Source organism: Aedes albopictus, chromosome 2 (assembly GCF_035046485.1).
Source record: "Aedes albopictus strain Foshan chromosome 2, AalbF5, whole genome shotgun sequence".
NCBI lineage: Eukaryota > Metazoa > Arthropoda > Insecta > Diptera > Culicidae > Aedes > Aedes albopictus.
In genome coordinates, this window is record NC_085137.1 from 340,438,719 (window position 1) to 340,502,497 (window position 63,779).

At 37.7% G+C, this 63,779-nt stretch overlaps 2 protein-coding genes across 6 annotated transcripts; one reads left to right on the top strand and one right to left on the bottom strand.

Annotated features, from left to right (window-relative positions):
• Positions 1–15,689: 15,689 nt before the first annotated feature.
• Positions 15,690–53,116, top strand: LOC109431670 (steroidogenic acute regulatory protein-like). 5 transcript variants are annotated; one of them, XM_062852619.1, is made up of 12 exons: positions 15,690–15,848; positions 23,465–23,706; positions 23,817–23,974; positions 24,041–24,199; positions 24,290–24,343; positions 33,436–33,568; positions 33,627–33,772; positions 50,997–51,149; positions 51,215–51,319; positions 51,381–52,006; positions 52,199–52,322; positions 52,397–53,116. In XM_062852619.1, the coding sequence occupies exons 2-12, from the start codon at positions 23,544–23,546 to the stop codon at positions 52,544–52,546; spliced, it is 1,971 nt and encodes a 656-aa protein (XP_062708603.1). In that variant the 5' UTR covers positions 15,690–15,848; positions 23,465–23,543; the 3' UTR covers positions 52,547–53,116. The 5 variants fall into 5 exon arrangements, with proteins under 5 accessions (XP_062708603.1, XP_062708606.1, XP_062708602.1 ...); XM_062852622.1 differs by having other exon boundaries at positions 15,693–16,348; positions 33,642–33,772; XM_062852618.1 differs by having other exon boundaries at positions 15,694–16,348.
• A 6,190-nt stretch (positions 53,117–59,306) lies between these two features.
• LOC109430859 (SIFamide-related peptide) lies at positions 59,307–60,028 on the bottom strand. Its single transcript, XM_019706952.3, has 2 exons — positions 59,770–60,028; positions 59,307–59,685 (listed from the first exon to the last, which is right to left on the bottom strand). The coding sequence occupies exons 1-2, from the start codon at positions 59,906–59,908 to the stop codon at positions 59,597–59,599; spliced, it is 228 nt and encodes a 75-aa protein (XP_019562497.1). The 5' UTR covers positions 59,909–60,028; the 3' UTR covers positions 59,307–59,596.
• Positions 60,029–63,779: the final 3,751 nt, after the last annotated feature.

The following is a 63,779-nucleotide window of genomic DNA, read 5'->3' on the forward strand; positions in this document are numbered from 1 at the left end:
GACGATATTTTGTGCGGCCCGCAGCACGAATGAAGAAAAATAATAGAATTTGGCCCGGGGAATAGTGAAATGTAGTTAAAAATACTAATTTGATATTTAAGAGTGTATTTTGATTGAAAAGAGTATACTGCATAGAAATATTCAACACTTCTTCTAGTTTACAAATTAAATTTCAATTAAATTTTCAAGGAAGCATCAGATAATTTCCATGGGAAAGTATATGTGAAATTTTGAGAATTAAAAAAAATGAATAAATAAGAACATTTCAACAACTTTGAGTAATTTTTGAAATAAATGAAAACAAATCAATTATAGTCCTATAAGCATTCGGAAATTTGATTTTTTACGTTAAATTTCAATAAGCTCTGGTACAACATAGTGACATTTTTAGGATCCAGTGTAGAATTCTGCTTCATGAACGCCATTGCATCTTTCTTAATACTTACACGAACTCCAATATTCTGCAAGAATTTTCGTGTATGCAATAAGCACCGAAATCTAATGGAATTTCGGTGCTGATTAAAAATATGGAAATCCTGATAAGTTTTGACACAAAAGTTTCATTTTTATCTTTAGAATTCTATTTTTTTCGGTTTGTAGTTATTATACTGACAAGCAAGTTCAGAAAAAAATAAAAAAATAGTATAATATCGTCAAATTTTAATTTTTGGCCCGTTGACTGATATGGAGTGTTACCTGTGGCCCGCGGCCACAAAAGGTTGGGCAGACCTGGCCTAGGATATGCTGAAATCTATGTCGAAGACTGCAAAGTGATCCGACACTTGTGAAAAAAGTTATGACGTACTGATTGCCCGGTGGTGCTTAACGTTTAACATATAAAGGAATAACATCAATAATAAAATCTCAATTTTTGGTCTAAGTTATCAGGCGGATAACTTTTTTCAAAAGCGTCGGATCACTTTGCGGTCTTTGGCAAAGTTTTTCGGCATATCCTAGGCTATACTTTAACGTTATTAGTTACATGGTTTTAGACAAAAGAATTTAACTTATGAGTAAAATGCAAAAAAGTAGGTTTTCCCATACTAATTTCCATACAAATTTCAATCGCAATGCGGAATACGGGGACGCAACCAATCGCTCCTAAATTTTGCACAGTTGTTTTGGACGCTAATATAGATTGAAAAAGCTTTTTTCCGGGTTGATACGATCAAATTTAAGAAAAAAACCTCCATTCAACGTTGACCCACTCTAATATGCAGTTATGCCATCGTTCTAAATGTTCTAGCAATAATGTCCATGTCATACGCAAAACAGACAAGTTGGCCGATTTTAATGAGAATCGTGCTTGGCTATTAAGGTGTCTTACTGCATCACTAAGTTTTCATACGAATCATTGACTTTTTGCTTTTCAATGATTGTTTGCCTCGCGTTTTTGAAGTGATAAAAAACTATCAATTCTGTAGCAACGCAGCAGAAAAAGTATCATCGCAATCACTGCGAGTGAGCATATAGGATGATACTTTTTCATACGAATATTCGCTTTGGTGGCAGAGAATTATCACTTTGAAATTTTGAGGCTCATATCCAACATGGCTGCCGATGCTGATGATGCCGTAAAAAGCCTTAAGGTGACTTGGTGCATCACAGATTTTTCATACGAATCATTGACTTTTTGGTTTTCAATGATTGTTAGCCTCGCGTTTTGAGGTGATAAAAAACGGACAATTCTGCAGTCAGTCAGCAGAAAAAGTATCATCACACTCACCACGAGTGAGCATGTGGGATGATACATTTTCATACAAATATGCGCTTTGGTGGCTGAGTTTTATCACTTTGAAATTTCGAGCCAGATTTCAATGATGCTGATGACGCACTAAGCGTCCTTAAGTCTGGCTCGTCGCCAGTGCCGGATTTACAAATGTGGGGGCCCGGGGCCACAGTGATGTGGGGGCCCCCAACATTTTTTTTTCATTGTGGAAAAAACCAGAAAATATGAAAAGTTCTTCCAAAAATTAGAGTTGTGATTGAAGAAATTAATCTAGCTTAACCCACTAATACCCAACCCCGCCTTTAGACGGGGTATAGTTTGAACATTTTTGATTCGTGGACAATCAAATTTTTTTTATTTTTGGCTGATATTTGCGACTGTTCTGTATATCTCAAAATTGTTTTTGGTGTCGCTGAAGGCGTATTACCATATTTGAAAAATCATTGAAAAATTGATGTTTAGTCACCTTTTAGAAGTCATTGTTTATTTTGTATTTAATCGTTACATTTAACATATTTTGATTTTTTCCCAAATCATTCTATCAAAGCAAAATCGTTTAAGAGAGTCGAATACACTCTTAAATGATTTTCCTTAAAATTACACAGAAAATAAAATTTTAAAATAATAATATTTCAACAATAGTCATAAAATCTCAAAATGTTTTCGTCTTAAAAAATCCATATCCCAAATGGGCTTCCAGGAAAAATATAAAAGTGTGGGAATGTTCAAAAATAAAAATTAGAAAAATCAAAAACCGAAATTTACAAAATCGAGAATTAAAAAGAATTATCTTCCAAAACATGTTTAAATCGGTTGTAGATGACAAAAAATGATATTTAGATCAAAATAAAAAAATTGGGTATTAGAGGGTTAATTAGTGGAACTAGAAAAAAGGCAATCTAAGCATAACAGTGATCCAGATATGAAAATTTAGTCTGAAGACGATATTAAAAGAAATTTTATCGAGTAAATAACGCTTTATCCATTGATCAAGTCGATTTATGAGAAATGAAATTTATAGCGAGCTATCTTTAGGGCCGTTATTGTAAAAGCTCTAAATAGAATTTCTTGCGGAATCATTGATGAAATCTATAGAGTTGCTAACCAATTACCATGTTTCTTTTTTTGTGGAACTTAAGCCTAAGCATTTCTAACGCGACTTCGAGAGGAGTTCCTGGTGAACGCGCAAAATAATTGTTAAGAACTCTTTGTGAAACTTCAAGAGGCAAAAAATCCATAGTGGTATTTTAAGCGGAAATTCTACTAAAAGCTGCTGAAGAAATTTCATCGGAAATACATAATGAGTTCCTGATGGAATTTCTGTTTTTTTTTATCTGTATTAACGAGATTTTTAGCCCTAGGCTAGTTCATCTCGGGACCCACGCTTTACTTCCCTTCCGAAGGAAGAACCCACATTTTGTGAGTTTGTCGGGAGTGGGACTCGATCCCAGGTCATTGGCGTGATAATCAAGTGTTCTAACCATTACACCAGGTCCGCTTCAATTTCTGTTTTATTTTGAATAAAATTATAAGTAAAATTTCGTAATAATCTTTGGCGGACGAATTTTTAGCTAATTCAAACAAAAACTGTTTGCAAAACTTTAAATATTTCAGGATCTTTCAAGAATTTTTCCAAAAATATCTACAATTTTCATAAGGAATCTATGGATTTGTTAAGAGTTCGCCTTAAATTACACATTCAAGCCAGGGAGAAAAATTCGTCATGAATTTAATCATATTAAAGAAAATTGGACCAGATCTTTGCAAAAACATCCGCCTAAAATTCTTGCTAGTACCTTCAAAGAAATGTTTCAACAATTCTGGGATTCGATTTGAATAATTTAAATATAAGTTTGGCTTGGCAAAGCCAGTGTCGCTCCCCCCGTAGGAAGTGTTTAAAACCAATACCAATAATTATCGACAGAAAATTACATGCAGTTGTATCAGAAACTTTTTGACTGTCCATTCCATAGAGTTTAAGATTTCATCCAGAATTCAGGTGAAGATGATCATTCCGAACCATAAAAATCTTAAAAACTTTCAGAGGAAGTTTGAATTTAAAAAAAGTAGATATTTGCTTCTTTCTAATTTGAATCATAATATTTCACACACATCTTGAGAGTAGAAGAACTAGGGATAAAAATAAAATCATGATGTTTCTAGCACTACTTTTTTTCGGTTCCCATTTGAAGTTAGATTTTGTGGGGGCCCCTAAAATGTGGGGGCCCGGGGCCATGGCCCCCCTGGCCCCCCCTTAAATCCGGCCCTGCTCGTCGCATAACACCTTCCAGGGCGATATTAGAGTCCATTACCTGGTCGTAGTCCCTGGCGAAATTTGATCGAACTAGACAGATCGCCAGAAACGCTTTCGCCTTTTTTTTCACCTTCCATTATTGCTTTGATCACTCTAGAGAGTTACCCGGAGGAGCCGTCCTCGTTTATGATTTTTCATTCCTGGTATTCGCATGGTGCACGGTGAAAATTTGGTCCATTGTCGAGATGCCATCGACAAAGCCTGCTTGATAACTTCCCACAAACTCATTTACTTTAGGTGGAAGACGGCGGAAAATGATCTGGGATAGCACTTTATAGGCGGCATTCAGAATTGTAAATAATCGCTTGGAAGCTCTCACACTCCAACTTGTTTACTTTCTTGTAGGTGGGGCAAATGATTCCTTCTTTCCACTCCTCCGATAGTTATTCGGTCTCCCAGATCCGGAATATTAGCCGGTGCAGGCAGGCGGCCAACTTTTGAGCCCATCTTGATTAGTTCCGCTTCTATACCATCCTTACTAGCTGGCTTATTGTTCTTGAGATGCTAAATAGCATCTATAACTTCCTTCAACATGGAAGTCGGCTCGCTTTTGCTTCCTCTGTTGTACGTTGTCTTTTCTTCCGCTGCTTTGGTTTTCCATGTGAGCGCTCCATGCGCCATGCAGGTGTTCATCGTAGTGCTGCTTCCACCTTTTGGTCACCTCACGTCCGTCCGTCCCCAGATGCTCCCGTCCGTATCCCTGCACATTTCAACTCGTGGCCCGAAGCTTTCGTGGAATGCTTTGAGCATCTGGTATAACTACTGTGTTTCTTGTTAACGGCACCGCAATTCCATTTCTTTGCATTCTGCTTGTTTCAGGCGGCACTCCCGGAAGAGGCTGGTTGTTGTTTCCGCGTTCTTTTTTATCGTTCCACGTTTTGCCGAGTCCCGCGTTGCAGTATGACCACCCTCGCTGCGTTTTTCTTATTGTTTGCATGGGTCGTCAAGTTCTGCAAAACCACCTTCTCTTAAAAGCGTGACGTACTTTGTGCACGGCCTCATGGAGTCATCAGAGGAGGTACTAGTCATTTTGGTTCATTCATTCATGGGAAACGACAAAATTTCTGTTGAAAAAGGAATGCGTGAAATTTATCCTACAGATTTGGCCTCAGTAATACATAACTAACTCGCTTGCACAAATGCATAACTTTACCTTCATTCAACTCACACAGGCATGAGCCATTATTAAAAAATCCGCATCGATTATTTATTGATTGATGCAATTCGTGGTCTGCTCACCTCTCCGCTCCTATCCTTTCGATGTACGGCTCCGATCATCTTGACTATTAGACACCATTCAGTAAGGAAGTTTGAAAAGTGAAACGAGTGGGCAGGGTGTTGCTCTAAGATTTGGACGCAATCGATGGAAGCGAGGGAGAGCAAAAAAAAAACACAATCCAAATTAGCATATAATGAGCATAATTATATGTAAGCATATGTTTCAGTTTCAGTCATAATTTCACAATTTACAACATGTTTGGGTCGTTGAGGATAGAAGATAGAGAAACCAGCAACGTTTATCAAATTGAGTTTCGGGAAAAGGTTCTGGCTGTTGTTTTGACTGAGAAATTTCCTTCGCAGCTTCAGTTCCGGGGATGAGAAGTTGTAGTTCTTATTCTGTTTCTACCTCGAATCGGAAAATTTTCCGAGAAATTTAGACAAGAAACATGTTGTATGGCAATTGAATTGATGAAATTTAAATTTTGACACGATTTTGGTGGAGTCAACCTTGGCTGGACAATTTCGGACACAAAGCTGGCAATGACGTCTTGTTGGTCCGACATCACTGCTGACGAACAACTGTTGATCTCCGCGTGCGAAGCAATAATAGCCCAGTTCCGTTTTCACTTTTCAAGAGTCGGATCTTCTTCCCGAAGTGGTTGCTTTAGTTGTCGAAATGTTGTGGTCTGGCTCTGGCAGCATGAAATCACTTTTAATAATTTTGATTGCAGCGAATATAATTGGAAAGCACAGCATACTAAACGCGGGCTTTGCCAGAGATCGGGATTTTCAGAGGCGCCACGGCCGGAGTTGAACAGGGCTGGCTGGAGTCCCGGGTGTTTACGATTAAGGTTTCCTCGTGCCTGCCAAACATGTTGTTTGCCATTCATTCTTTGCGCTCGAAGGAAATGAGAAATTATCTAAAATGAAATTGTTTAGTCTGCAACAGGCCGTGGATGGAAGGTAAACTCGAGTTCTGATTTTGTGCGTATGGTGATCTACAGCCAGCACTCCTTGCACAGGGCATAGACCAGACGAGGAAGCTCACTCATTATTTCGGTGGTTTTCGATTCTCCCGTTATCGCACCGTGGGAATTTATAGTTCAGATGAGGAGGTAGGGGTTGGTTTTCATTCAAGCTTTTATGCACATATGCTTAAAACTAAATTGTTGTATGGAAATGAGGCTTACTGTTAAGCTGATTATTTGTTCTGTCGTGACAGTCATGTATTGCGACCAATAAATTGCATCCATTGAGTACCTGTTTAGCCACTTCTTGTCGCCTCTGGGTCCAGGTAATAATTATAAGTATGGCCGATATTAGTTTATGCTAATTGATTAACATGTCTATGCATAGCTATATGAACGACATTAAATGATTCTTGATAACTTCCCAGTTGCTATATATTTTATATACTTTATTATACGAAAGCATGTAGCGTCCTAATAAACTGCGTTTGCAGTTGAAATTAACGGGCATCCCGACAAAAAGAATATGGAGGCGCGAATCTCGGAAACGTGACCTCATTATTCAAATAATTCAAATGAAGCTCCGCTCATGTATGCGCTTCTATCTGGAAATATATTCATGCTATCTTTCAAAAAATTATAACTTGAAAACGGTTTGTGCAATTGCAGTAATGTTTTCGAAGAACTTTGAGTATATTTAACCCTCAAATGGATACCTTAAATGAAGGTCCGTTTCGGGACCCTGGGGTCCATTGGACCCCAACATATATCTCGTGATCCTTACTTTTTAAAATGGTGATGTTTTTAACAAAGATGATAGGTATGTTAAGGCCTATCTAGTGATAAAAAATAAAGTACGGGAAATTACCGCTAGGTGGCGCTAGAGAGCATTCCAAAATGCTCCCAATCAATAGGATGAAACGTACCGAGCAAGCAGACAAAACGCTCAAAACAATAGGATAAATCGCACTTCTGTAGATGGGTAGACATACATGTCCTGCGGCTCAAAAGGGATCGTTCAAATATTACGTAGCGATAGGAGCAGCGAGGGACAAACGCTGTGTTGCGCTTTAAACAAAATTTCAAAATTTTTCATACAAAAGTTGTTACGTGGGGTAAAGAGGCGAACTAAAATTTTCAAATTTAGCGTTACGTATTATTTGAATAAACCCAAAGAGACATCACAGACAAACAGATGTAACACTGAAAAAAAAAAATAACATCTCATGTATCGCAAGCTCCTGCCTCTGGAGTCGACCTACTAAAGCTCCTGACTACTAGTAGAGTTAGTGTCTTCGGCAAAATTATTTAGATGGCCAAGGGCTTACATATGATGAATCGTTTAATTTGATACCTCACCAAAAGGCGGCGCTAGTGAGCATACAAATATTATATCTCATATATCTCAGGATTCTGATTACTTAGAAAGATGGTGTCTTTGGGGTTGTTCGGTAGGTTAAACATTCACAATTGATGAGCCATTTGATTAGGAGCTCTGCCATTAGGTGGCTCCAGTGTTGCTATTGGTCGTGACCATCCCATGACGATGAATAAGTAGGCCTTTTCATCGTCACAAAACGAAACGAGCACTCGCGCACTTTGTCATGTCATTTCGCAATAATCAAGCGTCATGACGAAAACTTCCAAAATGTTAAAAAAATAAAAATGTTTACCTGGTCCAAGCAAATTTAGGCTAGTCGTTGTATTTAATGGATAGAGAGGACATATATTCCTGATTTAATGGATTCAAATAAGAACAACATCCATCGATGTGCTAGTAATTGCCTTGTTTACGACCATGTCATGCTTCGTCATGACCAAAAAATGAGCGAATATTGTTAGACTCTCTTGGTCATCGTCTTCCGATTCGATGACATTGAGAGAGGCATTTCTGTAAAAATCACGTGATAACTCGTGTTGACATTGACGCTTTCCAAGCCTGGGTGGCTCTAATGAGCCTGTAAGGTTTATATCTGTCGTACATTGGGACGCTTATTATTTATAGAGATTTTTTTATAGTAAATTTAGAGAGCACCAATAGGTTATGACGTCGCACAACCCAGACAGTGGTGCTAGTTAGCATTTCAATTTTATATCTTACAGGAATCCCGGAAGCACTACCAGGGGAAATTCTTGCATCATGGAAGGCATTCCGGGAGGAATACCGGGAGGAATTCCAAGGGATCCTTCTATGAATTTTTAGTTGAATCGCTGGTGGAGTTCCTAAAACAATCCATGGAGGAATTCCTGAAAAAAAAACCGGAGAATACATGGATTTCCTAGATAAAGCCCTGGAGAAACCTTGGCAAGAATCGCTGAAAGAATCCTATTGATTTAATAAAAAGATTTAATAAAAAATCTCAGGAGGAGTTCCTTCAGAAATTCCGGAAGAAATTCCTTAAGGTATCCGTGTGATAATCCCTGGAGCAATCATCGATGAAATTATTGGTGACAATTTTATAGAACTCCTGATGCAATTACTGGAACATCATGGAGGCATCCTAAGAGAATCTCTGAAAAATACCCGGATCCCTTAAGGAATTTGTAGAAAAATACCTGAAGAAACCTTGGAAGGAATAAAGTGAGGTATATTCGAACATGTTTTTTATTCAGATGAGCTGGCTCTCAAAAATTTGTGCGATTTTGTCAAAGATGCAGACTGTGTATGTTTTCACTGGGCTAAAATTATCAGTAAAATATACCCCATTGCTACCCGGTAGCAAGTTAAATGTTTTCCAGAGTTCATTATATAAGTCATGAATGGACAAAATTTCATTGCAATCGGTTCATTGAATCCGGAGATATAACAGCTCAAAGTTGGCTATCGGATAATTTTATCTTTTTCAAAAATCTTCATAACTTCGTGAAGAATTGTCCGATCTTTTCCAAATTTTGTCCGCTGATACACAACTAGTTGAAGAACTTACAATAAAAATTTGAGAATATTTGATGCACTTTTCGAAAAGTAATCCAGCTAGTTGAACATATTTTGGAAAGTGAGAATTTTGCCTGTCCCGATCATTTTGTCTATCCCCTGTATATGACAACGGATACCTCTCTCGGTCCCGAGACCATGAAAAAAATATAGAATTACATAGCTGAAGTACTGAAACACACTTCGGAAATTTTAATATATTTTCCTAAAAACTACCAAAGGTATTGATTTAATCGCTTATTGAAAATTCAATACCTTAACCCTCGAGCAGTCGCGTCTTTGACTACCTGCAACGGCGCCACGCTCACGCTGTGTATCACTAGCGTGAATTTTTCATGGTGCGTGTACTCAGTACACGACGCGACCGCTCCCGGGGTAATAATACTGAAATCGGCCAGCTGGATCACAAATTATGATTTTAAAAAATGTAAAAATTGTGAAAATCATCATATCATATCGGTCTAATTATTTTCAATGAACCACAAACCCACACAGATCCCAAACAAAAATATTAATAAAAAAAACATAAACATGATTAGATCAGTAATAATGTTATAAATAATGCAAGTGACAAATTGTAAACAATCGATCAGCATTTTATTTTTTATATTTTTTTATTTGTGTATTTTAATTATCTATGATAATTCTTCACAATTATTTTTTTGAATTTATCTTCCTCTTTATATATAAAATGCAGTGGCATACGTGGGACCGCCCATAATTCGCGAACGGGTTGTCTTTGTTTTGTTATGTTAGTTTACACACAAGGATGCTTTATTAGGAAAAAACATGGAGACATTGAGTTTATTTAAAATCAATTGTTTATACAATCTCAGAGAAGACAGTAACTTGAAAAGTAAAAAAAACGCATCAGGCAAGTCATAGTTTGTCAGGGACATCTAGTTTGATTTTAACCCTTTGGAGTCGGAGGGGTCATATATGACCCCAACATAGAAACGGTTGTATAAATTCACCCATTCGATAAAACAGAATACTGTCTTTGGCTAAGATGTTGCAAAATAGAAATATTTGTATTTGGAACTTCATTGAAAATCTAGAACATCCTGAACACCATGAAATTTGGAAAAACGAAATTATTGACATACCAGTTACTCTAAAAGCTGCACTTGGAAGTGGGTAACGTTTATATGTATTTATTTATCCTTCGTTAAGAATATCAAAAGGTGTTTTATGTTCTGGGATGTTCTAGGTGTTCCAAACTGTCCTATAGTGAAGTCCTTCAAATCTACAAGAATAATTTAATGTATTTTCGCCACAAATAATAGCATTGCATGACCTACTGAGATCCGTGAAGTTCTTGACATCTACAATGTCATTTATAGACACTATAGAGATATTGCAGATCAGCCAAACTATCTTGGAGTTCCGAACTTCAGGTCTACACTCGTAACAGTAGCCATATCTGTTATACTGAGTAACGTTGCATAATCAACCGCAGTTACTGGAGCAACCTGAAGTCTACTAGCTTAATATAAACCTTTGGGACGTTCAGGATCGTCCAAACTGTTCTACAAAGAAGTCCTTTAAATCTACACGAAAAAATGCTATGTGTTTTCGCCATAAATAATAGTATTGCATAATCTGCTGGGACCCACGAAGCTCTCGAAATCTCAAATGTCATTTAGAGATACTACAGGGATATTCCAGGTCAGCCAAATACCTTGGAGTTCAGGACTTCAGGCTTACACTCGTAACAGCAGCCATATCGGTTATACTGAATAATGCTGCAGTAACAATAATAGCAATTACCAGAGCAATCTGAAGTCTTCTAGCTTATTATAAACCTTTGGGAGATTCAGGGTCGTCTAAACTGTTTTATAATGAAGTCCTTCAAATCTACAAGAAAATTATTATTATTATTATTATATCTTTATTTGCGAGATTTTCAGCCCTGGGCTGGCTTATCTCGGATCTACAAGAAAAACTGTTTTCACCATAAATAATACACACCAAACGCTTTCAGCAATATTTTGCTGAATTCAGCCGAGCTGAAGGCTTCATCAAAAAAAAAATACTGAACTTTCGGCAAAGTTTGCTGAATTTCAGCAAAACGTTACTGGTGATCAGCAGAGTTTACTGAACAGATCAGCAAAATTTTGCTGAATTTCAGCAAAATGTTTACTGAAACCTTCAGCTCGGCAAAATTTAGCAAAGTTTTGCTGAAACCCTCAATCGATTTTTGGTGTGTAGTATTGCATAATCTGCTGGGGTCCACGAAGCTCTTGAAATCTCAAATGTCATTTATACACACTATTCCAGGATATTCCAGTTCAACCAAACTACCTTCGAGTTCAGGAATTTAGGTCTACACTCGTAACAACAGCCATATCTGCTATACTGAGCAACGTTGCATATTTATCCGTGATTACTGGACCAACCTGAAAGCTACTTTTTATTATAAACCTCTGGGATATTTGGGTTTTTCCAATCTGTTGTATAATGAAGTCTTTAAAATCTACAAGAAAAAAAATATGTGTTTTTCACCGTAAATAATAGCATAGCATAATCTGCTGAGATCCGTGATGCTCTTGAAATCTCAAATATCATTTAGAGACACTATAGGAATGTTCCAGGACTGTCAAACTATCTTTGAGTTCAGAACTTCAGGTCTACTCTCGTAACATCAGCTATATCTGACATACTGAGCAACTTTTCATAATCAATCACGGTGACTGGACCAACCTGTAGTCTGTTATCTATTATTATGAACCTTTAGGATATTGGGCAAGCTATCCTGAAGTTTTGTTCTCGCTAGTAACAGTACTTATTCTCACAATGCTTCAGGTCTACACTTGTGATAACAGCTTTTGCCTTTTGTTAAGTAGTGTTACATAATCCACTGTACTTACCAAAGTTGTTAGAGGAACAGTAAGCGTTGTTTTATATATTTTTGGGATATTATGGGCTTCCTTACTGTTATGAAGTATAGTTGATAAAAACAACCACTGTAGCTTTCAGAAGACTTACTGGACATGATAGATTACAGCTTTTAATGTAAAAAGGTACGGTTACACTCGTAGACTTTAGGACCTAAACTCAAGAACAGTTTGGATGACCCAGGATTTCTCGACTGATCTGATACTGTCTATTGAACTATCAGAAGACTTACTGGACATGACAGATTACAAATCGTAGCTTAGTATAATTAAAGAAGCTATCGTTACACCCGTAGACTTTAAGATCTTAACTCAAGAACAGTTTGGATGACCTAGAATATCCCGACTGATCAGATCAAGGATCAGATACTGTCTATTGAACTTTCAGAAGACTTACTGGACATGATAGATTACAAATCGTAGTTTTGTATAATGTAAGAAGTTACCGTTATACCCGTATACCCTAGGATCTGAACTCAAGAATAATTTGGATGACCTAGGATATCCAGAAAAAATATTCTGCGTAATATTCTACCGTTTTTATGCTATTGATCATCAAAACTACAGAAAAACGTAGAAAAAAACTCCATAATAACCAAGGGGTTGGTCACTCGGCACATTGTGCCCGGCACACATGCCGGCACATCTCGGCACACATGCCGGCACAATCCGGCACACATGCCGGCACAATCCGGCACACATGGGCACAACATAGAAATCCAACTTTGCGGTATGGAATCAAACTGTCATTATACTTACGATTGCGAAAAATCCCTTCATACAGATTCTAGACAAGTGTTCTGGTGGAATTTTGTCGGTAAACACCGACTAGATCAATAACATTCGCCAAAAATAGACAGGATTAAAATTAGCGCAAAAACATTCTAAGAAAATATTCCATTGGGCACATTCGGCACACCTCCGGCACGTTCGGCACACTTCGGCACACACTGAAAAACAACCGGCACAGTTTAGGCACATATTGGCACACGCTCAAAAATCACGGCACAAATGAAGTGTGCTGAATGACCAACCCCTTGATAATAACGCTTAGAAAAAATCCGGCTTCAAAAGGTTAAAGGACTGAAGTAAGTATTAAACAGAAATACAACTCTATTCCAAAAGCTAGACTTTACATATACTGGCGTGAGTGAGAAATGGACAAATTGAGGTGAAATTTGCGAAAAAGTTACTCGTCCTCTCGGTGAGACTCGAACTCACGACTCCTAGTAGGAGTCGTGAGTTCGAGTCTCACCGAGAGGACGAGTAACTTTTTCGCAAATTTCACCTCAATTTGTCCATTTCTCACTCACGCCAGTATATGTAAAGTCTAGCTTTTGGAATAAAGTAAAACTTCCATTCGGCTGGTTTAGCCGCAAAAATCGATAATTAATTAATTTAATTAAGAAATAGGGTATGTGTGCCATCAGTAATCTCACGCTCCCATACCCATCCTATTCGAAAACAAGCGATTACGGCGCCGATTGAGTCAGTTCTTTTTGTTTCCATGGGTGCTCACTTCTAACAAAAAATACAAAAATAAGAAACAAAACAAACAGCGCTTCAATCCTTTGTTTTTCGTAGGATGAAAATGGGAGCCACATGCTTAATAAGGGAACCAATACCCTACAACTGTTTTTGTCATGTTTTCAAGAAGTATTGACAATTGAATTGATAAACTACGGAGGACGATTGTCGCTGCTGTTTTCTTCAAACATTGTTTAAGCATAGGTTTCTTTTTGGACAAATATTTGGCCCTGTGTCTGGCATCTTAATCTGAGTTGTTAAACCATATTTAGCCAAATTGAAGCACTAATGTTTAGCATTGCATTTAACAATGTATGCTCACCAGAGATGCCAGATTATTTTATCAAAAATATGTATCGATACTGATTTTTCTGTATCGCCGTATACCCTCAAGCAGACACCGAAAGTCCTAGATTTCAATAGAAACTAAAAAAATGTACTACTTCTTGACAGTTTTTAATTTTTACTGGTATTTTTTTTAATACGTGTTCAAATGTACAATTTTTTATAAATTCTTTAAAGTTTTAGCATCAATTTATAAAGTTTTTATTAAATTTATGGAACATAATTTCAAATTTTATACATTCTGGAGAAAAATCTGTATTTTTCAGTACTCTGTATCTTGTATGTATAGAAGGGCAAAAATCTGTATAAAACAGAAAAATCTGTATATCTGGCATTGCTGGTGCTCACACTCTAAGTAGGAATTTTTAAGAGCATTTAGCATGCTATAATATAAATTTCATCAAACTATAATATAAATGTGGGAACACCCTCAAAACATTTGATTGTGATTACGTACGATTCATTCTTATAATTGAGGAAAATTTTATTTCATTGATATTTTTTATTATTTTCTTCTAATGCAGGATGTATTTTTTCAATATGTACAATTTAAAAAAATGGGAAATGTCAAGGAATTAAAAAAACATCCATGATATTTTTGAATTTCCGTTACTTTTTGTGTAAATTCAATTCATCAATCCATAATAATTTCCATTATGGAAAATTAATGTTGTAGCTGATACATACACCTATTAACTTGTGACAGAAGAATTAGCAAATAACTTTAAGACATTTTCCATTTCCCATATTGATAACAACAATTAAGTGTTTAGTAAGTTTTAGTAAGAATCGTTAAATTTAAAGCTACAGGAGATGGCAAAAATGGTTGGGATAGGCAACTTTTTTTCCTCTCACAAAAAATTCAACATGCTGTAACTTTTCATTGAGTACATCGAAAATTCTCAAATTTTGATTGTTTATGAACCTATTATATGTGCATCATTGGTACTAATTTGAGCTCGATTGGTTAAGTTTTCGCGAAGCTAGAACCGTTCTTGTAAAACACTAGTTTTGAAACTACTAATTTTTGAACTGTCATATCTCGGAGACCAGTGAACCGAATTGAATGAAATTCAGTGCGATTATCAACTATATATTAATACAATATATTGATGCACATGTAATAGGTTGATAAACAGACAAAAATTGAGAATTTTTGATGCACTCTATGAAAAGTTACAGCATGTTCAACTTTTTGTGGGAGAAAAAAAAATTTGCCTATCCCAAACATTTTGGCCACCCCCTGTATAAAGATTCTCTTTTAACCGATGTTTCTTACATGAGATATGTCCATAGTACAACAGCAACAGTATTTTTCGGGTCTGGGTTGAAATCTTTGGGGGTGTTTAGTTTGCTATAATATATGTATATACATGTGTCGTTACACAAACTAATCTTACGTGATTGAATACGACTCGCTCGTAGTCGAGATAAGGTGAATTTGCACGCTTAAAAAAAAAGTTCACCGAGGGTACTTTTTTCTATTCGTACACACGATTACTTCTCTAATTTTTTTATTGTTTGGCCTTATGAGTGATTAAATGTCAATGGTCCTACTAATAACTCGGATGACATAACAAGAAATACCGTACCCTTTTTTTTTTTCATTTCATGCCAGCGGTGCACAAATCACCAACATGCCTGGGTAATTTCTTCTGCTCGTGTATATCAACTAGAGCTGTGCCCTGCGTGCTTGCTCGACACAGCTCTAAAGAAGGCTGAAAAAGAGAACTGTCAAAGTGCATCATCATTTGCTTTTGACAGTTTGCTTAGATATAAAAAACGATTTGTTTTGGCGTAGTGTATAATCATTAGCAAATAAAACGATTTTATTTCAAGTTAATTGATAAGAAATAGTCAATCAATAGTGCAAGTAGTGTTGTGCGAAGTGAATTTTGCCTGGAAATGATTGGTAAATTTTTAAAATGCGTTCCACGAATGTAATCTAATGTAGTGAAAAGATACATCGCAGTAACCTGGAAGAAACAGTGCTTTCTCCTGCGAACAACACTAAGAAGTAGTGAAAATAACAATCAAAATCAAATCCCATTCAACACAGGCGACTACGTTTATCAATTGGCCCAGTGAAGGATTCAAAATGAGATCAGTTTGCCTACAGGTTGTAAAGTGTTTCCTGTACTTGGTGCTTCTGTTGGTTTTCATTCTCTTCAGTTTTGCTTCGCGTGTGCTGTTTGTATGAATCGACCTCCCCGGTTCTACGGACGCGGTTCGGTTTGATTCTGCTTCTTTATCAGTCGGAGGTACCCACCCAGATCAGAAAGTCAACAATCCCAGTGTGACTCACGTAACATAGAAATCATTGTACATCTAACCAATGAAGCAAGAATAACCTGAAAGTCAAAAATTGCGCAAATAATTATGCTCGCGAACCTAATCAGGCGGACAATCCCGGTAACGTTCCAATTATCTAACTTTCACTTAGATCTTCTAAGCATCTGTTTACGTTTCAACTGTCTGTCTATTAGTCACCAATGCTACATCGAAAAAAACTGTCCTCGCTTGTTGTTGTTGTGGCTGTTGTTCTTAGTGTTTATTATTGCATGGCTTTTGCGTTGTTTATGTTCGAAGGAAGTTTAAAAATACAGTCAATCCAAAAATATACGGTTTTATGAGAATCTCGATAGGGAGTTTTTTAATATTTTTATTTTGCGATTATCGATTGTGAAGATTTCTTTGAACGATCTTTGGTCTCGTTTATTTTGATCTAAATATCAATTTTCGTCGTCTATAATCTATTTAGACATGTTTTGCAACACGATTCTTTTTAATTCTAAATTTTGAGAATTTTGGTTTTTGATTTTTACACTTTTAATTTTTGAGCATCCCCACACATATATTTTCTGGAAGCCTATTTAAGATTCGTATTTTTAAACATTTTGAGATGATTATTGTTTAAATATTTTTATTTGAATTTTTTTTATGGAACATTTTAGGAAAATCATTTTAGTGTGTATTCAACTTCCTCAAAATCTTTTACTATAATATAATGATTGTGGAAACAGTAAAAATGCGTTAATGGCTACGTTTAAATAATAGAAATACACTAGAACTCCTATGGCGCTGTAGTCACTTTTCGTATTTAATTAAATTTATAACTGTTATTGTAATTATTGATTGTTTTTAAGTGTTCAGCTTGAAGAGAATCTTTTGTTTTGGTAAACAAAATTTATTTGACACTTCTAGTACCGCTACTGACGCTGTAAGGGCGTGGCAAACTAGATGTTAGTCACACGAGCAGTCGCGACATTGGACTTCTGTGGCTAGTTATTCTACTGTTTAAATACATTACAAACAATGACATCAGAAAGGTGACCAAAACATCATTTTTTCAATGATTTCAAATACACCAGAAACATTTTGAGATGCACAGAACAGTCCTAAATATCAGCTAAAAATGTAAAAAATGGATTGTCCAGGCAAGAAAAATACAAAATTCTCAAACTATACCCCGTCTAAAGGCGGGGTTAGATATTAGAGGGTTAAGAAATGTTTGTTAAGGCTTTACTACTTATATGCCCACATGGTTGATATTGATTATTTTTCATTGATTATTTGTATGTTACCGATTGATTTGAAAGTATAAAAGCTGTAGGGTAGGAGTTTTGATTGTGTGTGTTGTCAATTGTTTCTTTTTTTTTTCGTATTTTGTTGTCAAATATTCTCAATGTATTGTTATTTTCATAGTATTAAGTCATTCAATAAGACCTTAAAGTCAGTTGAATTATAAGTAAATAAAATAAAATAAAATGGTTGCATTGGTCGAAACTTAGAAACATTAAATCGATTGATCAAATCACGCAACATTAACCCTACTTGTGCATTAGGATCATTTTGACTCACATCGCTAACTACGTTAGCGAGCTATTCCTAACGCGATGCATTAGGAAAGGTTAATATGTGTTACACAGGGAAAAAATACGAACAAAATATGGCAAGAATTTATGGACAGGACTGTATTTTTACACATTTTTACACAATTTATATTTTGTCTTCCTATTTTGCTACATCTCCACCGCTTTCTACATTCATTACAATTTTTAACTTTTTTTTATTGAAGTGTATTCTTCATTCACTCCACTCCGATCACTTCTGCACATTAGATATAACGTATTGTCACGCCCAAACCTGTGAACGGAAGCCTTTTGAACTTCGTATACGTAAAATGCAGCATATTGGTAGTTCCGTGACAAAATTTGAGTTCAATCCGTCAAAGTTAACCATAGTTACAACATCTCAAAGTTGGTTATTTTGTATGAAAACCGGCGTTTGTTCCATCATTATGCACCAAAGCGTACTCTAATTATTGAAAAACTTTTCAATTATTTCATTTAAGGTAGAAGCTTCAGTTTTGGCCCGCCCAGAGTTTTTGTCATAATTCGGTATTCAACCTGTTACGATCTAAATCAGCATATTTTTTTTTTCTAGTAGATTTAAATATAATATGATGATTACAGCTGTAAAAACCATACATTTTGATTAAAAACTGGAAGAAAAACAAATTCCTTAAAAAATCAGCTTCCATATATCTATTTTGGCCAGGGTGTTGGTTGGGTACCCGGGTACCCTGTTGGCCACATAAGGGTAAATGCAAAAAAAAAACAAGTATTAGCTTCATTTCTGCATTTTTCTAATAAAGTATAGATCGAAACCTTTCATTTAACACATTGGTAGTTTTCATTGGATTATTTTTACAGGGTGCGGCAGGAAAAAATGCGAAAAGTTCAAGGCACTATTACACGCTAAATATGGGATATATATGATTATTTTTCATGACAGTGTATCAGTCAATGTCTATATTCTAGCACTGAAAAATAAAAATGAACATATTTGATGTTTAACATGTGATAATGTAGGCCTTATAAGCGGATATCAATAAACTGCGCGCCCAATGGTCATTAAACAAAATGACTATAACAGTTACAAAATTAGCTCAAATTCGATGAACAACCAGACCACACTGATCCAGAGCCATGTAGTTTCACATACCAGATGAAATAAGTACATATATTTGATGATATTGTAGAGAAAATCAAAAATTTTGCTTTATCAGATGCGAAATTTAGCGACCTGTGTGATTTTCTGCGGTTTTAAAATTCTGGTTGTCTTCATCTTCAGGCGTCGCCCTGTAAAGGTTAGTGACCAAAATGGGAAATTTTTTAATTAACTTTTCAGGAAACTAGCCTATTATAGATCATGGAACGTTGAAACATAGATTGGTTAATGTCAAATAGACGAAAATGAGGATTGAAGTTGAAAAACACATTCGCATTTTTTCCTGCCGCATATTGATTAAAAATGATTTCCCTTAGACTGGCTAAAACCGATGTCCGAACCCTACTGGCTTTAAAAATCGATAAAATTGAAAATTCGAAAAAAAATAATTAGAAACTTTTGACAATCCTGAGCTACTTCTCAAATTTTGAGTTTGGGAGTCAGTTCTCAAAAAAAAAAATAAATTTAAAAAAATCGCAGTGTAAGGTTTAAAAAAATATATGACATCTAACATAGTTCCGGGATAAATTTTACTCCCTGTGTGTTTTTGCTAAGTCTTTCCAATATCCTCAAACATTTCTAATCATTCTATTCCAACCAACTGTTTTAGGATTCTATTTTTCTAAAGAAGAAATTTTGTTTATTTTTTCATATGACCTTTCAAAAGTTAGGTGAAGAATATTGCTAAACGAATAAGGGAGCGTCCATAAATTACGTCACGTAAAACTTGTCCATTTTCAATCCCCCCTCCCCCATATGTCACACTTTTTGTATGAGACCTCTGAAATTTTTGTATGGGTCGTCACACTTCGCTGACCCCCCCCCTCCCCCCTCAAAGCGTGACGTAATTTAAGGACGTTCCCTAACATGAAAAAATTTTACAGTTAGAGAGATACATACATGAGTAAAATCACAGAGAACAGACATCAAGGCTAGAACAAATTTCATTCGGAAAGTTGTGTAAGGATTTGAATCTTTACTTGAGTAAGGTTGCAAACCAATACACGATGACAACACTAACGCCACCAAACACCATATTGCCACAGTCAGTGGTGAATTGAAACATTTCAAGTGGTGAATTAAATTAGTATGGAAAATTAACCGATTGCAGCGCCACGCTATTGCCACTTGTGTTGCCGATTTCAAATGGCCGTTAAATTTCTTACACAGTTTCGGAACTGGACTTGGATGTCTGTTCTCTGTGGTAAAATTTCATTTACATTGAAAAAGGTCGCGTGTGTTGAGCTGGAACTGCTCTAGTGAAATGTATAAGATTAATTGGGCTGACACAGTTTTATTTTGACTTTTTGTGTTCCCTCCCCCTTCTTCTTTAAAAATATTTAGCTGAGTTTTGAGTTTTGACGGGGCAGGTGAAAAATAATTATCAAAATATGGCGTCTTGCTGAACATTCCTTCACAAATAATATTTTTAATATTTTTCAGGATAAATGCTTTATTACTTTTATCCCTCCCCTCGACCATCCAAAGAGGGGTGGGACAAAAAGTGAAATAAATATTTGTAACAGCCTTACTGAAGAATGTATGGATATTTAATATTAGAAAAAAAAAAAATGACATATTCATATTCACATGAATACTGATCATGCAAGGGATAGATAGGAAGAGAGTGAGTGACCAAACATGTTCCACAGTCGTGGAACTGTTGGTCATCTCGTTCTGTCACTCGCTATTTCTTGGTCCGTTTCGCTTTAGGCAACGATCGGGTCAGCAGGTAGCAATTAGGCTTTAACTACGATCGCCTTTCGATCGCCGCCGCCGGTCAGCTGTTATTTGTACATAATTAAATGAGATCGAAATATACCGCCGCGAAGCCAACATCTCGTTGGTCTATCGTTTTACTCTGTTCGCGTAATAAATGAAGTGTAGTTTTTCCTAAGTTATCGCGAGTTTTTAGTAAGTGTCCGAAAACCGGTATTGTGATACGCGCGAACAAATACCATCGGGTCTCCACTTACTTATCTAGTGGTTAATGCATGCAATGGCAGGCAATTAAAACTGCGAAAGTGCTCAAAGATCAGTAAGTTGAAGAGATGCCGGCCAAGTTCCAGTGGGAACGTAGAGCCATAAAGAAGAAGACATAAGGAATTCCATTAGAATCTGGATTAATTCACGTTTATTGTTGTAGTCCAGATAATAACATTACAAAAAATTGTGGAGTGGATCTGGTGTGACAGAATGATGCATCTTGAAAAATCATGAAGTTTGAGGTGTCGCATGATGGGATTGAATCATGTTCAAAAATTGACCCCGGAACCGGTCCCCCGGAACATCCGTAAAACGGGTTCCAAGGCACGTAGTGACCGGGATGGACTTCTAGACAATTTTTTCTATCATTCTAGTGCACTTAGGTCAGAAAACTGAACGGCTCTCATATCGAAAATTTACTTTTTCCAAAATGGCCAAATCGAATGACCCATTTTGATTCCGGAATAACTCCGGAACCAGGTGGCCATTCCAACAATCCCTAGCAAATCCTCAAAATAGAAAGATATCCGCTTATTGTGTCAAAATTTGGTCGAAAAATATTGAAAAACAAAAAAGTTATAACGAAAAGAGTATTTTTTCACACTCTCGTTAGGGGGGGTTGGTAACGGAAGGGTTAAATGTTAACAATTTAATCGATGTCAATCTTTTTGTTCTATACATGATGTTGATATATTTCATCGAATCATCTTGGAATACTCTAAGTAGCTACAGTGATAGACATTCGTTTAGCCGAGGCTAAAAAAATTTCAAAAAAGTGCCAGGAAACTCATACAAAAGATTTTATGATAAAACTTTTTTATCGTAGTGATAGTATATCTAGTACTGTTTAATAAAAATGTGATACATCACACCTACATATACACTGAAACAAAAACGAGGGTAAAAACCCTTCAAATGTCATTTTTTGCCTAGACATTCGTTTAGCCGAATTGTGCAATTTTTAGAATTCCATAATAAAAAACTATCAAATTTCGAAAAATATCCAACAAAGTCATTTTGTATGGTGATCTGCATTATAGATCGACTTGTAAATCATGAATTAGATCGTTTTTGGGAGTGTTGCCATATTAATTTTGCATGCATCTAATATAAATATGTCATAATATTTTAAATGTTTCTCAATTGAGATTTGATGTAGTTATTTTTATCGGAAGTGTTTCAAAAGAATCTAATGAAAGTTTCATGACCAAAGCAGGTTGAAATTTTGCGAAAAACAACGTTTTTAACAGAAAAAAATAACACAAACCATAAAAAACTCGCGTATTTAAGTATTGTTTTGATGAAATATGATGGTTTCACTTGCATAAATCACAGCGTTTACTACTATTACGTCTTCTAATAGCTCCCAATATCTTCTAGATTGTATTCTGGCTGAAATAATATACATTGGGCGGCTCATATTTCGAGAAATGGCACCGAAAATATTCAAATTTCTAGCATGAACTACTTGCTTCATAATTTAGACATTCTTTTCAAATAAATCATGTTAAAAATGAATGTGGTTCACAACTAAGACTTATTTATAATGTATTTCTTCAGATTGAATGAAATAAGCCAATTATTTAACCAAATTTTGCATTTTTGTATGAGCAGCTGCTTTTGAATAAACAGGGTACACAAAATCTGACACTTGTTTCAGTTCTTTCACTTTGCTGTCTTCTAACTCATATAGTAATGGTAGTATCAAACAGGTATACTCCACAGATATTGGGGCACGTATGTATTTCAATGCAGAACTATTTATTTTAGCTTTTATCAATCCCATTTTAAAGTTTAGCCAACCAAAAACCAATATACTTATTTTTTTCATGACATTTTATGCAATAATTTGAACATTTCTGACAATAATTCTATGCCATATTTTCAAAACTGCTAATCTAGCTTACGTTTGAGTGTTTACAGAAATCAGTTTTCTTAAATAAATTTGTTTATCGTCGCTTCTCCTTATCGGGACATTTTTTATAATATTTCTCTGAATTTCACAAATAAATAAACTTTCAAGGTCAAATATCTTGCTAACACGTCATAAACTAAATGCCTTGGAGTATATTCTCGAAATATACTCACGAAATTGCAAAAAATCTATTGAAAACCAATTTTTCATTTACCTCGGCTAAACGAATGTCTAGGCAAAAAATGAAATTTGAAGGGTTTTTACCCTCGGTTCTGTTTCAGTGTATATGTAAGTTTAATGTATCACATTTTTATAAAACTGTACTAGATATACTATTACTACAATAAAAAAGTTTTATCAAAAAATCTTTTGTATGAGTTTTCTGACACTTTTTTTGTTCTCGGCTAAACGAATGTCTATCACTGTATAATAACTTATGTACATATATTTATATACTGTACTTATACCTCCTTAATTTTTATGATTCATAAATCTTTTGTAAATTGAAAATGTTCGCTTTTAACTTCATATCGACTCGTAAAATTAATCAATTTTCATTCAGAAATCCAAGAAACCCACTTCAACACTGTCTGTCTATCTATCTATCTGTCCAGATTTCGTGTAGCCCGTTAGCACCATCCCCAGAGCCGGCGACGGTAAGCACAGCCCGTGCTTCCCAGCCAGAGCAATAATATGGTCGAAGAAGATGAAATCCGTTCTGCCGTTCACTCGATGTATAGCCAACAGTATCAGCAGTACCAGCAGCAGTTCATGTCTGCTGGTCCTGCAGCAGTGCCGCCACCACCACTGTCACATCACTCGTTCAGCTCGACGGGGATGCCAGGCAACGCAGGATGTAAGCATTTCACACAAATCGTTAGCTATCGCTGCACTGACTGCATTTCTTGAGATCTGGAGGAGCAACACCACTATGATAAATCGTCTTTTGTTATCGTCCAATTCCAGTGCCACGATCACAGTCCCATATGGTTAATCTGTTGAGCGAAGACTTCATAGCCGGCTACATGGACGAGGGACGGATGTCGGTTGTTCGCAGATTCTTCTGTCTGTTCGTTACCTTCGATGTTGTGTTCATCTCGTTGCTGTGGATAATTTGTGTGATGGTACGTTAGTCACTGATAACGGGCAATTCTTTGGCAAACTAATATATTGATGATGCATCATTTCAGATAACCGGTGACAACATCGTGCATGCCCTGCAAACCCAAGTCGTTCACTATACGATCTACACATCGCTGTTCGACGTGGTGGTGTCTGCGCTGTTGCGATTTTTGTTTTTAATCTTATTTTATGGATTGTGTCATCTGAATCATTGGATTGTTATTGCGGTAAGTTTGACTCGGTTGCCAATTCTCACTATCACCGACCGCTAGGTAAATGAGTAACGGTTTTGTAATCGAATGTCGTTTTTGTTCTAGCTGTCTACCACCGGATCGTGCGCCTTTTTAATCTACAAAGTGTTTGTATACAACGTAAGTCAGCTGGTGGTGTTGATAAGGGTGGTCCATATATTTTGAAAATGTAACAGGGAAAGTTGAAGCTGAAGGCTGTATTTTAAATTTATGATGAGCTAAAAAAAACGAGATTTTATATTTGAGATACAGCATACAGATACAGGTACAGGATAACACTAACGAAGAATGTGAACTTTAGGCATTTTCTAACACTTTTCGTGCATCATCACGCAGAAGACGCTATGTAGGGAAAAAAGTCGAAAATGCCAAGGTGGGATAAAATGATCCAACTCATAAAATCATTCCTGCATGTGATTTGATCATTACTATAGGTCAAGATATGTTTGCATAGAACATCCTTCTAGAAGCCAAGTAAGCAAACCAACGGAAAATCTTTTGATTTTCCTATGAAAATTGTGAACTTCCAGCTTTTTTTTGCTTGCAATTTAGATTTTCTAGTTTTGATCAGTGTTTCCAAAGATATTGAGAGGCACTTGGAGTGGAGGCGCATGGTTGATGATGCCTACGCTATCCATGTTAGCGGTCATTCAGACGACAATCGTTTAGAGGGAGGAGGTCTATAAAATAGTGGCACTCTATGTATTGACTATATGAAAAAGCGTGACAGAGGTGGAAATTCTCGAGAATAATTCAATTATTGATGGACGTAATTTTTGAATGTCGTCATTGAGTAGTATCTTACTCAATGGCAGATGGCCTTTTTGCACCATTTCACAGTGTTCGAAATCGATGTTTTTGCGATAAAAATTTAAAAAAAAAATACAGGTTCGGCGTCTTTGGCTCATAATGTTCGACGTAGCTTATAATTAGAGAAAAAAAATCGTAGAACATGTCAAAGCTCCACCTCTTATGGTTTTTAAGATATGGAGTTTTTTTTTTACAAAGTACCCCTAAAACTGTTTTTTTCAGTGCAGATTCAACAAATAAATTCCTACAGTTAAGGGCCCATATAGCCGAGGCGGTAAACGCACGGGTATTCAGCATGACCATGCTGAGGGTGCCGGGTTCGATTCCCGGTCGGTCCAGGATCTTTTCGTAAAAGAAATTTCCTTGACTTCTTTGGGCATAGAGTATCTTCGTGCCTGCCACACGATATACACATGCAAAATGGTCATTGGCAGAGGAAACTCTCAGTTAATAACTGTGGAAGTGCTCATAGAACACTAAGCTGAGAAGCAGGCTTTGTCCCAGTGAGGACGTTACGCCAAGAAGAGAGAGAGAGAGTTATGTGACCATCAGCAAATTTTTTCAGAACACATCTCTTCCGAAGATGTGAAATCATTATATCTTAAAATAAAAAAGTTATAGGTACATTTATCATATGTTTAGGTGAACTTTCACCTTAAGCATGTTACTATTTCAGGTCCAAAATGGAGCAGATGGCTCAGTTGGCACTCGGAAGTTATAATATTAGACTTTAAACTATCACTTCGGGGTAAAAACCCTCGTGGGTAGTAGTGGGAAAAGTGGTTTACTTATTATTTTGCCTGTAATACAAGCAAAAAAAATAAATAAATAAATAAGAAGCACACAGTATTTTTTACTGCACTGTGTAACATCCGGCAATACCTTTTACAACATTTTTGAACATTTTTTCATCAGATGGTCAGGTAATTTCTGATAAAGTTTCTTTAAAATTATCTGGTTTAGGTCTTTTTCGGGGCAATATTTAAGTTATGTAGCGCTGGAATTATGAAAGAGGATATATTAAACAGTTCAATATGTGCATCAAAACATAGAGTAAATTTCTTTTCTCATGTATTTATATCTATAATCAAACTTGCTATTTGGTGAAAACATTCGCGAAATGATGCGATTCGCTTTCGACAACGAATACGTTCTCACCCTTCCTCGCTTCATCAAACCAATCTCCCGTACGAATAGCACACGAACAGACTCGACGCTGATCAGCATTGTTGGGTGCTCCCTTTCGCCGTTGAGCTGTTGCGTTCCAGCCAAGCCTGTCTTTTCATCGGAGCATCGTAGGCTGGAAACATTATTGGTGTGGTATCGGTACATGCGAATGTTGCTTCTGTGTACGTGTCGAGCTCGTGCCGTAGCTTCTTAAACCAACCCATTCGGTGTTGTTCGGCTGTTCGGGTGAGCAAGTGGCAACACTGACGCATGTGTACAAACCCGTTTGTGAGTTGCATCATGTTCGTTTTGCCACCTCTTTGCTTCTGGTCATCGCTGAGCAGTGTACAGTCCCATCACAAGCGATAAAACTACAATTGATTAGTTGATTGAGCATTCGTGAGGTGATAATTTCCATCATTGTCTATATTTGTTGTTTGAATTTTCAGCTTGTCTTGAACAAGTTTATAGAAGGTCACAAAACTGTTGGATTTTATCTATTGAAGCTACACTGAAAAAGCTAGTTTTAGGGGTATTTCGCTCAAAACACTCCATATCTCGAAACCGTAGCAGGTGGAGCTTTGACATGTTCTACGATTTTTTTTCTATTACCGTGCGGTCGCCATTCACCGCTCATTTAACGGCATTTTCGTAAAGTATATGACATTAAAAATCGACGTTCGAGAATATTGCACTTTAATTTACGTTAACAACTCAACAATTATGTTGTTATTATAGAAAAAATATAAAACGATTGTAAAATATGTTTATAGCCGAAAAAATAAAAATCCAAATGTGTAATCTCTTGGCTCCTATGACCGCTCATGCATCCATTCACCGCTCATAATGGATCCATTCACCGCTCACTGGATTATTTTTTCATGGAATCACAAAAACTATTAGTTTATAAAAACAAAATAACTTTTATTTACCAATGTATTGATGATTCATGACGTTCAGTTCATCCTGTTTTGTCAAAATGGAATCTTTAACGGGTTTTACATGTTGGATATTTTTTCCGCTGTTTGCCTTGAACAGTTCCCATGTTGTCCTGCAGCGCAGTGCGTGAAATATTTTTGAGAACGTGATTTCAGGTACAACCATATAAAAACTTGGTGAAATGAAAGTTCTTTAATGTGACAGCATGTTACATTCAATTTTGTTACGATACTTTATTAACATTTGATCATTTTTGTATGATTGACCCAAAATGAGCGGTGAATGGCGACCTCACGGTATTATGGGCTACAACTTTGTCAAAAACGTCAAACCTATAGAAACAAAATTTGAAAAAATGATACTTCTATCTCATTTCTAGGGGGATTAATCATAAATTACATTTTATCAAAAGACGCCTTTTTACATGCAGAAAAACTTTGTGGAACACGTCTAGAACAAACCTAAAAAAACATTTAATTTCGCAAAATCATTGATTTTGAACACAGTGATTTCCGTTTTACGATCAACTTTAAAAATCGCTAAAAAGCCATGGAAATCAATCGGTTTCGTGAAAATTTCTGCTGAAGAACAATCAAATATTGTTAAGTAGCTGTTACTACTTTGAATGCCAAGCAAATGAAGCTATTTATCATTGAAAATGATGAAAGTTTGAAAAATGGCATCTTATCCACTTTACCCTACACATTTTACGAGAAACTAAGCCATCGAGAATGCTTTTGTCTTTTGTTTGATTCTTTTCATGAGACCAAGTTCATCAACTCTAGGAATATGCCAGTCTAGAGGTTCTGATATAAAAAATAAACAAATCGTTGAGTAAAAGTCAGTGTTGGCAAATGTCATGAATTTCACCGGACTTTGATAACTTAAAATTGCTGATATTAGGCTTCACTATGCAAAATCGGTCAATACCTGTTTTATGATCATGTTTTTTCATCATATGTGAGTGTAAATAAATGATTACCTATTGCTTTTAGGGGGATGTAATCAGATTTTTTTTTCGAAATTTGACATCCGCAGATTTGTGATGAATATTTCTTTTAGTGTTTGTTTTTTTTTTTTCAAAAAATCCTACAAATATTTATCCTTAAACAGCTTTTAAGACATCATTTGAATCCATCAAACCGTTTCCGTATTATATATTATTTTGTTTCTGAATGACAAAAGAACCTTTGTTTATCATACGCCTTTTTCAAAAGTTAGGTGAAGCATAATACCAAACAAATAGCAAGAAAATCATTTACAGACAGCAGCTAATACATGTGCAAAATTTTGTTTGAATTGAAAAAGGTCACTTCTGTACGATTTGGGCGTTAAACTGGAAACTATCTTCAGCCGCAGCTGTTCAGCGAATTCAGCAAAACCTTGCTGAGGATGTCGGGTTTGATTCCCACTCGATCCAGGAACTGCTTTGATTCGCTTGGTTATAGAGTATGTTCGTGCTTGCCACACGATATACACTACAAATGCTAAATAATCATTGGCAGAAGAAGTTCTCAGTTAATAACTGTTGATGTGCTCATAAAACATGCTGTTAGAAGGCTTTTTCCCGGTTGGAACGTTACGCAAAGAAGAAGAAAAACTTTTGACATAAAGTTATTTTTTGTTAAATGAAAAATGTTATTCCTTATTATGAGAGTATCCGGGTTCGATTCTGGCTCTGTTCAGTATCTTTTAGAGATTTTTGATGTTGCACTGATCCCTTATAGCATAACTCTCCATGTCCAATTTATAGTTCAGTACACTTTCAGAGACTAAATCTCCCCCTTACATGTAGTATTCTACAAATGCGTAGGAATCCTAGGCTAGTGTTCTAAAGGAACCCAGTCTTAGGTAAAAATCCTGGGATAAACCCAATGAGTAAGAGCGCTCAAGAATCCCTCACAGAACTCTGGGAAAAAAAAATCAAAAAGAAACCCCTGGAAGAGTCCTGGATAAAATCCCTTACGACATTTTGGGTGAAATCCCAGAAGGAATTTGTAGGATTCCTTGAAATAATTCAGGAGTAATCCTTGACGGTAGTTTCAAATAAATGCCGGCAGAAATCCTTGGAGGAACCTCGAAAGAATCCTTGGAAGATTCCTGCTTAAGAAATACGTGCATGAATCGCGGAGGAAATACCTAAAAACAAATAGAACAAGCGAAACCCCAGGAGGAAGCCGTGAAGAAATCCTATAGGAGAAACCCTTAAAGATATCATTGAAAGACTCTCTGGATGAGTCCCTGAATGAAAACCAGAGCAATCGCGAAATTTCTGTTTTTAAACTGTTTTTTTAGTTCGTGTATGAATTAAATGCGTTGACTGTTTTCCTACTCTTCGCACCGACAACGTGGTTCTAGCTTATATGCCCGAAAAATCGGTAAAAAGTAAATCGCTAGAATATCTATTTTTAAAGGAAATCTTCGGGATTTTCTCAGGAAATCCTCTGGGAGTTTCACCAAGTATTCCTCTGAGAATCCCTCTAGGATTTCCTCCACGAATTCCTCAGGAAATTTCTCTAGGAATTCTTCCGGTAATTTCTCCACCAATTTCTCTGGAAAATTCTTCAGGGAATCCTCCTTCCTGGGGGGTTCCCCGAAGGAGGAATCCCCTGAGGGAATTTCTGGAGGAATCCAGGATGCCTGGAGAAATACCCGAAAGAATTCCTGGAAATAATCCCGGAAAAAGTCCTGGAGAAATTACTGGAATCACCGGAGAAACTGCTGATGGGAGTCTTAAATGGAAGAATTCCCGGAGAAGTTCCTGGAGGGAATCGTAAAGAAATATCTTGTGGAATTCCAGGAAATATTTGCCTGGAGAAATTCCTAACGGAATTTCTGGAGAAATTCCAGGGAGAATTTCCAGAGACATTCCCGGGGGAATTCCTGGAAAAAACGAAGGAGGAATTCCTAGAGAAATTCCAAGAGGATTTCCCGGAGAAATTCTCAGAGGGTTTTCTGAAAAAAAAAAGTCACGGTGCAGAGACGTAGCGTGGTCCCATGGCGCCCTTGGCAAGCATCCAGATTTGCGCCGCACGGCAATTAATTTGTTAAAGTTTTGTAGTTATTTATGTCTTTTCTAAGATTTTTAAAAATTGAATTTTGATGTTTCGAAGGAACAAATCCCCCCGATTTTTTTTATTTTGATACAATCTTTTTTATTCGTATTTTTTAGGAATTTCAAAGGGAATCCCCCAAAAAAATCCCTAAATTTAATTTTCCTTTGTCAGTATATGAACGAACACATTTTGCATTCCAAGGATCTCACAAAGACCAGCAGAATAATTAAAAACGACATTTCAGATTCCTTGTAATAAATTTCTTCAAGACATTTTACACTTCTTTTTTTTCATTGCTGGACTTTTCACTGAACTTTGTTGAAGGAAACCCCAAACAATCTATTTCACCAATTTTCGGCGATAAGTTTGATTGGTTCAGCTTGTTTTTACCAGAACTGACCAATAAGTTTACCAATAACTTTCTACTGAAGTCAATTCAAAATATTTCCCAGAAGATGGATAAATATCAGGAGGAATTCCTGAAGAAAATCATATATGAGTTTTTGTTGGAATCTCTGAAAGAATTCCTTCTGGAATATCCGGCCAATATGTAAATCCGGAACACATTCCAGCAAGAATTTTCAATGGAATTCATATAGTAATTCTTGCAAAAATTCCGGGAGTAGTGGGTGAAGAAAGGCCTGAAGGCGTTCGTGAAGAATCTCTGGAAGCGTTTCTGAAAGAATACCAAGAAGAATACTTTGATGTTTTTTTTATGGAATTCCCGCAAAAGCTTCTTAATGAATTTTTTGAGGATTTGAAAATAATCTAGAAGGTTTTTGAAGATATCCCTATGACATATCTGAAGGAATCCATGAAAAAATTTCAAAAGAATCCTTTGTAGAAATCTATATTTATAAAAATGCAGTGGCATACGTGGGACCGCGCATAACTTGCGAACGGATGGTCCGATTTGGGTCGTCTAAGTATTGTTCTGTTAGTTTTCACCCAAGGAAGGTTTATGAGGCAAAAAACATGGAAAAGTTGGGAGTTTTCGAAAATCGATCTTCCATACATTTTGACCGGGGACTTGGTCTTGACTAGAAACTTGAAACGTCAAAAAACGCAGTAGGCAGGACAAAGTTTGTCGGGTACAGCTAGTTTTGTATATATAAAAATGCAGTGGCATACGTGGGACCACGCATAACTTGTGAACGGATGGTCCGATTTGGGTCGTCTAAGTTTTGTTCCGTTAGTTTTCACCCAAGGAAGGTTTATGAGGCATAAAACATGGGAAAATTGCGAGTTTTTGAAAATCGGGGTTTCATACATTTTGAACGGGGACTTGGGCTTGGCTAGGAACTTGAAACGTCAAAAAACGCAGCAGGCAAGACAAAGTTTGCCGGGGACAGCTAGTTTTGTATAAAATCAAAGGCAGATTTCCAAATTTTCATGATGTATGGAAGAATCACAAGTGAACATGGAATAATTTATGAAGAAATCAATGGAAAGTTTTCTAAGCGATAATAGTTTTCTTCTTTTTAAAGGAATCTATGGAAGAATTTCTGAAGGCGACTTTGGTCATATTACTAAAGCAATCTATAGACGATTTTCTAAAAAAAATATGTGGAAGAATTTCTGGAGGCATTTTTGAAGCAACCTGTAGGATTCCTCAATTACTAAGGAAATCTATTGAAAGGTTTCAGAGTAATCCTTACAGATATTTTCACAGGAATCTCTATTAGAATTTCTTAAGGAATGTCTGGAAAATTTCAAAAGCAGTTCATTGAAGATTTTCCGAAAGAATCCAAGGAAAAAAGGGAAATAGAAGTAAGTATTGGGAAATAGAAGCATGGAATTTCGGAAGATATCCTTGAAGAAAATTTACAAACTTTTTGAAAGAATATCTGCCGAAATTCCTTGGCAAAACAATGGAAGATTATCAAATAATATCCTTAGAAAAATGTCTGGAGAAATCAAATATCAATAATTTCTATTAATACGATTGATTGATTGGTCTTTATAATAGAGACTTTCAGCCCTTGTCTGGTTCGTCTATCGAAATTAGTGAAATCTTATTAACAGAGAAGAAAACATTAGCATCCTCATGTTTTCTTGTAGTCTTAGGCCTTTTCGGCGCCCCACTGAGGCTGGTGCCCTTGGCGGGAGCCAACCTGGCCAACCGCACGAAGGAATTCCTGGAGACTTTCTCGGAGATATTCCTGGAGGAACTCCTAGAAAAATTCTCGAAGAAATCCAGCCCGGGGAAATTTTTGAAAGAATTCCTGAGGAAAACCCTGGAGCAATTCATGGAGTAATTCCCAAAAGAATTCCTGCGGGAATTACCGAAGGAATTTCTGAAGGAATCTCCGCAGCAGCTCCTGATGGAAGAATTCCCGGAAATATTTCCTGAGGAATTCTCAGAGAAATTCTCGGAGAAATTCCAGGAAAAATTCTCGGAAGAGTTCCTGTAGAAATTCCCTAGCGAATAAATCACGAATCAAAGACTCAACTATCAGACAGTTAGCTTGCTGAAGAACTTTGTTGAAGACGGCATCATTCTATCTTATCAGGATTCTTAGATGTATAAGTTTGAAGATTTTTGACCTTGGCGCCACCTAGCGGACGATTCTCGAACCAAAGACGTCATTGCCAGATAGATCTTACCCTGCTGAACAACTTAGCAGAAAACGGTTTGCTTGTACCTCATTAGGATATCGAGATGTACGTGTTAGAATTTTTCAGACACAATGCGCCACCTAGCGGATAAATCCCAAACCAAAGACCTTACTATCAGATAGTTCTGAGCTTGCTGAAGAATTTTGCCGAAGACAGCATCATTCTATCTTATCAGGTATCTGAGATATGAGGGTTTGAACATTTTTGACACTGGCGCCGCCTAGTGGCTGAATCGCGAACCAAAGTCGTCGTTGCCAGTTAGTTCTTCACATGCTGAACAAATGCGCCGAAGACATTATACTTCTACCTCATCGGGATCTTGAGATATAAAATGGGAAATGTGCGTTGGCTGGATGAAGGTTAACCGCTCATGCTTCATTCACCGCTCGTTTCATACGATTTATGTTCAAATCGTATGAAAAGATCGGTGAATGGAGCATGAGCAGTGAATGGCGACCTCACGATACATATATGTACCTATTACTTGTATTGCATATGGAACTATTGTATAAAACTAATTGAATCTATTGACGTAACATAAGAACCTTTTATGGACCACCCTTTCATTCCCAAGTTCGCAACCGTGTTTCCTAAATTTCATTCTGCTTGCAATCTTTCCAGTGGACAGCTACGCCACAGCCCGTTTTCGAGGTTCTGCTAATTGTTGTTTCGTTCGTGCTGGCATGGGGAGAAGCTTGGTTTTTGGACTGCCGGGTGATACCACAGGAGCGCTACGCCAGAAACTACTATGTTGGTAAGTGAAACCATCTCATCGCTTCCATCCATCAATATTGATACTCAATTCGTTCTAGCGTTGACCAATCCAGCGGCGGAGTCCCGAACCCCTCTATTGGCACCGTTCCTGAGTGGGGTCATGAGTGGGCGAACCGAGAGCGTGGGGAACTTCTACTCTCCGTACGATTCCATCCACAACAGTGACGACGAGGAGGATGCACAGGTGAATTCATTTTATAGAAGTATACAGGATAGCGTCGTTTCAAACTATAGTGCTATCAAGTCGCTGGGGATGTTGCAGGTGTTTCGAAAATATTGACTTTTGTTTTGAGCGGACTTGGGTGAGGACTGACCTTTATTGTGATTATGGAATAAATACAAATGTTAGAATTGAGAAAACGTTTACATTTGAGTTTTGTGTTGCATGCATGAAAGACTTCGCAAAGGACTTACGCGAAGGTAACATAAATATAAGGATATATAAATATAAGGATATATTTATTCAACAAGGTTCTTGCTCAGTCTTTAGGAAGTACCCACGGCTTTTATCAATAGTCCAATAGTCGGGCTATATATATTTGTGTTCAGCTTTCGGTTTATCCAGCATCTTTTCGTAATGGATATTTGTATGACTACAATGAGTAGATGATAAGTTACATACAGCAACTTTGGTAAAAAAAATTGAAAAATAGCCTCTATGCCAGACGGTTTCACGAGAGCCACAATTTGAATTTTTCGTGAAAATAGTATTTTTCAAGTGGCATAAACTACATTTATTACATACGTCATTTAAATTGGTATGCTTTAGACATTCGTTTCATTTTTTAGATTTATTCAATGAAACGTCGATTTATTTATTGGGACATTTCTATTCCATTGGGGATGTTGAATCATCTAACAAAAAACCGATTATGCAATTTCTTCTCTATTTTTTTTTTTTCATTTTGCTCTTTAATGCTCTTGAAACCTAACACAATCAAATCATGCATGCAACAATCGTACTCAATGAGACATAAAGGGTGATACGGTCAAAATTTGGTCACACAATTTTGTTCATAACTTAAGACTGCGTACACCAAAACAGCTAATTTTTGGACCAGTAATGCTACATTATATGTCGCTTATACCATAAAATTTTCATCAAAATCGATTGAGTATTGGTTGATATATAGATAAAACCATCGACCTACCTTTTTAAAATTTTGTACAAAGGCGCTCCATAGTAAATTTTCGGAAATTTAAGGTCAGTAAAGCACAATTTTGATTATAGAACTACCAATACTGCTCCGATTTTTATCAAAATTTTATAGTATAGTACTATTATGAAAATATGTTCTTAGTAAAATTTTGAGCCATTTTGTATGAATACTTTAAAAGTTGTAGCAGTTTCAATATGAAAAAAACTGACCGGGTGCCACCTAAGCAAATATAACTTTTTAACGGCTGCATCAAATTAAATGAAATTTTTACACAACATTTCGATATGCATACTTCACATACAGAAAAATTTTCATTGAAATCGGTTAAGTATCTCTGGCTCTATAAATAAAACAGTAAAAATGTGTGAATCCTCTTTGCACAAAATTTTAAAATTGCAGATCTCAGGGTTCAACCATATCTCCGCAAATACTAGACCGATGAAAATTTTTTGGTACAAGCTACATATAATGTACCATTACTGATCCAAAAATCAGCTGTTTTGGTGTACGCGTTCTAAAGTTATGAAAAAAAAATGTGTGACCAAAATTTGACTTGACTTGACAAGATTTGACAAAATTTGACCACCTAAACAAATATAACTTTGTAACGGCTGGATCAAATCGAATGAAATTTTTACACAACATTTTGATATGTATACTTTACATACAGAAAATTTTTCATTGAAATTGGTTCAGTATTTCTGGCTCTATAAATAAAAGAGTAAAAATGTTTTCTTATTTTTTAATCGTCTTTGTACAAAATTTTAAAATTGCAGTTTTCAGGATTCACAATATCTCCGCAAATACTAAACCGATTTTGATGAAAATTTTATGGTATAAGCTACATATAATATACCATTACTGGTCAAAAAATCAGCTGTTTTGGTGCACGCAGTCTCAAGTTATGAAGCAAATTGTGTGACTAAATTTTGACCGTATCACCCTTTAGTTCGATCAATTAAAGTTTGATCTTCGATCTTCAATCTGTCCAATTAGCTCAAAGCATAGGGTTGCTAACATGTTATGCGAATGAAAGCCTCAGTTGCGATTCAGCAGTCGGTGCAACTTGTAATTACTGTTTTCAAACGTTGTCAAGAAGGTATCATTATGAAGAACTTTTTGTTAAAACTTATTTTTGGGATCAAGAAAAATGAACCAAATCGTACTGAATGTGTTTTTCACTTCATGGGTAGTGATGTGATACTATTAAAGGTATGTACTTTTTTTTGTACTCAGTGCAATGAAGAAAACATGAACCAAAAAAATGACTTTTCCTGAAATTCTAGTCTACCTAATCGGTATCGCCATCCGGGTACAAATTGTTGATTTAGGGAATACATTATTGTTTCTCTACTAAGAATTTCTGCACGTCATTATGATCGCGGCGCCAAGGTAGGGGTTTTTCACAAATTCGGCAAAAGCCGGGGGGCACCTAGTGTATGAAGCATCAGTAATGTACAGTGTTTTATTTTGCCGATTTCGTGCGCTTTTTCATCCCTAAAAGAGATACCTTCATGGCCTCAGTTTCGTCATCTCGCTGAGTGTGTTCCATCAAAGACGAGCTCTGAAAGGCGCCTGGGGTCCAATGGACCCCAGGTATCCCTTTTAGGGTTAAAAACGTTTCAACCGTTGATTTTTGCGATATAGTTTCTTCGGAGAAGTTTCTACATAAGACAAAGCACATCTTTTGACATGAAGAGTTGGATGATCAATCCACCTACAAATGAGATGAAAAAATATTTTTTTTTCCAAAAAATGCAGATAGACGTTTGATGTCTTCGGCAAAGTTGAGCAAAATGCAATTTTGAACAACTGTTTCAAAGACGCCATAATGCTGAATCTCATACTTTACGAGATATATTGCGTTGTATGTGTATGACCCCTACAAATCATATATTTCCTCATAACTTTTCAACGGGATTTTTTACATGTTTTGCATCTTCTATAAAATAATTTGGAATATATAAATTCATGTTTTTGCTGAAGATCAAAAAACGCTAGCTTTTGGAATAACAAAGTTATTTACAAATTACGGATTTTTATAGGGTAACTTTGAACTCGTCTTACTGCTATCGGCGCGAAATGGCGCAGAGAACTGTCTCGAATAATAAAACAACTGTATTTCTACTGTATGAAAATGGCTTAAATTTTGTATGCAAGTGTATACTTAATGTGTTATGGCAAATAAACACACAGTTATCAAATATTGAAATTATTCAATAACTTCTTAATTTAACGAGATTGAATGTCGCAATGTTCAGCAAAATTGTGTATTTTTATATGGTTTCTCTACCCTTGTGCGTTTTTGGTAGCTTTCTCCTGTTGCGGTTTAGCGCCCGTGTGTTGTCTGTACCAGTCCCCTCAGCTGGCGCTGCATCGCCTACCTTGGCCCGTGCACAGAAAGAGCGGTAAGGGAGAGGTTTTTCGTAATTTTAGCAAAATGCCGAGGTATAAAAAGGTTCGGTAATGGGAGGATTTTTTTTTTAATTTTGTGTATTTTAACTAGTTGCTAATTCTACACTCGGTAATGGGAGGAGTTTAACCCCCAAAACCCCTCCCTTGTGCACGGGCTTGGTAGGTACTAGAGTGGGTCATCGTTTATATGGAAAAATGAAAAATTCAATGGTATCCCATCAGATCAAAGCTTTTTGATCCCATTTCAGGACCCAAATCAGTGTGCAAAATTTGGACACGATCGGTTATGTCTACGTTTTGCGCATTGCGTTTGAGGTTTGTATGGGGTTTTACATGGGAGAACACACTTTTTTGCATTTTTCTCATAACAAGCTCGAATTTTTCTAAAACCGTGTAACCGATAAAGTGAAAACATAGCCTAGGGTGTCCTGAAAAACTTTGTCGAAGACCGCGAAGTGATCTGATGCGTACGGAAAAAGTTATAGCGTTGACATTGCTTGGCGAAACAGCATGATTTTGTTGCTATTGTTATTCCTTTACATGTTAAAACATAAACACATGCATGCGGTTCGTTGTTTATAACTTTTTTCACAAGCAGCGGATCGCTTTGCGGTCTTCAACAAAGTTTTTCAGAACATCCTAGGCTATCATTTTACTGTATCGGTTAGAAAGTTTCAGACAAACTTTTTCAACTTATGACTAAAATGCAAAAAAGTATGTTTTCCCATACAAAATCCCATACAAATTTCATTTGCAATGCGCAAAGTGTAGACGCAACCGATCGTGCTCAAATTTTGCACAGATACCCAGGACCCGAAACGGAACCAAAAAAGCTTTGATCTGAGAAAACGGTTCCGATGACCCACACTAATGGGTACTCCACTCTTACCCGTCGTCGTGGTGGTCATCTCGACAGGTCATCTCTCGCGAACAGGTTCACCGTCGTTCCTTCTGTCATACCGCTCTGGCCACTTTTTGATTTGTACTTTTGGTAATTGTTGCTGTTGGGTCCCTCTTAAAGCAGCTATTCCTTTCTGTCAATGAAGTAGTCGCCAATGATCCTGGTACTGATCTATGCAAGCAGGATTGGCAGAAGAATCAGCGCCAATCAGTAGTGTTCGTATGAACCTACTTCCAGTTAGTACAGGTACAAGTCAGGAACGTACGACTCATTGATTTTGCCGCCTCCAAAAATATGGCCATACGTAGCCCACACAGCCTCCCTTATCGTTACACCTGGAGATCACCACAGCAGACGGAATCTCAAATCGACCATTTTCTGATTGACGGACGGCACTTCTCTGACAATATCGACGTCAGGACCTATCGTGGCGCCAACATCGACTCTGACCACTACCTGTTGATGGTCAAACTGCGCCCAAAACTCTCCGTCATCAACAATGAACGGTACCGGCGACCGCCACGGCACAACCTAGAGCGACTGAAACAACCGGATGTCGCCACCGCATACGCGCAGAATCTCGAGGCCGCGTTGCCAGACAAGGGCGAGCTCAATGAGGCCCCTCTATAGGACTGCTGGATTACAGTGAAAGCAATCATCAATGACGCAGCCGAGAGCACCATCGGGTACGTGGAACGGAATCGACGAAACGAATGGTTCGACGAAGAGTGCAGAACGGTTTTGGAGGAGAAGAACGCAGCGAGGGCGGTAATGCTGCAGCAAGGGACTCGACAGAACGTGGAACGTTACAAACAGAAGCGAAAACAGCAGACCCGCCTCTTTCGGAAGAAAAAGCGCCGCCTGGAAGAAGCAGGGTGTAATGAAATGGAACTGCTGTGCCGTTCCCAAGAAACACGGAAGTTCTATCAGAACTTTATTATAATATTCATGCCGCGCTCCCATAAAAAAAGTTACAAATAAGACCCTGGGGTCATTTTTGACCCCAAATTTTGGACAGCTCGAAAAAACAGTGGCTTGACCGATTTTGGATCTCTTTGGCTCAAATGAAAGGGGCACAAGTCTAGTTTTCAAAACCACCGGAGAAATCCGGATTCGGCCACTGTGGCCACCGGGAACCTACTTCAACTGAAAAATGCCGCTTTTGAGACCCTAACTTTGGCAAGCTATAACTTTGCAAACAAACAAGTAATCAGGACCGTCCAAGGGTCGTTGGAAAGGTATTTACGTGGACTTTGATTATAGACATTAATATTGACTAATTATTGAGAACCGGTTCCGGAAATCCGGAACATCCGAAATATTAGTTTTCATCATTGCTATGTGCTTGAAAATCCACAAATGTATTCCCTGTATGCATTTTATTGCATTACTTCTCTGCACGCTTCACTGAAATGAGAAACATATTGTTTAAGACCATTTTTGAAGGGTTCTGGGCAGGTCTGGTCAATGCGGAACGGTTCACAGGGACTCCGGAAGGTGGTCAATTGGGGAACAACAATGAACTTCGTTTAGTTTTCGCTCCAAAACCCAGCGCCATGGTGCAACCTTCGTGGATTTTCATATCTGTTGTTCTTGTGATACACAAAAAGGATTGATAGTCATCTTCTTCTTCTTCTTGGCGTAACATCCTCTCCTCTTCCTGGCGTAACGTCCTCACTGGGACAAAGCCTGCTTCTCAGCTTAGTGTTCAATGAGCACTTCCACAGTTTTTAACTGAGAGCTTCCTCTGCCAATGACCATTTTGCATGTGTAATCGTGTGGCAGGCACGAAGCTACTCTATGCCCAAGGAAGTCAAGGAAATTTCCTTTACGAAAAGATCCTGGACCGACCGGGAATCGAACCCGTCACCCTCAGCATGGTCATGCTGAATACCCGTGCGTTTACCGCCTCGGCTATATGGGCCCTACATCCCTATCGGCTATATGGACGTAACATCCCTACTGGACAAAATCCTGCCTCTCAGATTTTAAGTGTTTTATGTGAACTTCTACTAGTATATACTGAGAGTTTTCTCTGTCAATCATTAGTTTACATATGTATATCGTGTGGCAGGCACTATATGCGCATGGGAATAAGAGTAATTTCCCTTACGAGAAAATCCTAGGCCAACCGTAAATCGAGCCCGTCACCCTCAGCATGGTCATGATAAATGTCTTTACTGCTATGGTTATAGGGGCTCCAAATGAATAGTCATATTGGTTCCACGTGGTCACCGAAGTGGCCACCGGAGATATCTATATTGTATTGCTCTCAGATTTTTACAACAAATGTAAGCTTCGACAGCTAAATTTTTATTATTTATCGTAATGTTCTGGTATAGAAATGAACAAATGATGATCTCGATCTTTTTAGGCTCCTAGAGTGACCACCGGAGTAACCCCATTTGTGTTACTTCAATTTTCTGCAACAAAAGTAGGCATTCGGAAGCTCAACATACTGTCGCGAGCGCTATTCAAAATTTTGACTTTCTTGTGTATGCCTCGTAAAATAATAAAACTATAATATTTCTGCCAGATTATGATGCAAGATTTTGTCATTATCTACCGATGCGTGATGATGTTTGCACCATCGTACAAATAGGGTTCCCATATCACCTGCACTGGACTGGTCTAGCCGCACATGTTTCTCATATACGATATTCTCGGGATCATCTTGAGCTGTAGGAGGTCGAATTTAGATATGTCGAAATGATATCTCAGCACTGATCATGATGTGCATGCAAAGAAAACCAAGACATTGTGTGTGGTACGGGATACTGGAACCTAATTTGTACGATGATGCAAACATTATCACGCATTGGGTTGCATCTACGAAAGAAAAGAAAAATAATGACCGATAGATTGTTAGGTGAATAACTAAAAAGGAGCCAACATTGTCATAGTCACTTACGTCATTCTGCAGAATAACGGCAACATAACATAACATTATCAGTTCCGGGTGTATGATAGTATTCGAGAGATTCCATAAAAACTGGAGATTCCAAAATAAAAATACCGGAAATTCATGAGGCTGTTCCACCTGGAATTTTACCAGGACTTCCACTAGGAATTACTTTTGGTGTTGCAAATATGATCACGTTTCTTTACCAATAAATGTATAGACTTGTTAATTTTTGTTAGTATTCTCACAACAATAATTATTGTAGATGCAGCAATCTAACTATCAATGAGTATACTCTCATTGAAAATGAACTCAAAAATTGTTATTGCAAATTATAAGATACAAATATAAAGAAATGAGGAGGTTTCATACCTGTTGGAAGAAGGATTGTTGCTCTATTCCAGCGGCCTTTTTCATCTCCGGTGAATATGAAAAAAATCCTTCGGGAGCTCCTATGATTATTGGTACATATAGGAGCTCCGGCAGAATTTCCCTCACGGAGTTAAAACATGAATCTCTCACGAAGCTCCACCTGTTATTAGTCTAGAAGTGCCCGCAGGAGCTCCTGCAGGAATTCTTCTAGATCAGTGGTGCTTAGCACTTTACGCATTTCATCAACAAAATTGCTTTTTTTTTCCTCCCCTGTTGGGGAAATTAAGCCACTGCGTCCAATAGGCTGAACTTTTGTGGCTTAGTACTTATCGTAAACCATTTCAATAACAAGCAAATTTGTATTCAAACTGAAGCTTAGTATTGAAGTTGTTTTGTAGTACTAGGTTACTAAACTGAAATTAGTTTTGTAACTTTTCGTAATTTGGCGAACTTTGGCAAATATGAGTGCGGCCTGTGGGCTTATTTTTTTACTCAATCGAGGATATCTCGAAAGATTGAAATTATAACTAAAGATTTTCTCCATAACGTCTAGACTCTAGAAGTTGCTCCGGAAATTCTCTCGCCATTTATAATTTTTTGAACTAAGAACTGTTTCCGAAGTTACAACGGGAATGCCTCTAGGAGTTTCTCAGAAAAATCCTCTAGGAGTTCCGTTACGAATTCTCTTAGGAGTTCCAAATAGACTTTCTCTAGGAGTTCCACTAAATGTTTTTTTTTCTACTTCCACTAATTTTTTCTTTGGTAGATCCACTGGAAATTCCTCTAGGAGTTCCTGTCAGAGTTTTACTGGCAATTCTGCTCAAAGTTTCAACGGAAGTACTTCCAGTTACAGAGGAAGTTTCACTCGAAGATCCTCCGTGAATACTTGTGGGACCCCATCCGCTAATATCCAGAAATAGTAGTAGTTAATCATATTGAATCCGTACAACAAATATACCGTGAATTCCTTCAGTACATTCACTGGAACTGCTCTAAGACTTCGACCAGAAATTCTCCTAGGAGTTACACCAAGAATCCTTCTAGGAAATCCACTAGGGATTCGTCAAAGAGTTCGAAAGAGAATTTCTCTAGGAGTTGCATCGATTATTTCTCGAAGTTCCATCGGGAAATTGGGCAAGAGTTTTACCGGGAATTCTTCTCCAGAGTTCCAGGGAAATTCTTCTCACCGAAAATCTCTTCAGAAATCGTTCTAAAATGTTCCAAAGAGAATTTCCCCAAGAATTTCTCAAAATACTTCTCTATGTGTTCCGCTGCAAATTTCCACTAGGAGATAAACTTTTAATCCCTAGCGAAATTCTGTCAGGAATTCCTTTGAAAGTTCAATTCACAAGATATACTTTCCCAACAGGAGTACCGCCGAGAATATTTGTGGAAATTTCTTTGGAAAATCCTATAGGACCTTTGGAAAATCCTATAGGAGCTCCATTAAGAATTTCTCTAAGTAATTACTTTAGAAGTTCCACCGTACATTCCTGTAGGAATTCCATCGAAAATTTCTCTGCAAGTTTCACTAGGGCTTGGGTACTAGTAGTGGACCCCCTAAGCCATCGAAATTTACTTCTGCGGCTTTTTAGTTATGTTAAGGCAGTGGATTGTTCTAAAGTAGATTTTCTTAACAAGTTCCGCGTCCCCACTTTATGTTAAGACCGTCAAACATACAACAATAATATATTATTCCAGTGAAATACGCATTTGAAAATACGCATCGATGTTGCCTATAATGGACACCACCGGGGTCCATTATAGGATTATTTACAAATATCTTGGCGCCTATAGTGGACCCCCCATTTGATTTCCATGTAAGCTGTCACGCCGCCGACGGTGCCTATAGTGGACCCTCCCTGAGTGTGCGTATAGTGGACCCTTTTGAGTGTTTACATTAATTAAATAGTTAAAATAACCGATTGTTGCGGCCACTAGGTCATTTGTTTGTCAGGAACTGCTGTGTAGCCATGTAATTGATGTTCCCCCGGTGGAAGTTGCCTGGAAATAGTTGATTTGGGCATTTATATTTGAGTTTTTCTGAAGGGGGTCCACTATAGGCGCAGGGTCCACTACTAGCACACAACCCCTATATAGTGCTTTAAAATTTCCGCAGAAAATTCAGCGGAAAGTTTTCTAGGAGTTCCTTTGGAAACTCATCCAGGCAGCATCAATTTATTACGTGATACTTAAATCTTAATTTCCGTATCCTCCCCACCCCTCCGTGACGCATTTTCTTGTTTGAAAATCTCGAATTCCACTCTAATTTCTCTAAGATTTTCACCTAGCTCCTCCTGAAATTCCTCTTGAATTTACAATAGTTACACCGGATATTCCTCTAGAATTCATAGTAGGTACACCCAGTGGAGTTTCACCGGGAAATCCTCTAGGAGTGCCACTAAATGCCCAATGTTTCTGGTTTATAGTTTCTATGATTGCTCTACATGGAATTCTTCAAAGACTTTCATTCGAATATATTTTGGGATTTTTATCAAGATGCTTTTCCAGGAAATTCTGTAAAAAATTACCAGGAGTTACACCAGTAATTCTTCCAAGAGATAATTTTGTTATTTTTTTAATTTGAAAAAAAAAAAACACTAGCAAAAACCAGTTCCATCAGGAACCATACTAACAAAAGTATCTGCATAGCAGCTTATAGAACAAAAGCCTTCGGACGAATGCTCTTTAAGCTCTTATACAGCAAAAATGTTAGTTGGGAATTCCTCCAGAACTTCCACAGGAATTGTCCTAAGAGTTCCACCCCTAATGCTTCTAGGGTTTCTACTAAGAATCTTTCTAGCAGAAAGTTCTTCAGTAGATCTCTAGAATTTCGTTCAGTAGTCTCTCAGGGTATTTCTTTGGGTGGTCGTTCAAAAATTCCTTCAAGAGTTCCTTCGGAATTTTTGCCATAAATTTTCCATAAGTTCAGAAGGAAATCGGCCCGACAATTCCTTCAATAGATTCTCCGGGAAACTTTTAGATAAATTATCCGCGGAAACTTTAGATGATTTATCGGTGAACCCCTCAAGAAGAGATACCCGGTTTGACTCCTACAAAAATTCTCGGTGCATCTTCTGGAGAAATTCCTGGTGAAGCTTTTGGAGTAATTCTCAGTTTAACTTCTGTTTCTAAAGCACGGAAAACTTCATTTTCTAGTACGGAATCATTTTATAATCAATTCCTTGATCACAAAGAACCAAATGACAGATTGGTTTCTCACACTTTGCACCTCAGGTGTGAAACACAATATGAGGTCAGCTGCTTATGCTGTAAAACAATTTCTCTGGTGACCATGGCCTGGAATGATCGAGATCATCTTTAAACGAACTTTGGTCTGGCTTGCATATTAAATTGGCTTTTGCGGGCTGTTCGGGCTCGTTTGGAAGTTAACCATCAATGTAAACTTCTTTTCCCAATCAGCCTAGATAGCTGTGTAGTGTCGGTAGCGGTTGTTCCAATTGGCTAAGAATAACACTACGGACCGCCTGATCCAGTGGTAAGAGTCCACTAAACAGGTGACCCCTAATTCATGGTGTTATGCGGCTTTATGCTTACCGTGCCAAGGAATGAATGGTTAGGAGGGTCTAATAAAAACCTAACCACAAACGGAGCCTGTGGAGAATTAGGGCGTCCTCCACAGAATTACGCCCTTACTGCACTAACCGGAGCAATAGTGCAGTGGACCTTGCGTTTCTCCGAGATAATCAGTTGCCCTTCTTAAGTCTCAAATTTGAGGCTAAATAAGGGCAGGATTATTCAAATGTTGTAAATTAGCTTACATTACTACCTTCATGGTTTCGCTTAATGCGTTTTCGCCATTGGCGTTTTTCAATTGACACCGATTTGATTCGTCGTTGATGTTTCCTTTTTGTGCTGTGATTGTGAAGTGTGTAATCCTGTCTAGTTTGGGTAGTGGCTACGGCTAGGAAACCTCTGATCAATTTTCAGCGTAAAAAGCGTGTATAGCCCAAGTGGCTCTACTTCTAAAAGTTAATTTTCCTAGGGTAACTTCTGTATATGTTACCTTGTGAACCCAGTTTTGCATCTTTCATTATAAATGAATTGTCGTGCCTCGGGCATGCTATATTTTAGAATAACGTCAACAGCATGTTTCAACCTTTCTTTATGGATGCCTTCAAGAATGCTCTTGTTTTCAGCATCTTTTCGCTGTTATTTGGCAGTATTGCTACGATGTTTATATCATCTGAAGTAGCTCAAACATTAATTTGAAATGCTTCAGCTGGATGTATTACTTAGGTAGTACAGTTCATGGATAACTTAACATAGAATTGCACCTAACCCAACTCTGCATAAGCAGAATTTGTCATGAGTTGACTGATTGATCCATTTGACCTTCTTTGCCCTTTTGAGTGTTCCTTCGCAAAATTTGCGTATTTAGGCGATCCTGCTTAACAAACTAGGGTACCTGTACTAACTGGTTGCGACCACATTTTACGGATAACTCGCTTCCATTGCTACTCCAAGAGAGTTTCATTGTGGTTTTGTACCTACAACGCCCTCCATTGTGGTATACCATAACCACAGACAAACAGACGTAACACCTTGAACGATTTTCATGGAAATCCATCGCCCTGTTCACCTGGTGCAAAAGTTGCACGAATCACTGTGTTGTGCAATATCGTCAACAGAAGACGCTAGTGTGAATCGTCAAACGCATAGAAAAACGATATGCGCGCCTCTGGATGTGAAAGCCACAACTATGAAAATTTAATATGATCGTTAAAAGCGTGGTCGATGGAAATTTCGTAAGTGTTACGTCTGTTTGTCTGTGCCATAACTATTGCTTTAAAAGAAGCTTGTCCTCTGCGGTCTGTGCGACCGTAAGAGGTATTCCTGAATAGAACTCTGATATGTTCAAGTTCAAAATATCTTCGGATAAACCATTCTTTTGTATAGTTACGAATCTCTAGCTTCCGCTTGAGAATTATAGCTATATAATCGACTTAGTGGGCCCTAAAAAGCTCTGCTTACTTCAAATCTCCAGGTGCAAATGGGGGGTTGTCCTATTTTTCTCCAAAGGGATTTGAGTATTTCAAACATGTTTTGAACTCTTGTAGTTTACTATTGGGTATTTTCATGGCGTGAAATTACTCTATAGATTTATCCCGAAAGGATGCGTGCGTTGCATAAAGAAGGAATGAGTTCCAGATTCATCTGGTTACCTCGTTCTTTCTGAAATGCTTGAAACGCATTGTCGATTATCACATCTGTGATGTTCGTCTGGCTGACATGCCTTTTCATGTGAACTCACATGCTTCCCAATTTGGGATGTCCACAGTGACTCTTTTACACAAAGTTGTATACATTTTCAAGAAAGCACTCGCTCAAACGTAGTTTTTGCTTGGGTGATTTCTTGAATATTGATGATGCTTTTGATGACGTGCCTTTCAATGTCATATTGAAAGTGGCATGACGTCACAAGCTACCTTCCAATGAGTTATAGGCTCTCTTTACGCTTATGCGTTTTACAATGTCCTTTTCAGGGCACTGATTAAACCCGTTGTGGTATGGGCTATGAGCTCTCGTTGCGCTTATGCGTTTATTCCCTCTTCTAGGACATCCCTTCCTATTTCATCACCTTTCCCTTTCCTAATCCTATTCCATCCCTTGTCCCATTCCCTCAGGTAAATGATGAAATAGGCTTATATGTATGGCGATGGCACAAATGTCCCAAATGGAGGATAACGTGCCTCTGGAGCCGGCCTTCTGATACCTGATATGGCCTGGAAAGATCGAGATCATCTTTAAACGAACTTTGGTCTGGCTTGAATATTAAATTGGCCTACGAATTTATTTTCTTGGCTCCAACGTTTGGAACCCAATTTGTAATCTTTACAGTCGAAAATCGCAAGACAAGATTGAGATCATATGTACCAAAACATTACAAATTATAAATGTAAATGATTAAAATTTAACTGTCGAAGCCTACATTTGTTGTAAAAATCTGAGAGCAATACAATATGGATATCTCCGGTGGCCACACCGGTGACCACGTGGAACCAATATGACTATTCATTTGGAGCCCCTATAACCATAGCAGTAAAGACATTTATCATGACCATGCTGAGGGTGACGGGCTCGATTTACGGTTGGCCTAGGATTTTCTCGTAAGGGAAATTACTCTTATTCCCATGCGCATATAGTGCCTGCCACACGATATACATATGTAAACTAATGATTGACAGAGAAAACTCTCAGTATATACTAGTAGAAGTTCACATAAAACACTTAAAATCTGAGAGGCAGGATTTTGTCCAGTAGGGATGTTACGCCCATATAGCCGATAGGGATGTAGGGCCCATATAGCCGAGGCGGTAAACGCACGGGTATTCAGCATGACCACGCTGAGGGTGACGGGTTCGATTCCCGGTCGGTCCAGGATCTTTTCGTAAAGGAAATTTCCTTGACTTCCTTGGGCATAGAGTAGCTTCGTGCCTGCCACACGATATACACATGCAAAATGGTCATTGGCAGAGGAAGCTCTCAGTTAAAAACTGTGGAAGTGCTCATTGAGCTGAGAAGCAGGCTTTGTCCCAGTGAGGACGTTACGCCAGGAAGAGGAGAGGATGTTACGCCAAGAAGAAGAAGAAGATGACTATCAATCTCTTTGTGTATCACAAGAACAACAGATATGAAAATCAACGAAGGTTGCACCATGGCGCTGGGTTTTGGAGCGAAAACTATACGAAGTTCATTGTTGTTCCCCAATTGACCACCTTCCGGAGTCCCTGTGAACCGTTCCGCATTGACCAGACCTGCCCAGAACCCTTCAAAAATGGTCTTAAACAATATGTTTCTCATTTCAGTGAAGCGTGCAGAGAAGTAATGCAATAAAATGCATACAGGGAATACATTTGTGGATTTTCAAGCACATAGCAATGATGAAAACTAATATTTCGCATGTTCCGGATTTCCGGAACCGGTTCTCAATAATTAGTCAATATTAATGTCTATAATCAAAGTCCACGTAAATACCTTTCCAACGACCCTTGGACGGTCCTGATTACTTGTTTGGTTGCAAAGTTATAGCTTGCCAAAGTTAGGGTCTCAAAAGCGGCATTTTTCAGTTGAAGCAGGTTCCCGGTGGCCACAGTGGCCGAATCCGGATTTCTCCGGTGGTTTTGAAAACTAGACTTGTGCCCCTTTCATTTGAGCCAAAGAGATCCAAAATCGGTCAAGCCACTGATTTTTGCGAGCTGTCCAAAATTTGGGGTCAAAAATGACCCCAGGGTCTTATTTGTAACTTTTTTTAGGGACTAAGGAAGGTTAAAGATGTAGCATTTTAGGGGAAGTTTATGATATTGCTAGGAGCCTTCTATTATGTATGGGAGAATATACTTTAAGAGGGGATGAGCTGTCAAAATTTTCCCACTTATGCTACCGTGATTTCAGAATCCTTGACAAAGGTCCAATAAGGACCGAAACGTCGAGTTAAGAAAACGTATAGTTGTTTTTGATTGACCAAATCAGACTGAAATGCCAATTAAAGATATCATCCAACGTACAGTCGATCACCCAAAGAAAGTCAAACTCAAAGCAATAAAACAAGTACGACCACGATTCTCATCAGTCAACGAGTTTGAAACTTTTACTATAAATCATTTTATTGCAATAGGTAAATATCATTTAAAATAAAAAATCGATAATTTTGCTTTCGGGGTGAAATATGTTTTCCACCTGAATTAACCACCCCAGTATGCGAAATGCTACGCAAAACTTTTACGAGTTTTCTCAATTTTTAATTATTCAAGTTTTAAATTTAGTAAATTTTATGAAAACGCCTTAAAGTATGCACTTTTCATACTGAAAAAGTGATTACTTCCGGAAAAGCGCAATTTTATGTATAAATTCGAATATTTATAAAATTTTTGGTGATGAAATCGTGTTTAGCAAATACTTGGCAGCTAAAAGCATCCATTCGAATATTCATTACATGTGCGATACAACCACGGAAAGGGTATTTGAGATTCGCCAAACACGCAATTACGGAAAATATTTATATTAAAACAGAAATATGTGACTAATTGACTGTAAAACATGTAACTCATCATTCAATAATCCTTTAGCCAGATGATGGCCATTTTATACAAATTGTTTTAAGTTTAAAGCAATATTTTGAACAAATGAAAATGACCCTCACGTCGATCAAATTCACCCCCCTGATCAATTTCACCCGAAATCACGGCACCTCAAACATGCTTTTCGTCATAAGTGCCCATCTTGCCATATATGGCAAAATTTTCAATAAATACAAAAATGTCATGTTTTGCAAATTATAATAATTTTTCTTATTTGCATTTTTTTGACTTTTAAAGCTCATTGACATTTTTCAATGTTATAAAAGTTCACATGATTATCTAAAAGTCACCCATACATAACTTTTTTGTAGGTAATGTCATTTTTAAGTTATATTGAGTAAAAAATGGTCAAATACTTTAGCCCTTTTCAAATATTAGTCTAGATAAATAAAAAACAACGTATGCAATCTTGCTTTAAAATACATAGTCTGTAAACCTAAGAAATTCCATCGGATTCTGAGACAGTTTTGCCAAACCCCTACGGCGAGTTTGCGTGAATTCGTCATACACTCTAAAAAACACACAACCGAAAATGTTCAAAGTGCCATAACTTTTTTGTACATTTTTTTACCATTATGAAACTTCTACAGATGGTAGCTAACAGAATGAAGTTTATTCTCACAAAATATCACCAAGGTAAAAAAAATAGCTTTTTGAGATATTTAATTTTTAGTAACAAAATTCAGTTTTTTCGGAAGAAAAACTAAATAAATTTTTCAATGTGTATTTTTCTGAGAGCCACCATTTATTAATCTACAACTTTGCCGAAGACAATTTTCCGATCAAACAATCAGTTTCAGAGATATGATTTTTCATTCGCATGTGTTCCATTTTTTCATAAGCCCTATTTGAAAGTTAGTCGAGACTCCATAAAAAGTTTTAATATGAAAAAATGGTTATTTATATTGAACAGCCGTGCAAAATTATATGCAAATCAAAAATTTTTTCGTGCTGCTTCGTGGAAAGCCTCATTTGTCATGTCCTTAACGGTAGAAAATATTTTCGATCAATAAAGTGGGACATAAAATGAGGTTTAAGTACAGAGAAATCACATAACGATTTTTCTGGCTACAATCTCTTCTGATAATGGTGGGATAAGCACGTTCTCAAAAGAGGGGTTTTAAAGGTTAAACCCCTCCCATTTCCGAAGTTGTATGTATCTACCGTAAATCCCGTCATTCATTTCATCCGAATTTGCAATACTTTCGCATTCTGAATTGCTTCCGTTTGAGCGCAGTATAAGTACTCACCTGGATCTCATTCATATGGATATAAAGTGTATCATGCTCATCTCAACTACCGCTATGATATGTATTTATTCTCCGGTGACGGTGACCTTCGCTGGATCCAAAATTTGGATACCAAATGAACTTCAGTTTTTCGATTTCGATTTCGTCTGTCTGGTGTTCTCAGTAGTTCTTAGTAGTACGATACTTGATCTAGTGCGATCAACACCTAGTTTGACGATGCTCTTCGACGCTAAATCAGATTTAGTAAATCTCAAAATATAATCAAATCTTAGGAAAAACTACCAACCTTCTTGTGTTTTTTTTTAGGATGAGGAATTCAAAAAGATGGGCGTCGAATGCGTTCGCAATGCTTACGAACTGCTCGAGTCGACGAATTGGAAGGTGGAAAAGATCACCTCCAAAGGTGATACCATCCAAAGCTGCACTCGGGATAAAATAGGAAAAATCTATAAATTAACGGTAAGTACGGTTTCATCTGGAAGTGTGCAATTTGTATCACGTTTGTCTTGTCTTTCTCCTAACAGGCAAAAATTCACTATCCTGCCAAGAAGTTGCTACAGGAGCTGTATTACAAGATCGAGGATGTTCCGAAGTGGAATCCCACGTTGTTGGAGTCGAAGATCATCCGGGTGAGTTGATGTAGAATAGCTTTCCCCTACAGTTTTTGTAATACAGTTCAATATCTTCCAGAAAATCGACAGTCATACGGATATATCCTATCAGGCGACGATTGGCGGTGGGGGTGGAGTCGTGAAGTGTCGTGACTTTGTAAATCTTCGGTGTTGGCAATTGTGTCGCGATGGACGTGTGATAGAGGGCGTCGATATACATCCAACAAACTCTCTAGCTCCGCTGTTGACTCCCGTTACTGAAGAGGTTGGTGATAACAGCGGTGACAATGATGAGGATGACGACGAAGTTGTGGATGGTGCTGATAGCGATGATGAGTGTATTTTGGAAATGCCATCACCCAAGATGTCCAAATCGTGTAGTGAATTTAAGCTGGAAAGTAGTAGTACTAGTGATAGCAATGAGCAAGCAACGAAAAGAGCATTTTCTTCGTTGAGTAAAAGTTTGGGTGCGCAGGACTTCCAGCACGGTGGAGCTGGTGGTGCCAATTCCGATCCGGAGGATGTGTTCTCGGATGCGCTGACTGAGCACCAGGATCGAGTGAGTGAATCTGTTAAGGTGAATCCAGGGAAGAGCCGCAGAAGACCTCGAGCTGGCGACGAGGTACAAAAGGGCGGAAATGTATACGTGAGTGCCGCAATCAGTATCGATTATCCTGGTGCTCCGTGTTCTAATAAATATATTAGGTAAGGCAAAGGGCAATTCTGTTCCCGTGTAAAATGTTTGGTATTGTCGCTGTTCTACAACAAACTTAAGAAAAAATCATCATCAAAGCATTATTGAATTAAAAAATGTTCAAAATTTTACACAAATTCTACGCGATGAGCATTCAACTGATAAATTTTAGTTCAAATTGTATTTCAATAACTCCATTTCAGAGGTGAAAACAAAGTGTCGTGCTGGGCGATGCGTGAGATTGATAATCAAAAGGAGTACTGTATATTCGAATGGCTGCTCTGTTTGGACTTGAAGGGCTATATTCCACGTTATGTATTAGATACTGTAAGTATTTTTTAGTAGTCAGCACGTGCATCAAATTACTGTATTTCTTTCCAATTCCATCTATTTAAATTTAGGCCTATACAACTTTAATGCAAGACTACATGACTCATCTCCGCAACTACGTGACGGAGCTTCGGAAACAAGGAAAAGTGCCTGCAGCAGCCGATCAACGACCCGCCCCTAATTCCACCAAACTCCCGACCGGTGGTCCGAAAGCTTCCTAGTTTATTACCAATTAGTCAAAAGAAATTGAAACAAAAATAGAAATTCTATTTAGTTTAATTTATCCAACAAGTCAATTATATTGCAATTGCTAGCTAGTTTATATTTTACCCCCGGTTGATTTTCGTTTGCATAATTTCGCCGCAATTCATTCGTGAATGCGTGATGGAGTTCTTTTATCATGCTTTCATTGAAACACTCATCCTTATGCTGGTCAATAGCAAACTAGAATATATTAGGATTCAATTGCGATTTTCATCTTCTGCGTACTGATTGGTTCACTTCGGAAAACGAAAGGACTGTTATTCACTAGGAGAACTTATTCCAATAGCTAAACTAAGATGTGCATTTACCTTACAAAAGGATCATGGGCCTCACCGTTCACAAACAATAGTCAAAGTATATTGTTAACGTAATATGTTTTTTTTTCCTTGGCAAAGCTCTCAATCACACACCGAAACTGATCAAAACACATTCTTAGCAATCAGAATAATCGTTTTCCCGTGGCGTATTTTGTACTTTGTGATATAAATACATTTATTCTATACACAACGAGGGAGGACGTTGGCAGATGCACGTGACCAATCAATTGACTCCGAAAGTTCCCTTACAGCAGGCAACCGCACGCTGTCTGTTTAATTTACAAGTTCATTGCTTATAAGTAGGAGAATGGCAAGAAAAAAGTTCATTCGAATCAAATCTTAGAGAGATTGTACCTTTTATGCTCTATTTTATTGGAGTAGAATTTTGATTCACTTTGAAGAAGTTCAAATGATTTGAATCATTCTGAAAGAATTCCTCAAAAGATTCCTCTTATGCCATTCTTTATTATCCAGTTTTACCCTGGATCAGATCACGGTTTCAACCCCAACCCGTCATGGTTCGGATGTTTGACGTTTGTTTGTTTGTTTACACATTTTCCGCTAATCCAGTTCCAACAACGGCATTAGTCTAGTCTAGTCTAGTCTACACATACACAGCCATTCATTGAAAGAATCATTACGGTTAAAATTGGTGGGAGTGACAATGCTGAAAAGGTTAATGTCACCCCTTGATCCTTGATCTTTTCTGGGATGAAATACAGGTATTTTCTCCGTGTCGTGGCCCTAGTGCCTAGGCTTATGCGCCTTAACTAGCTCTCTGAAAATAAACTAAGACGTTATGGTCCCATGACGCCACAATGACGACCCATTCAAAAAATATACATTAGTTTTACGATTGTGACATGTTCAACCCTCGTTGGTTTGACCGCATCTAATCTGAACACTTTTTAATTTAACCCCGCTAATCTGCACATCGTTCAAACTAAAAATGGTTTGAACTAAAACCATTTTGCTCATGGAACGGGGTGAAACGGGAGGCAGAATCGAAACAAAACAGCAAAAAGGGTTACCATTAGTGTGTTTTTCGATGCCAACAGGGTTACTAGAAGTTCAAATTAAAAAATGAACCGCGTTGGTTTGCATAAGGTGTCAACGAGGGTAGACGGTACGGATCATACAACAATATAGTGTAAAAAATAAATCAGAAACATCTCACCAGTTCCATCTCAACGGACGATCGTATCCTAGCTTCGATCTGTACTTAAAGGCAAAATGTTGTTGCGACCATAACTAATTGCAAATGCTCCATCGAAATCAAAAAGCGCTTCCTAAAGAATGACATATGTTCCATGAAAATGTACAATTTTCCCCAAAACTAACTGAAAATGATATTAATACGGGCTCGGTAGTCTAGTGACTACCGCTCCAGATTCGTATGCAGAAGATCCTGGGTTCAATTCCTGGCCCGTTCCTTTCTTCCTATTTTGTATCGTTTTATATACTTTCCCCCTTCTATCTATATACATGTACATATAGCTCATGTACACTACCCGTCATAAGTACGGACTCACAAAAAGTATTGCCACAATATTGCATCACCCTGACTCACCTCGATATATCTTAAACCTGAGGACTTACAAAGATGCTGTCTTCAGGAAAGTTATTCAGAAGACCAAAAGCAACAACTTTTCTGAAGGCGGCGTTTTTGTAGGTGTTCTGGTTTTAGAGATATCGAGGTGAGTCAGGGTGATGCAATATTGTTGCAATACTTTTTGTGAGTCCGTACTTATGACGGGTAGTGTATATTCACATGTGCATAGTCATCAGAAGAACAGAACCGGGATGAAAGTGAGTGTCAATCTCAATCTATCATATAGGGTTTCGAACTACTTGGGCACCCGCGTCCATTCGCGGCACCTCACAGTAAAACAAATCAAAATATCACTTGCCGCATATTTTCCAAACGCACATCCGTAGGTAATCATCTCTTGGCAACATTTCCGCGACGGAATCAACAGCCAATGAGCTGCATTTTCACTCTGAAGCCGCACAAGTACTCAAAACAAATATTACACAAAGATGGGTGCCGAAGTGATTTCCCATTTGATTTTGCTGGAAGTATGACACTGGTGCCGAGAATTGGAGCTGGACTAGGTGCAGTAAACTCGTTCAAAATTAACTTTCCGGTAAAAAAAATCTTCACAACAATCACTGTTAACAACAAATTCACGCATTAAGTATCTGATTCCGGTGGAAGAAGTTGACGAAAACGATTGTTTCGTTGTGAATTTAGGTAATGCCCAATAGTATGGGACACGCTTGTATGGTAAAAATAAATCCTCGCTCCAGTCGACTTTTTAGATCCCATATAGGTCCCATATGAACTGTACAAAATTTCAGCGCAATCGGTGAAACTATAATTTAGCGCAAGCAGTTCAAAGTTTGCATAGGATTCACTATGGGAAAAGTTACTCTTTCGAACAAAAATCCTAGAGGTCACCCTTTTTCTCCTTAATTCAAATCGATCAATGCTTCTTGTAGAAAAATCGTTTAAGAAACTTTCCTTCGAAGACCGCAAAACGATTGGATGCTTGTGGAAAAAGTTATTGATTTATTACCGCGTAGTGATTTAACGGACGGCTTTTTGTTTTGATTTATTAGCAGCACTGTTGCTGCCGTTGTTGCATAGGGTGGTGGGAGGCATCACCACCCCCAGAAACAGCAGCAGCCAAGGCAGCAGCTACAGTGCTGCTAATAAAACGAAACAAAAAGCCGTTCGTTGGATCACTAACACAGCTCAACATTTTTTTTTGTCTCAAGAACAAACTTATGTGTCTCCGAAGGATTTTGGGCTACTGAATCCGAATCCGGGCTCAGATTTGCTCCAAAACGTCACATTTTTGAGCTATACCTCAATTTATAGGGCAAAATATGAGATTTTTGACTTTTTTGACTGCAAGCCCTTAAGCAAGGAAATATTTTTTTTAAGCAATCAAAAGGTTAATTGGTCAATTAACATCTAAATTATCGACTCATGCATTTTTTTTTTCTTTTACCTAATCAAAATTGATAGATTTAAGCATTTTATGTTAGTATGAAAACTTGCATGCAACTTTTGGAGGCTGACTTGTATGGCAAAATATCGTACCTAACATAAATCGCCTAAAACTATCAAATTCGATTTGGTAATAGGAAATATTTTGCATGAGTCGTTGATTTAGATGTTAATTGACCAATTAACCTTTTGATTGCAGAAAAAAATATTTCCTTGCTTAAGGGCTTGCAGCCAAAAAAGCCCAAAATAGCATATTTTGCCCTCTAAATTGAGGTGTATCTCAAAAATGTGACGTGTTAGAGCAAATCTGAGACCGGATTCGGATTCAGCGGCCCAAAATCCTTCGGAGACACATAAGTTTGCTCTTGAGATAGGCAAAAATTATTATTACTATATATTTAAGACACTTTACCACTTAAGTGGCATTCGTGTCTGAATAGGCAAAAAGTTATTTTTTGTTACGCTGTGTAATCGGTAATAAATCAATATCTTTTTCCACAAGCGTCCAATCGTTTTGCGGTCTTCGAAGGAAAGTTTCATAAATGATTTTTCTACAAGAAGCGTTGATCGATTTGAATTAAGGAGACAAGGGACGACCACTGGGATTTTTTACCTGAAAGTGTAACTTTTCCCATAGTAAATCGTATGAAAACTTTGAACCGCTTGCGCTAAATTATAGTTTCACCGATTGTGCTGAAATTTTGCACAGTTTATATGGGACCTATATGGAATCAAAAAAGTCGACTGGAGCGAAAATTTGATGTTTTTCCCATACTAATGCCCAATGTTGTTTACCTGTTGTACCAGGAATGGGGTCAAACCCCTAACGCCTACGAGTCATGCAATCAAGCGAACTGTGCCGCATTATCTTCAGATAAACATGCTAATCTTTCACATTACGCCTGGCATCTACGCAGCAATGCATGTGAGAACCTTCTGTGACAGAAGTTCTGTCAACCATATCCCACCAACACTCCGACATCCGCATCAATTTGTGCAGACGCAGAGGTTTATTCGGATTGATGTGGATACAAATGATTGCAATCATCACTTCCTTTCATACATTGACCTGCAACCTGACGTGGCAGGCGCCATTGTCGCCAAATATAGAAGATCACACAATGAAGATGCTATATTTGTAACTCTCGTGATCCCTACACCCGGTAGATAACTCATTGGTTCCTTGTGTGAGTGTAGCTGGTCTGGCGATGCTGGAGTAGCATCTACGGGCGGTCAATCAAGCTCAAGCTCAGCTTTTATTAAATATCTTTGAGGACGTTTGAAAATCCCTGGAGGAATATCTAAACAAATTCTGTAGGGATCTCTGAGCCAGGTGATATTTCAGTTAGAAACGTAAGAGCATAATTTTAGCAGAAATTCCTGGCAGAAACTCTGAAGAGTTCCGTGATCAGGAAGTCAGACTCTCTTCTTAGGTGTCATAAAACAACGAGGGGTGGTTCAATTTTGACATTTCTTGCCGACCGATTTTATAGCTTGATCCTAATAGGCAAGGTTGCGACCATTCATTTGCAAAGATTTACATTTATTTGTTATTATCTCAGTTCAGAAGCATGCTATCGAAAAACAATGTATGGATGAATTTAACCTTGGAGTTTTATCTGAAAGTTTGCCGAATAATATTGGGGTCGCACACGCATACCAAAGTCGTGAGCGAGCTGTGAAGGCAACTTTCCACAGCGTGAATGTAATTTACATTCACCGCGTGGAGAGTTGCCTTCATAGCTCACTCACGACTTTGGTATGCGTGTGCGATCCCAATATTATTCGGCAAACTTTCAGATAAAATTACAAGCTTAAATTAATTTACATTGTTTTTCGATAGCATGCTTCGGAACTGAGACAATAGCAAATGAATGTAAATCTTTGCAAATGAATGGTCGCAACCTTGCAGGCCGCGTTTTTAATCTGTTGATAATTTTCACACAATTTGACGTGAAGCTGGATTTTTTTTCGTGTGTAGGTAATGTGTTTTTTATCCATTTCTCGATTATTATATTTATTGAATAGTCAACATACATATTCTCTAAAGTATAGAGTTCATAGTCTTAACCGTTCTAGGTACTCTATACGATGTCCCAGTATAATGAGTTTTTCCTCAATTTAAGCCCCCAACAACCTATTTTTTGCTGTTATTCATTCTCAAGTAAAGGAACTCAGTGGTGTTCAGCATGAGATCATTGCAGAACTTGGTGCACATCGATCATTCTTAAGCCCTCATCAAGAGTTCCAGTTAAATATCTGTCATATGCGCGTTCAAATACTATTAAAAACGTCCACCGAATAATTACATTTTCTTTCGGAGTCCATCTGCAACTCAACAACAAGAATTTCTACAGGATTCCCAAACAGATTATACACTTTACTCTCATCCTGAATTGCACCAAAATTCTCTCTAAGCTTTCCTCCAACAGAATTTCCCCTTTTTTTCTTGGAGTTTCGCCAGATTCGCCAGTGTTCCTTCTACGTGATCCAATCAGTTTGTATGCTTTGTATAGGGACTAGCTCGAATCCAAAGTAAGATTCAATCCTGGATTCAATAAAACACGATCAGATGATGAACAGCAAATCTAATTCTTCAATTACTTGCGCTCTGAAACAGCGTCTTTACATCACTACGTCTCAGTCAATTCTCTCTTCCAAGTAGGTTCCCGGCTACTATGACCGTTTCTTCTCGTTGTCCCTAACAACGAGCACATGTTTCGGGACACCGAAGCAAATCATCTACTCATTATTTTAGAATAACATTATCAATTTCCTTCATTTCAAGATGAAAAAGCAGCACAAAATCTGAAGCATTGAATTAACATTTTGAGGAGTACCACTTAGAATTAACGCAATTAATGAGAAATCTAGTATAAAGCTCTTTTCCTCAGATTTATTTTGCTATTCAGTTATTTATCGCACTATTATATTGCAAAACATATTGTTTGATTAGTTGCTCGTTTAATAGATAATGTAAAGTCTGTACGAGAAACCAGTCCGGTTGACCAGCAGTCGGATTTCTGGAAGAATATCCGAAGAAATACCCGGAAATCTTTTAGAGAAAGACCAGAAGGTATTTCTAAAGAAGTTCCTGGAGAAACTTCTCGGCGAATCCTTGGTGGAATTCAAAGAAAAAGATAGGGGGGAAGGGGAATTTATAGGAAAATTCCTAGAGAAAACCGTAACCTCTTATTCGTATTCTAACTCTCATACTTCAGCAATATATTTTTTTTAATTTTTGGAGGTCGAATGTAAAATAAACTGTTTTGTGATGAGAACTACAAAAACAGTTTAACCAAAATACTTTGTTTCACAAATTTTTGCCACACAAATCTGCCACAATGTCCTTCTTCAAAACACACAAATTACTGACACACTCGGTTATCACCTATCCCTTTATGGGGATGACATGCTTGCTTTTTATTATAACAGTTGACATTTCGAACATAGAATATTGTACACTTCCATGGTTCAAACTGTTACGGCTGTATCTGTCGCAATCCTTCTGTACATACACTGATGATTACACTAATAGCTGGGTAGATCAGCAATGAATGTGCTCAACAAAAGGCGGGGATAATGGTCACCTCAAATCATCTTCCGATTATGATGGCGTTGTGGGTAGAGAAACGATGCGGTTATCATGTTGAAGTTCCTTGGCGGGAGTTTTACTACTTCTGTTCCTGGGCGAACCACGACTGGCAAGCTTCGGCAGCTATTTCGCACATGGTGGAAAGCACCTTCGCGTTGCCCTCGTAATCTGTCCAAAAAAAAAGATAGAAAAAAAAACAGGGAATTAAGTAATGACACGAGTGAAATCCAGGTCAACACTCTGCCAACAAACCGATGGAGTTTCCATTCCGCTTGCCGAAGATGCTTCCGTTGAAGGGTGGTTTCCGGTAGCCGGCTTCAGTGGTGCTGCTGAGAGCCAGAACGATCAGCGCCACCAGAACCAGTGATCCGATCAGTTTGAGGCAAGCCATATCGATGAGAATTATGTTGGTAGAGATGATACTACGTTGTAGTCAGGAAACTCGGGAAGGCTGCTAATGTCCTAAGGATAAGAGGCACCACTGAACTGATGATGAATGGATAGCGTTTCGGGCCTTTTATAGTAGGTAAACAGTCTATGGCAAACTGCTTTTGCTAGCATCGTGAAGCTGGGATGGTCCCAGCTTCATTACGGCCAAATCCCAGAACAATCTGAGAGCTGATTTTTACTGTGGACGCAACGGCAATTAGAAAGGGGGTGTAGATTTATTCAATTAATTAGGGCGACATGATTTTAGCGAAAGGGTGAATGGGCGTGAGGAAAATCTGCGGAGCAAGCCATCCTAGTGAAAAGCACTTTGAACATCAAATTCATTGTAACGAAGGATGAATTTTCGTGCTTTAAATGTTTAAATTTCTCTGAAGGTCACGAGTTGTAATATTTAAAAACAGAAGATTGCGAATATCTGGGGCTGCGAGCATGCACTGTGTATCGTAGCTTTCTGTTGCGCAGTCAGTAATATTCCATGCAAGTACTGCGAACGAAGAAAAAACCACATTGCTTTTCAATAGTCCTTACTCGTCACAGTGATATCACTACTAAGGATATACACGGGCCTAAATTGATTAAAAATGTAGAAACATTTATTGAAAACAAAAGGTTTCACCGATACTGATGCTTATATGTATACCTATGAATGTGTATACCTCAGATTTCATGGTTAACGAAAATCAAATATTTACTACGCCATCAAACTCATAATGTGGGCCAACGTTGTTTGAAGATTATAAATCAATTGCGTTTTCAAGGACCATGCCCACTAGTAACCTGTTCAATCAATAACTATCCAAAATTCCGAGCTTCAGGATCCTCATGTATGGTCAGTGGAAAACACGATCACATGATTGATATCTCTGTTTCGGTTAGTATCGTCAATATAAGAGGAGCTACAACATCTCCGCGGGGGTACCTCAGGGCTCCATCCTGGGCCCGGTACTATGGAACGCGGCGTATGATGGCGTATTGAGGATCAAACTTCCACCGAGCGTAAAGCTGATCGGCTTCGCCTATGATAAATATTAAGCTCATGGTATACGGCAAGTCGATAGAGGAAGTGGAACTGACTGCAACGCACGCAATTGGCATAGTGGAGGACTGGATGAGGGAGGGGCGAGACAAGAGACATTTAGCACTCGTGCACCACAAAGCGGAGGTGGTGGTGGTAAACAACCGCAAGTTTGAACAGCAGGAAATGGTCACCGTAGGTGCACGATCATTTCCGAGCGCTAACTGAGGCAATAGGGTTCATGATCGACGACAAGCTGAACTTCGGTAGCCTCGTGGCATATGCTTGCTAAGGGGCAAGTATGGCGATAATGGTATTGGCAAAGTCGAGTGTGCTAGTGGTCAGCCGAAACGTGAAGCGGCTCAAGAGTACCCACAGTCTCATGCTGTTTAGGGTGGTCAGCGCATACCGGCACGGTGCCCCCACAGACCGTTATTATAAAATAAAAATGTCCATCAAAACTAAGTTCAGGGATCGAATCCTGGTGCCATTCTGCACCTCTGGGCAAATTTTAAAAATAATCCCTAGGAGGAATCTCGAGAAATCTCGATTTGATGTTTTATACTAAGAAATTTCAAAGAAATCCATGTTCAGATTCAACTATATCGCTTAAATACCTACAAAAAAAAGTCCCCAAAGTATTCGAAGTTGTTTCAAACCAGTATATATTTACCAACACAACTTTTATTATTCATATTTACTACTCACCAAACTCAATTAACTGACTAAACTGACATAAGTATGTTTTTCCAAGCCATGCATCGGTTTTAACGTAAGCATTAAAAAGCGATGTTCCCTATTGTTTATGAACATATTACACATCCCAGTGTTATACATTAAAATTTTCCCTAATTCTACAACATGTTTACTATATTACGAGGAACCAACCCTCCGAAGCCCACAAAGGGATCTAAGATATGTGGGAAAAGTTATTGACTGAAAACCGAATAGCATGGAAACGCTGTTTAACATGTAAGGAATAACAATAAATAATTAAATCTCGTCATTTTATCGATCGGGTAAGGCTTCATAACTTTTTTCCATGAACTTCGCATCGCTTTGCGGTCTTCGGAGGTCTAATTCATCGTGAAGTTTGCTACATAAATCATTCATCGAATTATTTTTAGGGACCAAGGGGTGACCCCAAGCGATTTTTATTGAAGAAGTAAATTTTATCATAAAATCGTCTGAAAAACTAAGAATAACGGGCGCAAAAAAATAGTTTTCCTGATCGACCTGATATTTTGCACAGTTGATATGGGACCAACAAAGTGGAACTAAAAAGTATACAAGAACTAGAGTTTTTGCATTTTTTATATTTTCCCATATAAACCGTGTCCCATGTTATTACATATGCGCCGTAGTTTCCTGTTCTTCCAAAATTGGTGTACTATTAGATCTTTATTTAACACATATTTCTCAGTAATTTTCTAGTGTTCATGTTCAAGAATATGTAGCACTTTTCATTCAAAAAAAAAATGTTCAAAATTCTAGGCAAAACAAATCAAAGATAATCGTACACACCGTAGTTGCTACTCCGTGATTGACCAAAGTTTGCACAGAGATCCAATGAAAGCAAGGCTTCGGACTAGCTAACCATTCTCATTGTGCACAATTCGAGAGTTCAACATTTGAAATTCAATAACGGCGCTGGCCACGTCCTTACGGTCATCGGATCGATTATGTGTCATACTCGCCCCATATAGGAGCGATACATTTACAGCAAGGAACAATAAAATTACTAAACACTGAACGCCCCTGTTCAAAATGCTAAGCAATATCGAAAAAAAGTATAAATTTGTTTTCGACTATTGTGACTGAAAACGTTATTAATTTTAAGAAAACTGCCTTCAAAAACCTACACCAGTTTTTCTAACCCTAACTTTTGGTAATCAAAAGCACACATGACAAGCAACGTTTTTTGCATCTTTTTTTTCTGAATTTTGTACACTGCCAAATGTTTGATAAGTCAGATTAATCAGTTAATTGATTTAGATGAGTAGTAAATATGTATAATTGAAGTAATGTTATTAAATAAATACGGGTTTGAAACAACTTTGAACACTTTAGGGAAAGTTTGTGTAGGTATTTAAGAGATATTGTTAAATCTGAACATGGATTTCTTTGAAATTTCTCAATATAAAACATCAAATCGAGATTTCTCGAGATTCCTCCTAGGGATTATTTTAAAATTTGCCCAGAGGTGCAGAATGGCACCAGGATTCGATCCCTGAACTTAGTTTTGATGGACATTTTTATTTTATAATAACGGTCTGTGGGGGCACCGTGGGAGGGTCTCAAAGGACGCGGCGTGTGTGTAAGTGGGCATGATGCCCACAGCACTAGTGGTGGCAGAGGACGAAGATTGCTGCGGGCGATACGACATAAAGGCACGAAACGGATCGCCAGAACATCGTCAATGTAGAAGTGGTAGAGGGATTGGAATTCCTCTAGCAAGGGTGGATGAACACACAGGATCATAGAAAATGGTGGGTCGATCAACAACAAATTGGGTTGGCTCCCCACCCCAGGTAACAATTTGATGCTGAATAATCGTTTTTCCAACCATTTTAAAGCAGCCTTCATTAGAACAAAAGCTGAGCTTAAGATGTACAATCCTTTATTCAGCCCCTAAACATCTTATTTTGATGATTTTATCCAACCTTAAGCTGGTTTGAGGTTCATTGAAAAGCTGATATAAGGCTTAATGATCGAAGACGGTGTAATAAATAAATAAATAAATTAATATGCGCTCAATCAACAATCAGTTAAATTTATTGAATTTGATTAAAAATAA

What these genes read in the sequence shown, in the direction of transcription:
- LOC109431670 (XM_062852619.1), top strand. Translation starts at nt 23,544, where the DNA reads ATGGTCGAAGAAGATGAAATCCGTTCTGCCGTTCACTCGATGTATAGC. An exon ending in CGCCAGAAACTACTATGTTG is followed by an intron (nt 33,569 to 33,626) that starts GTAAGTGAAACC and finishes AATTCGTTCTAG; the next exon opens with CGTTGACCAATCCAGCGGCG. An exon ending in TGGAGTCGAAGATCATCCGG is followed by an intron (nt 51,320 to 51,380) that starts GTGAGTTGATGT and finishes AATATCTTCCAG; the next exon opens with AAAATCGACAGTCATACGGA.
- LOC109430859 (XM_019706952.3), bottom strand. Translation starts at nt 59,908, where the DNA reads ATGGCTTGCCTCAAACTGATCGGATCACTGGTTCTGGTGGCGCTGATC. An exon ending in GCGGAATGGAAACTCCATCG is followed by an intron (nt 59,686 to 59,769) that starts GTTTGTTGGCAG and finishes TTTTTTGGACAG; the next exon opens with ATTACGAGGGCAACGCGAAG.